The sequence below is a fragment of the Myodes glareolus genome, chromosome 22 (assembly GCF_982192425.1).
Source record: "Myodes glareolus chromosome 22, mMyoGla1.1, whole genome shotgun sequence".
NCBI classification, from domain to species: domain Eukaryota; kingdom Metazoa; phylum Chordata; class Mammalia; order Rodentia; family Cricetidae; genus Myodes; species Myodes glareolus.
The window spans coordinates 56,642,817-56,703,764 of NC_142047.1; the positions used below are offsets into that span (position 1 = coordinate 56,642,817).

General features: G+C 49.7%; 2 long non-coding RNA genes across 3 annotated transcripts; both read right to left on the bottom strand.

The window, feature by feature from the left end:
* Positions 1 to 31,559: 31,559 nt before the first annotated feature.
* On the bottom strand, positions 31,560 to 43,575 carry LOC146890234 (uncharacterized). 2 transcript variants are annotated; one of them, XR_014998952.2, is made up of 4 exons: positions 43,313 to 43,575; positions 41,561 to 41,668; positions 34,881 to 34,991; positions 31,560 to 34,206 (listed from the first exon to the last, which is right to left on the bottom strand). It is a non-coding gene; the product is annotated as an uncharacterized LOC146890234 (long non-coding RNA). The 2 variants fall into 2 exon arrangements; XR_014998951.2 differs by lacking the exons at positions 31,560 to 34,206; positions 34,881 to 34,991 and having other exon boundaries at positions 41,300 to 41,668.
* A 3,090-nt stretch (positions 43,576 to 46,665) lies between these two features.
* Positions 46,666 to 55,852, bottom strand: LOC125410550 (uncharacterized). Its single transcript, XR_007235104.3, has 2 exons — positions 55,502 to 55,852; positions 46,666 to 52,941 (listed from the first exon to the last, which is right to left on the bottom strand). It is a non-coding gene; the product is annotated as an uncharacterized LOC125410550 (long non-coding RNA).
* Between the last annotated feature and the right edge of the window lie 5,096 nt (positions 55,853 to 60,948).

Here is a 60,948-nt window from a genome sequence, read left to right on the forward strand (position 1 = left end):
ATTAAACGCCTCTAATCGAAACTGGTAACTTGCGCTGGCTCCTAGAAGGAAATCAGAATGGAAGGGAAAATTTTCATAGTAAGCATTGTATAGTATTTTGAAACCTTGATACTATGCACTTAAAAACTAAAGTTAAACATGCTTTAAAAAAATAAAATTACAGGACATGGAATAATCCAAGCTCAGACCAAGTAATAGATCCTCTAAAAAACGGTGTTGTGATGACAGGTTTTAGAAGCCCCCTTTCCTACCAACAGCAAGTCTGAGCAACTGGCACCTCTGCTGTGCAGTGCAGGGCACAGACAGAAATGCAGTCATGTTGATTTTGCAGGAAAGGAAGAGCAAGAGGAGAAGGTGGGCAGGTTTAGCCTCTATCCTTGTTGGTGACTCTCCAGAACTCTGTAAAGGAGAGCCAGAGGTGGTACAGAGGGGACTGGTCACCCTTGCATCGACTTCCAACCCCATCTGAGCAGGATCATCCGTAGCTTTAGGTCTTGATAAGGGAAGGAGTTTAAAACAGGGAAGAAAGGGACTGGGGAGGGCTTTAAGGGCCGGTCTAGCGTGTGCAACAGAGGCTGGGAGCACAGGCTCATGCCTCACCTATAGCTTTGCTGGCCCTCATCCCTCTACCCTTCTGCTGTCCGCTGGTTTGTAAAAACCTGTAGGAGAACTGCCGAAACAAAGGTCAGGTGTCACGGGGAGCCTCAGCCCTCCCTCGAGGAGTATCTAGTTCTTTTGTCTGCCTCATCAATGTCCTCTCCGGGGCTATGCATGTCAGGATATATAAGTAAGTAAGGGTATAGAAAAGGAAGTTGTGGATGGAAACCCCAGTACAAAGTCTCCTCTTCCCTCCTTCCAGGAAACTGTCAGGTGGAGAGAGGCTTCACTCACTCAGGAACTGCTTTCCATTTACAGATAAAAAGAGAGGGGAAGAAGAGAGAGAAACAAGCACAGATGCGAATTCTGGGTAACGCCAAGTGGCTCCCCGATGGAGCCTGTTGCCATGGCAACACACTCTTGTGATGGACCACTTTGGGAACTGGGTGTAAAGAGCTGCAGAGAAGCCTCACAAAAGCGGCAATGCGACTTCGGGCCTGGGTTCCTTGTGTTTCTGGAAACATCCTTTGACAGGTGTGCTTTCCACCCCGGCCCCTGGCTGTGCCCTACGTATTGAACAGATGCGAACGGATTCCCAGATGGAAAGACACATCCTTTGTCTTCGCTGCGCTTACACCCTTCCGTCAGGCACAGAGTCGCTATGCCAGCCTTCCCTACATGGAGGGTGGGATATTTCCTGTGAGCGTGGTTGCTTGGCTACGTGCTCCTGGGCTCTGTGGAGCCTTCCGTTTCTCGCCTCGCGAAGTACATCTGCCGCCTCCGCCACATCTGCACTTTGGTCTCAGAGGTCTCCCAGGCCCTCACTTTGTCGTGACCAGGGGGAAGGTGGACATGCTGTGGGAAGGCAGAGTGGCTGGCCCGCCTCGGAGCTTGGTCATCCTAACTGGTGGGTGTCCCATTGCTCCTGGAATGGCCGCAGGGATTATGAGCTCACTGCTTAGAACAAGTCCAGTCTGTGGCTTAATTTTTCTGGAAAATCCAAAACTGCGGGTTGTCTCCTCGTGGTGAGATCCTCCCAGGCTATCAGCCAAGCCAAGAAACCCTTTGACTGCCCCCAAAGAGATGTCAGTTTGAGACAGCTGGGAGAAGGCTGGGGACAGGAAGGCAGCCTTCATCTGTCAGTGTAGGCCCACTTTGGCTTTTAGGAAATGCGGGAGTTGGGCTTAGGGCTGGTGAGCGTGTTCACTCCTTAGCCGTGACAGCAACGCTTTTTTTCCACTTTCTTGCGGATAAATGGAGCGAGCAGTCAGAGAGAAGAGTGGCAGGTGCTGAAGGTCGCCTGAAAAGTCGGGATAAAAGGGACTGACGGTAACTGCTCTGCTATGGCATGGGCGGGCAGAGACAGGAGTCATAACCGTGCCCCAGATTGCCTTCAGCGGCTTTCCGATGTCAGGCTCTGTCCTGACTGCTCTATGGCTCGATTTTGTCCAACTGGCTCAAAGAGCTACATCGTTTGCCAAGGTCACAGTGAAAGAAGTCGCCTTCACAGGCTTCGGCTCTCACCACCAAGTTTTAAACCCACGCACTACCCACCAGCATGGACCAGTCCCCTGGAGCTACTACCCCACCTGATGGCTATTAGGAGGACCTACTGTGTGTCAGCCCCCACTAGGGACACAGCCAATAAAATAGATGAAGATCCCTAGCTCCATGTCTTAGAAGACGAACAGATCAGAGTGAGAGAAGAGAGAGCAAAGATTCTGGGCGTGAGCGAGTTAGGCTGAGGGCAGCATGGGGCCCTGAGAGTTGAGAGGTTACTTAGAGGTAGGGAATAGACAGAGTCTAGCAGGGTAGGAGGGCTCCATATGGAAGGGAAGAAGGCAGACACCTGGGTAGGGATACGCCTGGCTAGGAGCAGAAGCAGGGAGGCCAGTTTGGTTGAGCTGGAGTAAAATTGGGCAGGCGGAAGACAGAAGGCCGGAGAGGTAGTAAATTCTCTGTAAGGATTGCCACCCTTCCCTGGTTGTGCCAGGAGCTTTCACTGTGTCCGGAGCAGACACAGCAACATCTGCTTTGCATTCGCACAGGACCACACCGGCTGGTGTGTCCAGGAAGGAGCAGAGGTTCACAGGACCAGCGTTAGAAAGGCAGACAGAGGTGAATCCCTGGGGCTCGCTGGCTAGCCGCTTGAGCCTCCTTGGCGAGCGCCTCAGAAAACAAGGGGGACGGGGCCTGAAGAACAGTACCCAAGTCTGACCTCTGACCTCCACATCACACACATACTTGCAGCTGTGCGCACAGCACACACACACACACACACACACACACACACACACACACACACACACACACACAAAACAACAAAGACACAAGAGTCTACTGCCACAATCCTGGGGTCAGAGTGTGGAAGCTCAGGGTGTCAGCCATGAATCTGGTAATCAGGAAACAGTTCCTGGGATGACGTAAAGGGACGAACTGAGGTTGGCTGTGAGTTTGGGTGTGGGCTCAAGTAAGGAAGAGAATGAAGGACAAATAAATTTTGAGGCTTGAGTCACTGGAGAGGTGAAGTCGCCCCAGCTGAAGTGGGGGACCGTGGATGCAACAGGTGTCTGAAGAGGCAGCCTGGGCAGGAGGGGCTTGGCTGAGGCCATGTTGAATCTGAGAACAGACAGTTTAAAACAGCTAGACATGAGTATGATTCTCTCTCTCTTTCCCTGCCTCCCTTCCCACCCCCGTGTGTGTGTTCCTCTAGGTGTGCATATGCATGTGAATACACGTGTGAACATACCAGAGGTCAGTCTCGAGTGTCAGTTCTTTCCTTAGGAGTCAGTTGCCTTGTATTCATTGGCCCAGAGTTTTCCACATAGGTTAGAGTGACTGGGCAGCAGGTTCCAGGGTCTCTCCTGCCTCTGCCTCCCTAGCCCTGGGATTACAAACGCATGCCACCATGCCTGGCATTTCACCTGGTTTCTGAGGTGAAAACTCAGGCCCTCATTTTATTGCACAGCGTGTATTTTACCACCCAAGCCGACTTTTGAAGTTCAGGTACAAATATCATTCACTGGGGGAACAAAAATGGATACCAAGCTTGTTTCCTGTAAGGTGCTTCGCGGATTGGATGCCGGTCCAGTCTGAAGGACTCCTAACTGTGATGCGCGGGGAGAAGGGAAGGAATCTCACAGAGGTTGGAGGAGGCTGGTCTAGGTATAATCATTTCTGTTCCAGGTAACCGTGAATACGAGCAGAGAAACCGCATGTCTATGGAGCAAAATGGATATGAGAAGAATACTTTATCCAAATGGTGAATTAAATTCTCACAGATAGAACTGGACATAAAAAGGACAATTAACACCACACGAAGCCACAAAAACTCTTGGCACTTAATAGTTAGCTAGAGCTGAACCGGAAGGTCAAAGGGCAGGCAGCACATCCTTCTTCCTGTGAGTGAAGGAATGGGTGAGACAATCACTCTTATAGCTGCTCACATGGAGTCTGTGTCGCCAAACTCCTGGCTAGTTGTCACAAGTCTCAGAAGAACAGGATGGGAAGATGGGGCTGGCACCTACCGATTGCCACTGCCACGCCAGCGTGGGGTCTCCCAGGCCCTTTTCCACAGTTCGTTTTCTGGTGGGAAAACGAACGTTACGATCCAGACCTGGGGATCCACCAGGCAGTGATGGGAGGCACCTGTGGGAAAACAGCCACAGAGACGCTGGGAACGAGCTGCACCGTTTCAGCTGGAGCCAAGTCTAGAAAGTTCATTTCGAATGTCAAGCACGGTTATCAGCCAAACAGAGCGGAGACCTCACGTGACAAGGGACGGTTTAAGCCTCGGTGGAAGACAAGGGCTCTTTGTCAAGGAGCTGGTACTAAAGGCCTTGACGCTTTGGTCTGCTTCTGTCTCTTGCTCGGACTTTTGATTGTCTTTATAAAACCTTGAGTGCCATTGCCACTAACAGCACTTGTGACTATGGCCAGCAGACAAGCTGGGGATGAAAGGGTTTATTTGGCTTCCATTTCCACATTGCAGTCTGTCACTGAAGGACATCAGGACAGGAACTCACACAGGGCAGGATCCTGGAGGCAGGAGCTGAGACAGAGGCCTGGGAGGGGGGGGAGCTGCTTCCTGCTTGTTCCACAGGACTTGCTCAGTCTGCTTTCTAATAGAAGCCAGGACCACTAACATAGGGATGGCTCCACCCACAGTGGGCTGGGCCCTCACCCATCAATCACTAACTGACCAATGACTAACTGAGAAAATGTTCTATAGTTTGACCCATAACTCCATCTTATGGAGCCATTTTTTTGTTTTGTTTTGTTTTTTGTTTTTGTTTTTCTAGACAGGGTTTCTCTGTAGCTTTGTGGAGCCTGTCCTGGAACCAGCTCTTATAGACCAGGCTGGTCTCAAACTCACAAAGATCCGCCTGCCTCTGCCTCCCAAGTGCTGGGATTAAAGGCGTGCGCCACCACCGCCCGGCTTGGAGCCATTTTCTCAATTGAGGTAGATTTCCTTCTCTCAGATGACTCTAGCTTGTTTCGAGTTGACATAAATCTCACCACCAAACATGGGTTCTGGGGAGTATACTCAGGTCCTCACGCTTACATGGCAGGCTCTACCAACTGAGCTATCTTCCCAGGCCTCCTCCAAAACTCATTCATAACAGGGGGCAAGGGAGACGCACACCCTTTTCCCCAGTCCCGGATTCCTTGCGTGTGTCCAGGGGAAGGTTTTGCTGCCGTACACAGGCCGACTGTACCCGACTGACTCTGCCAAGCGCCATGCTTTGAAAATATCTTGAATTTTGTTTTCATAGCTTGTTAACCTTTTCCTTCCTGAAACAAGGCTTGTGTTTGTTCGAGCTTTTCTGCAGTAGGAGACCGGGTCTGAGTGGATGGCTTAATCTCATTACAAGGGCTTCTCAGTCTTTCATTTTTCCCAGGATCCCCTTGTTGTGAAGCGATTTCCTCTTGGAGCCCTTTCTGCTCTGTGAAGCTGGGGGAGCGAGTGTGTTTGGTCTTGTAGAGAAATGAGGAAAGGAAGACAACAGAGCCAAGCTCCATAGCACAGGGGCTGGGGAGATCGTTCAGCTTCATCCCCAGCACACACTTTAAAAGGCTGGGAATGCTGAGGTTCTGCCCACCCCAGCGCCGGGGAGGTAGAGACTCCCTGGGGCTCACTGATTAGTCTTGCTAGCTTAATAGGCTCAGGCCAAGGAGCGACCCTGTCTCAAAAACAAGAAACTCAAGTGCATGGCATTCCTAAGGTTGTCCTCCTGGCCTCTGCGTGCGTATGCACATTTGTGCATACAGAATATACAATTAAAGAAGTCCTGGTGTAGAGTAGCATAGAAATCTCTACCGTGTGGACCTGGAGTTCTGAATCCCAGACTGAACAAGGTAGGCGTGAGGTGCTCATCTCACTGCTGCCTCCTCTCTACCTGAGGCGAAAGATGTACTAAACGGAGGAGCCCCCGCGTGACAGCTGGTACCACTCACAGGTTTAGAGAGCATCTTATTTCGTCCTTTTGCCCCTCAGATGTTGTCCATCTGCCTGTTTGGCCACCCTGACTAGATTCTCATGAGCATGTGGCATTTCCAGAGTTTTTCTTGCTCTGAACGCCATGGACAAATCCCCACTGAAATTTCATCCGTATGTTCCCGGGTTCATTCTCAGTCCTCGAAGGAACAGAGCCAGCTTCTTGTTAAATTTCCACTCTTTCCCCCACTAAAATGTCTAGTTCCTCTTCTGAGACGTTTCATAGATTGTTTCTGCCAAAACAACGGGACAGAGGGTTCTGGGAATGAGTGATGGAACTGGAGGAAATTAACCAATAAGATCAACAACAGAGCCAAGCCAACCACTGAAGCCTCACCATCCCAGGCAACGGGTACAGGGAAGCGGAAGGAGCGTTTCCTGACTGCCCGTTCCAGTGCCATGTGGCTGCACATGTGTTACACACAAGTGCCGAGCAGATGGAGGTTCGTGCCTCGCTTGGATGGCGACTGGCTGGGGTAGAGCTACAGAGACAGGCATTCTTGGGGAGGTGGGGGCCCACATCAGTGGGGGCCAGAGTTCTGGAGCAGAGCTGTAGCCCCTGGTCTGCTGGTGATTCGCTTCCCCTTTCAGTAGAACAGGACTCACGTTAGTGCCTGCTTCCAAGTCCTGCTTTCTTGTGTATTAACGTAAGGATGAGCAGATGTGTATATATTCATATGTGTGCATACAACACACATGTACGTATTTACATACGGAGATGAAAGAAAAACTATCAGACGAGCCCGACAGCGTCCTGAGCTGACATAGTCTTTCCTACTTCCTCTTCATTACGTTTTCATGCAAAGGCATGCGTGGGTGAGGGAAGGGATCTAAGAGCCTCCTGTCCTGGTGCTTCAATAGGTCCCACCAGCATTCAGCTTGCAGCCTGCAACCTGTGTGGCTCAGAGCAGTGACTCACTCTGATTCAGAGGGCTCTGAAGACTTCCCCCAGAGCCCCTCACAATCCCCCCCCCCCCCCCCGCAGTTCTTCACAGTTCAGAGTCCTCTCAGCAAGGACACTGGGAGATTGGAGGATGGGGACGTTTTGAAGGGATTGGAATGTCATGTCTGAGACGGGGGAATAGTTTAGTTAGAAGGGCTTTGTCTCCCCAGTGTGAAGACCCGAGTTCCATCCCAAGAACCCATGGCTTGTTTCCTTGGTTGTTATTATTGTTTTGTTTGTTTATTTAAAACAAAACAAGAGACATGGTGGTGTGCTTGTCATCCTGGCCCTGGAAGAGGCAGAGACAGGACGGTCCTGAACACTGGCCAGTCAGCCTAGCCCGCTGGGTGAGTTCCAGACCAGAAGAGTCTGTCTCAAAAAACAAGGCGATGGTGACTCAGAAAGGACGGCCCACATACCTTTGGTCTTCACTTACACATGTGCACATTCATGTTCACTACTCATATATGTGCTCCCTCACACTCAAATACACACACACACACACACACACACACACCACACACACATACACACACTGTGTTCGCATGCAAGTGTTTATTTTTCTTTGACTTTCAAGCTGAGAAATCACAAGCAAACTTAGTCCAGGAGAAAAGTATTTGCTAATTATTAGCACTGAGAATCCCTGTGTCTGTGTACTGGGTGGAGAGCAAGGATGGAGTAGTAGCCTCTTTCCACTCCTAACCCAGATGCTGTGACCTAAAAAGTTCCTGGCCCCTTTTAAGCCTCCTTTATTCCTGGCAATGACCAACGATGGCCATCATTAGCCAGTTGCCTGGCCATTGTTTAGCAGAGAAAAATGAATGTATGCATAAAAATTTTATGGAAAATTTATTCTCTCTCTCTCTCTCTCTCTCTCTCTGTGTGTGTGTGTGTGTGTATACACACATGGGGAGACCAGATTGATAACTTCTCTCAGTGTGTGTGTGTGTGTGTGTGTGTGTGTGTGTGTGTGTATACACATGGGGAGACCAGATTGATAACTTCTCTCACTCTGTGTGTGTGTGTGTGTGTATACACATGGGGAGACCAGATTGATAACTTCTCTCACTGTGTGTGTGTGTGTGTGTGTGTGTGTATACACATGGGGAGACTAGATTGATAACTTCTCTCAGTGTGTGTGTGTGTGTGTGTGTGTGTGTGTGTGTGTGTATACACATGGGGAGACCAGATTGATAACTTCTCTCAGTGTGTGTGTGTGTGTGTGTGTGTGTGTGTGTATACACATGGGGAGACCAGATTGGTAACTTCTCTCACTGTGTGTGTGTGTGTGTGTGTGTGTGTGTGTATACACATGGGGAGACCAGATTGATAACTTCTCTCACTGTGTGTGTGTGTGTGTGTGTGTGTGTGTGTGTGTACACATGGGGAGACCAGATTGATAACTTCTCTCACTGTGTGTGTGTGTGTGTGTGTGTGTATACACATGGGGAGACCAGATTGATAACTTCTCTCACTGTGTGTGTGTGTGTGTGTGTGTGTATACACATGGGGAGACTAGATTGATAACTTCTCTCAGTGTGTGTGTGTGTGTGTGTGTGTGTGTGTGTGTATACACATGGGGAGACCAGATTGATAACTTCTCTCACTGTGTGTGTGTGTGTGTGTGTGTGTGTGTGTGTGTGTGTATACACATGGGGAGACCAGATTGATAACTTCTCTCACTGTGTGTGTGTGTGTGTGTGTGTGTGTACACATGGGGAGACCAGATTGATAACTTCTCTCACTGTGTGTGTGTGTGTGTGTGTGTGTATACACATGGGGAGACCAGATTGATAACTTCTCTCACTGTGTGTGTGTGTGTGTGTGTGTGTGTGTGTTGCCTAGAACTTATTCTGTGCTGGCCAGTCAGGGAGCCAGAGATCTGTCTGCCGCTCTCTTCCCTCTGCTGAGATTACATGAGGGTGTCACCATGTCCGGCCTTTTAAAGGTAGCGTCTGAGGACCAAAGCCAGGTCTTCATGCTTGCCAGGCAACCACTTACCTGCTCAGCTCTCTCCCCGTCCCAAAAGTTCCGCTTCTAGAGCCCCGGCACAGCACCTGTGTGTAGTGACGGAGGAAGACCACCCAGTACCTTGACCTGGAGGTGGCTTTGGCGAAAGTGGAGGCGCACAGACTGAAGTGGAAGCCGGAGGTTTAGTGATGGAGACAGACGCACAAGAAACTCCATTCATTCAAGTTGTTTGGCAATCTGGCATGAAAGACGGCTCACATGACACGAGGCCAGCAAACTTCTGGGGATATTCCAAATTAGACAGTAAGGTGTGTGAAGAGCCTGGGGCACGGGAGGCCCGGCCCTGCAGGATTCGGCAGTAGCTCTGATGTGTGGCCTCCGTTTCTTATGACTGGTCACTGACTCACTGTCCCGATGCATGGCTACACAGAGCCCACTTGGAGCAAAGTGATGACGGTGTCACACTCCTTCCGGGCATCCCCTCCTGAGGTCCCTTTTGTTCTCAGCTAGGCTCTGGGTCACCGTCACAACCTGCCTGGACCTGTACATCCAGGACTCACCCAGGCTGAGTGGGCCAAGGCAGGCAGTTAAAAGAGGCTTCAGAGGGTTTGGTGAGGTGATTCAGTGGGCCAGAGTGCTAGCTATGCAAGTATAAAGACCCGAGTTCAAGTCTCCTGCACCCACGTACAAAATGCGGTGAGGCTGTGCAAGGCTGGAACTTAAGCAGTGAGAGGAGGGAAGGAGGGGACTGGGGCTTGCCAGCAGCTAACCTCGCTTCAAGTGCAGGAAAAGACCCTGTCTCAAGAGATTAAGGCAGAGAGTGATAAAATAGGACACTTCGGCCTGCAAGCACACATACACATGTGGATATACAACACACACACACACACACACACACACACACACAAATAAAGAAAATAATCTTCAGCCTGGAGCAAAAGGCACTGAGGTGGAGGCCAGGGTGTAGAAACAAGCCGTGGTCCTTGGAGGTAGAACTTCAAGAACCATAGTTCTGTAGAGATGACTTTGGAATACGCACGCACACACACACACACACACAAAACTGTTTCTTCTATAAAATTTTCTATTTTGTTCTTACCGCATGTGGTTTCCTTTCCGACAGTGGCCCTGAGAGTCATAGGAGGACCAATGTCCATACTGACTGGAAGTTTTAGAATTACAGTCCATGCTGGGTGGTGGTGGCGCACACCTTTAATACCAGCACTTGGGAGGCAGAGGCAGATGGATCTCAATGAGTTCAAGGCCAGCATGGTCTACAGAGCGAGTTCCAGGACAACCAGGATGGTTACACAGAGACACCCTGTCTCGAAAAAACAAAACAAAACAAAAAACAACAACAAAAATAATTACAGTCTAAACCACTGAACCAGACTCTAAGCCCAACTTACTCTAACCCCTCCCCCTTTTTTTGTCCTCAAACAGACTGACAATATGTTGGGGATAACACGAATATGAAGTTTTCTAGACAGGTACATCTGGTCGACCATTCCTCCTCATTTCCTGTTAACAAGTGATTGAAACAAATCAAAGAGATCAAGGTTAGAGACCTGACTAAGCAACTGCCTTTAGTGCTTTGGGAAAACTCTTAACCTTTTTGGGTCTCCTTTTCTTTCTTGGGGAAAAAGATCCAGAATAACAGTAGTCTTAGTATAATAATAATAATAATGATAATAATAATAATAATAATAATAATAATAATAATAATAATGGCTTGTTGAAGTCTCAGTTACACTGAAGATAGAGGGACACAATATATATATATACATATATATATAATAACTTAAAAATAAATGTCATCAAAATATTGGATAGCATTACTGATAATGTTTTCACAGCCTTCCAGTCACTTCAAAGCAAACAGCCAAACTATTTCCATAGTGACTTTCAGGGAACAATAGTCAATAGGCACCCACCCTTATCTGTAGTTAGACCTGTTCTGTGCAAAGTCCATGGTATCCAGGGCTGAGTCAGCCCAGGTCCTGTGCCTCCTGACTCTGGCATTCCCCATGCTGTGACCTAATGCAGTTACTCATCTGCTCCGAGTTTTAGATACTTGCCAGCAATGCTGGTGGGGTCATTGCTACCTTTGATGCTTGCTTGCAGAGCTGGCAGCTAACTCACCACTTAGGCATGAACAAAGTCATGCCAGTGTCTGAACTTGCTCATGGAGTCTCGTGCTTGGTGTTCGAGGCCCTCTGTAGGTGGAGCTTGGTCTGTCTTCCTGCCATGTGCTATTCCTCTCAGCCCCCAGTGTTTTCAGCTTCTCTTGAGAAATCCAGGCTCCTCCCATGGCGTACACGCTCGCCTTCTCGTCTCTTCATGCTTCACCCTTCCATCCCCTTCCTGCTCTTGCCTCAGCCATACTCTCTGACTTCCCAGGTCCCTGACTTGGAAGGTTTTGGCATCAACCCATGTTATAATTTCCCGTGAGTACCTCAACCAGAGGGGTACCTTGGCTCAGCATCCCCAGCTACTCCACCTTGTGCTCCTTTCGGCCCTTGGTTCAAGTATCTGTGGATGTGCCTTATCTCTCCTCTGATGGATGCTGACAGCTACTTCTGCTTTCAGATTTGAAATCCTCAGAAGGTGGAGGATTGCACCATCTTATTTCCACGGACAAGCCCATCACCCCAGACATGTACAAACAAGTGTGACCTGCTGCTTAAGGACCTCCAAGGATGGGTGACAGTCTGTGGTATACCATCCTTTCTTTAGTCTCTCTCTTATAAAATAGAGCAGGTATGGTAGGTAAGATATTCCTGTACTGGGCCACCCTGAGTAATGAAAGCCTCAGAGATACCCCTCAGTTCAGCAGCTAAGGACCATGAAGCCAGTATTGATTGTAGAACAAAAGACCAACCCAGGAGTGCTGCTGGGTTGTGTTCATACCAGTCTCGAGGGGGAAACCGGGCTATCACTGCCTGTCTAGGTCCTAAACAGTGGAGGCCAAGTGGCAGGAGGGAGCTTTGGCCTGACTAAGTTGTTCAGTCCTGATGGTGCCCTGAGGAAGACGGGCCAGTCTTCAGGCTCTCCAGTTTTTCTCTGTCTTGGTACACGTAAATTAGGCGCCAATAAAATTAACAGGAGAATGAGTAGATAATGTAGAAATCTTTTGAAATGTAAACAGGAAGAACAGGGAGGTGGTTAAGTGGAGAAAGCCTTCACCATGTGATGGCACATTCCCGCTCTGGTGGAGTCACGGCTCTGAAACTCCAGAGCTGAGGTGGGACAGAAGGAAAAGCCCTGCCTGGTGAGTTTCACGACCCAGGGAGAGGTCCTATCTCAAAAATAAAACGTGAATGACTTCGAAGTCTACCTGAGGTGACCCCTGGCTGTATTGTCCCCATGTGTTTGAATACACACACACACACACGCACACACACACACACACACACACACACACACACACACACACGAAAGCATTCTTCCACCCCTAAAGGCCAGTGAAGAAAATAAACAAACAAATAAATAAATCAGCTGAAGTTACCTGAAATAATATTTGGTATGCAAATTTCAACTTACACCAAATAGTCATGACCAGTGGGCAACATGCCATCAGAACACGGTTTCATGTATCTCCCGATGTGAACATGGGGCTTAATGGCTGGATCACCATCACGGATGCGGGATACTAGATCCATGGCGCAGGAAGCATAGAAAGAAGAAAACAATAGACATCAACAGACCTGTGCTCTGAACAGACATGGCAAAGGCATCAGTTTCGCTCATCAGAAGAAGGGAGGGATGGGCTTCTCCATCTCGTCCCTTCCACCCTGTCTTTCCATTCTAGCTCACATAAGCACAGCCTCTAGTTTCTTCCTTTCTGGCTTGGTCAGTGGCTCTAGGCTGGTTCAGCGGCTTCTTAGGGTGACTGACAATCTTGCTCTTCTGTGAATTATCTCAGGCTGCCTTGAACATACGTGGTGGTGGTGGTGGTGGTGGTGGTGGTGGTGGTGGTGGTGGTGGTGGTGGTGGTGGTGGTGATGGTGTGTGTGTGAGATTCTCTTTCAAACCAAAGCAGGCTGCTAGAAAACCCAGACATAAGCCACTGTGACAAATATAAAATATAGGAACTGGAGAGATGGCTCAGTGGTTAACAACACTTGTTGCTCTTGCAGAGGACCCTGGTTCAATTTCCAGCACCCATATAAGAGCTCACAACCATCAGTAATTCCAGTTCTAGAAGATCCAGTGCCCTCTTCCAACCTCTTTGTGCATTGCGCTCCTGTTACACACATACATACATGTAGATTGAACATCCATATACATAAAAGGAAATAAATATTCTTTAAAATTCAGAAAGTCAAACAAAGCAAATATAAACTGCTATAGAAATACTGTAGACCATCAGTTCTCAACTTGTGGGTCGTGAACCCTTTGGGGATTGAATGAGTCTGTCAAAGGCTTGCATATCAGATATTTACACGATGATTCATAGCTAGCAAAATTACACCTATGAAGCAGCAATGAAAATAATGTGGGGGATCACCACAACATGAGGAACTGCATTAAAAGGTCCCAGCATTAGGGAGGTTGAGAACCAATGTAGAGCCTTCTTGCCCTTACCAGCCCACAAGCGTCATTTTGCAATATCCCTTACTGAACATGCATGAACTTTACAGAAAAATGGAGATATAGTAGTGATGGTGTGGGCTATCCCCTTCCCATCTTACTCTGTGGATCTTGATGTTCTCGGGTCATCCCACCACAGAAAGGAGAAATCAACATTGTTCTCAACAGTGCCCTGCAGGGTTCTGTAATCATCTTTGTCAAAGCTGACTCATCAAACTGCTTATTTCATTTGGGGAAACACATGCAGACATGCCTATGTGATTGTTAATTAACAATTGTGTTTACTATTTAGTGAAATATCACAAATATTTATAACTAGAGTGAAATATCACAAATATTTATAACTAGAGTGAAATATCACAAATATTTATAACTAGATGTACACACACATGCACACATGTACACACATGTACATGCACACACATGCAGGTGCACACACGCACACACATGCACACATGCACCTATGCACCCATGCGCGCACACACACACACAATCCTATCTCTCCCACAGAACTCCATCCCTCAGTGTATACATGTGGTGACGCCAGCCCTCTTCCCAGTTGTTCTGATGAGCCTGTGATCCCCGTTTGCTTTGCACTGAGTTATCATTTCTCACCCCCAACCCCACTAAATTCTCACATGAAATCCACACACCAAAGATTAGTATAGAGGGTGGAGCCTGTGGGGTGTGCACAGGTCATGAGACTAGTGTTTTCATGAATACAGTTAGTGGTCTCATGAAACAGACCCTTCCCGTCATGCACACGAAGACTGTGGTGTCTGGGAACTAGAAGGCGGCCCTTAGCAGACACTGAACCCTCCAGCGTCTGGCCTGGTCTTCCAGCCTCCAGAACGACTAGCGGAGAGTTTCTATCGCACGTAAGCCACTCTGTTTCGGTAATAGCAGCCGAAGTGAATCAAGAATCTGATCATGACAGTATGCATTAACTTATCTTGGTAGTTTGTGTGTCTCTGTCTGTCTATACAGCACATGTAGCTTCTTCCATGACAACACAGGACACCATGTCCTAGTTTGCTCCCCATTGCTATGAAAGAACTCTGCAGCAGAAAGCAACTTGAGGAGGGAGGGACTCATTGGCTCATGTGTCCAGAGCAGTCTATCACTGAGAGAACCCAAGGCAGGAACCCTGATGCAAGAACTGAAGCAGAGGCCATGGAGAGCAGTGCTTAGTGGCTTGGTCTCCAGGTTCAGGCTCTGCTGCCCTTCTTACACCTCCCAGGACCACCTGCCCAGGGGTGGCATCGCCCACAAGGACTGGACCCTCTAACATCAATTATTGTTTAGGAAAAAAAAGTTCAACAGACTTGCCTACAGGCCCACCCAATGGAGATGTTTCCTCAACTGGAGTGCCTTCAAGTTGTCAAAACACTAACCAGCATGACCACCTCTTATTCCCCAGTTACTAGTAAAAAGGTCGCTGGCTCTACACTGAGTATTTGAACCTCAGCTTTAGCAGGTAACCTGGAAGAATGTACTTCATTTCCCTGTGTCTAATATTCTTATATGCAAAAATATTTTGCTGTACAAAATGTGTTTGCAAGTGCTTTCTATAGGTGATGGTGTGTGTGTGTGTGTGTGTGTGTGCAGTGCTGGAGTCCAGGGCTCTGAAATGCTATACAAATGCTCTACCACTGAGCTACATCCCTAGCCCCAAACATAAGAGATTTGCTTACGTGACATGACATGACATGACATGACATGACATGACATCACAAAACCACCCTAGGAACTTTGCAGTCAAGAACTCTTTGTATACTTCCTGCATCAGACTGAGAATGGGAACACTGGTTTTGGATATCCATCAATCAACAACTGTTTCAGCTTTCACTTTTCTACCAGTTTGTGTTTTAAGTAGTGCATTTGTATCTTAAATTTGTGTGTGTGTACATGCGTGTGTGTGTGTGCGCGCGCATGTGCATGCATTTGCGTGTGTGCACATGTGTGTGTATGTGTGTGGTGTAGTGATCATAGAGGGCAGAAGAGGGCATCATATCTCTTGGAAAAGGTGGTTGTGAGCTGTCCAATGTGGGTGCTGAGAACTGAACCCAGGTCCCCTGTAAGAGCAGCCAGGGCTCTTAACTGCTGAGCCATCTCTCCAGCCCCGTTAATGTATTCTCATAAGCCAAACAACACCAGAGTTAGTAGGATCAGCACAAAATAATCTCCAATTCAATAAGCAAAAAGCTGTAGATCTAAGTGACGGTTCCATGTCCCACGCCAGACCGCTCATTTATCTTCCCTGTGATCCATTTTGAGTAGCTGTTTACCACTTTTCCTAGAAAACAAATTATGAGTTTGCATTCTACGAATAGATGTATTCTACTTTCACCCTTTGAATCAACATGCGTTTTACTCAAGTTTACTAACAGTAGCTTTATTTCTTTCCTATTTTGTGTGTGCGTCTGTGTGTACTGCATGAGTTTATGTGCACCACATGCATGTAGATGCCCTCAGAGCCCACAAGAGGGCATCAGATGTAATCAGAACTGGAGCTATAGGTCATTGTGAGCCACTTGATATGGGTGCTGGGACCACAACTTAGGTCATCTGTAAGAACGGAAAGCATTCCTCGTCAATGAGCCACCTTTCCAGCCCCAATGTGTGCCTCTCATGAGTTCTTGCTATGCAGTGGTATGCTGGTGAATAAGCTCTCAGGAAAACCTTACTCCTATGGTTTAACCTTTGTTGATATCTATAGTGGAAATATTTTTACTGTGATGGTTAGTTTTAAATGTTGGTTTGGTGCAACCTAAAATTACCTGTAAGGAGAGCTGGAACAAGTAGTTGCCTAGAGCAGGAGGCCCTAAGATCATGTTTGTGGGGTTTGTCTGTGTTCGTAGTAGATGTAGCAGGACACTGTTGGGAGCTGTGAACCCCCCAGATCCTGAATTTTTGGTAAACAACTTGTAATGCTTGCAGCTGCTCTGAGCACGAGACCCTCAGGAGTTCCTGATGGCAGGAGAGTGGTTTCTGGTGTGTTTGGCTTGGGCGTGGTTATCAATTAGAAATCCCTATATAAGCGGCTCTGGTACACAAGAAAGGGGGCATTCTTGTGGCATTCCTGTTTCAAGAATGACCCGTGTCTCTGTCTGTGTGTCTTTGTGTGTTTCAGTCTCCAGCCCCTTGCCCAGTTCACAAACTGTATGGTAGCACATAGAGCAGAGAGGCCGTGGTGCACTGCAGGATATAGCCCTCTGTAGGCAGCACCATCCCCTAGGCTGATCCCTTACCTGGCTAAGAGTGAAGAAAGATAACTGAGTAGCAAGCAGGCAGCATGGATGAGTCGCTTCCTTCGCTTCTTTGTTCGCAGCGGCTGTGAGTGTGATTTGACCAGCTGTCTTAAGCTCCTGGGACTGGCACTGCCCTGAAAGTATGGACTATAAACCTGGAATAATAAACTAATGAAAACCTTTCCTCTCCGAAGTTTCTTTTGGTCAGAGTGGTTTTCACAGCAGCAGAAAATAAACTAGAACACCCACCATGAGTGATTTCAGACCCCCAAAGGCACCCTTCCTTTACCGTGTCTACTGTAACACATGAGTAAGGCCGCTCACAGCTCCTCAAGGAAGGCACTAACTGCCATCGTACTGAAGACAAAGTGGGCTGGGTAGACACTCTGTTCAACCTGACATACTACTGCCAGGTCACTGGAATTGAAGCCAAGGTCTACATGATTCTCAAACCTGCATCTTCCTAGAATACCGCATCGCTTACCACTTCGCTGTATGGGAGAATATGCAGTACAGAGAGTCTTGATGTCTAGAAAAATTGTGTGATCAGGATTGTCTCTAAGACCATCCTTGAAATTCATTCAGCCTTGAGAGGTGGGAACTTTATCCCAACCAGGATAGAAGGTACCAAGTCACTGGGGCATATGCCTCTGTGAGTCATCAAGTCGGCCACAGTACACTTCCTAGGTACCCGGTGGTACCTGGGTGAGAGGCGTGTCATGAAGAGGACTTTCTCACAGTAGGACTCATGAGGGACATGGCCGCTCTACCCTTCCAACAGCTACCAGAAAGCAAAATGGGCCAGTTCTCATGATGGTGTTCTATGAGCAAAAGAACATTCCAGAATATGGCACTGGAGTGTCAACTAAGCCCTGTATTTTAGCATTCTTCCCTTCCTTGTGTTTAAACCAAGGGACAATAGTGTTCATCTCTAGAACCCCAGGGATCAGCGGATACAGTCCCTGGTGGCTATGCAAAGACCAGAGGCCTACCAGCACACAGTGTGATCATTTACTTCTATGACTTGATTTTCTCTATATGGCTCTTGGCTCTAAGACTCAGACAGAGCCAGAGCAAACCAGATAACGGCTTTCCGCACTTGCTGCGGCTGGAAGGTTCTGCATTATGGGATAATGAGACGCACTGGCAGTAACAACCCTGTGCCTGGGTCACACCTTTCCTCGGAGGAACTCTAAGCGCTTTGGAGACATGCGACAAGTTGTCAACAGACAGACAACTTAGACGGGGGAAAGAGACCTGTGTCGTAAGAAGCCACTTTGAGGATGACAGCTGTTCTAGCTCACAAACTGGCTACATGGTGCATTTCCAATCTCAACCAGAAATAAAGGGACCTGATGGGTAGGGGATTCGGTGCAGCCAAGGAATCTGAGACCCACTGGTCATCTGCTCAGAGAGAGTAACACAGCCTGAGACAATCCCCATGCCCAAGTGACCTAGGGACAAGAGGTTATTCACGTTTCAGATGTTTGGCCCACAGGTACAACTGCTTTTTCCCCAGGAGCAGATGAAGCCTGGGGTCAGCTCAGCAATGTGGAGCCTAGGACCATAACCTGGCATCATCCCCCCCTTGCACCTTCTGCATTTATTGCCCAGTGTGCACCCCATCCACAGCTGTGCACAGCCAGCTGCAGAAGTCAAAACCGACAGAGTTTCAGGAATGGGGAGGCCAAAGCCCTGGCTGAGAGTCACATTCAGGCGCTGGGGTGTGGTTGAGGTAGAGAGTGAGGTCGGCAGAAGAAAAGGGGAAGAATGCCACATGGACCAAAGCAACATGGACACAGAGCTCAGCAGGCAGGGCCTGTCTTCCCACAAGCACAAAGGGGACTTTGATTCTTATGAGAAGCCTGGACACAGAGGTTTGCTCCACATCTTCAGAAGAAAAGAAGAAAACAGGGCTCAGAGTAGGTGAGGTCATTTGTCAAAGGCCCCATGCTACAGGACCGATTACAATCTCCATCACTCAGATTTCAGATTCAGCCAGATATCAGGAAAAGGACCCGAAAGTAGGCTGGTAGAGAGAGCTTGAGAGGCCATGATCAGGAACCGGGGCTTGGCAGTAAGGAGGCAGGCATGATGCTTCAACGGTAGCTGAGAGCTCACATCTGACACATATGAGACAGGGAGAAGGAGAGAGCTAACTGGAAATGCTGTGGGCTTTTGGAACCTCCAAGTCCACCCCTGGTGACACTCTAATCCTTCCCAAACAGTTCCACCGACTGGGGACCAAGAATTCAAATATAGGAGCCTATGGAGGCCACTCTTGTTTAAACCATCACGGTGCTGTACACTTGGGGCCCCAGGGTATGGGAGGTGGAGACAGGCAGATCCCCAGAGCTTGCTTCAGGTCAGAGATCCTGTCTCCAAAAGCCAGTAGGAGGGGAAAGAATATGATAAAAAGTACTATATAAAACAATTGAATAGCAATAATAATAAAAACAGGTGGGAAGCTGGAGAGACGGCACTTGCTGAAGAAGCTTGAACACCGTTTGACTCTCCCATATCCAAGTAAAAAGATGGCAGCTCCATCTACTGTGTCTGTAACCCCAGAGTTGAGGAACCAAGCAGTGGCGACAGGAGGATCACTGGGGCTTCTTGGTCTGCAACCTAGCTTCAGGTTCAGTGAGAGACCCTGTCCTGGAGGAATAAGGCAGAGTGTGACAAAGTAGGACACCTGACACCTTCCTGTGGCCTCTCATGGCGTGCAAAGACCACACACGTGCACACACACACACATACACGCATGCACGCACGCACATACCATCACTACCACCACTAATATCAACAAACAACCAAAACTGTTTTTTCTAAGAACAGCTCAATCTTCATATTTGTCGTTGCTTTAGCATAGCTGGGGCAGGTGGGAGGGAGGGGGGAGAGGCCACTCATGGCTCTGACAGGAAGTTTACTCAAGGCAGGGCAACTTGTATGGAGGCTTATCCAGGCATGGCTAGGTGAGCCCAAGTTAGCAGAAGCAATAAGAAAACAGGTCAAAGTCAAGGGGAGACGAATCCAACAGTGCTGTACCAGAGGAACACAGGAAACCTCGAGAAGATGGGGGAGAGACAGCAGCAGATTCAGGCTCAGGTTATGTTTAAGGTCACAGTACGGTACTGCTCTGCCTTTCCAGGCCCTGCCCAATCCAGTCAGGATCCACCTGTATTTGGAGCCACTGTTCTGGACCCCAGACTGGTTACCAGCCTCCAGAATCCCGTGGAAAACACGCTCCCTCTCACATGTGGGTCCTGCCAGTTCCTGTCCCTCTCTTGAGCTCGCCTCACCTCTCAGATCTGCAAGCTTCTCTTCAAGCCTCTACTTTCCTCCCATATGGGGACCAGGGAGAAATTCTGGGTGTCATCCTGCAAAGGCAGTGGGACACAGAGGGGGTTAGAGCGAGAAGTAGAACAGCTGGGTGTACAACGGCTGGGGGATGGGGCGTGGAAGACAAGTGGAGAGGTGGGGTTCATGAGAGTGTGTGCATGCTCAGACTTAGGGCTCCCATACTAGAGATCTGTGTGTCCACCCTGGGCATTTACTGCCCATGTGGGAAAATATTTCATCTTTCATGTTGCTTCTGAGTGACAAATATATGCCTGTTGCATTACGCCTGAGTAGTCTTACATCAAAATGTACCCTCTATGGAGAGAAAAAATATATATTAATTATGTTTTGGATTGACTTCATAGACATCTGGGAGCGTAATTTAAGTACAAACTATACTCGAGTCTCGCAGTGTTATTATTCTTATTTGATTTTTTTAACCCTAAGAATTTTCCAGCCTGACAGCCAAACCAATATTTGGGCAGATTTGCAGCTCCCTGGAGCTGAAGCCAACCCGATGTTCTGCCCAAAGGAAAAGGTCCAGAATCCTGGAACTCAAAAGTGACACCTCTCCCTGACTGTGTTCCCGTCATCACCCATCCCTAATAACCTCTGGAAACACTTTTGTTATATGCAGGCTGGTCTTGGAACCCATGCATGATTGAGATACTGCATGCTTCATGGGTACTCAGCTTGCCCTGTGTCCCCCTGACTTGATCCACACAGTTCTGGGCAAATTTTCTTCTCCATGCCGTTCCCACTGTTTCTTTGGCCTCCTGGGGAAGAAGAAAGGCTGTCTGTCAGTGGGTTATCCAATGACAGGAACCCTAGCTGCCACCACTGTCAAGTCCCACTCTCACATCTCTGAAACTCGGCACTTTAAGCATGGAAACCCTGTCCATAGGTGGGTGAAACTAAGAACCCCCAAACTCTGCAATCCCAGTGATGTCCAAGCCATCAAGCTTCCTTCGAGTTCTTCATTGTTGTATATTGATGTCTATATGAATACTACACATATGTTTACACATACAGTATGACACCACACACACACACACACACATCATCATCACCATCATCACCATCATCACCATCACCATCACCACCATCACCATCACCACCATCACCATCATCACCATCATCACCATCACCATCACCACCATCACCATCATCACCATCACCATCACCACCATCACCATCATCACCATCATCACCATCACCATCACCACCATCACCATCATCACCATCATCACCATCACCACCATCACCATCATCACCATCACCATCACCATCATCACCATCATCACCATCATCACCATCACCACCATCACCATCATCACCATCATCACCATCATCACCATCACCATCATCACCATCACCATCATCACCATCATCACCATCATCATCTCCACCACCATCACCATCATCATCACCATCATCACCATTATCCTCCACCACCACAGCCACCACCACCATCATCATAGCTGTATACCCGGCCATCCTAAGAGCACATTACATGCCAGTATCACAGTCAGGCACGGATCCCAGGTCCCTCTACATCCCTAATTGCATTTGCTGGGTGACCAGTAGAATTCCTGGCCGGAAGAATGTTCGTTTTGACCAGGCAACAAGAAAAATCACAATCTTTTCCTTTCAGTTCAACACATCTGAGAACTGACGAACCTCCACAGGGCCGTTGAAGCTGCCACATACTTTTGTAAGTCTACAAAACTCAAGTCCATGAACACTTAGTGTTCTGGGGCCTCAGAGTTCACGGAAAGGACAGCTCAGGGAAGGCCCTAAAGGTAGCCCTAGTTAACCTCAGAGAAAATTCTCCTCTTATATAAGCATTCCCTCCTGGTGGGATGCTCTTTAAGCATGGATAGTTCTAAAGGAAAGATGTTAAGACTAAGGAAGTGAACAACTCACAAGTCCTAAGAAGTCCCCAAAATGTACTGATGCACAAGTCCCACCCACAGGTTATGTAAGTAGTAAAGCCAGCAGAGCAAAGGAGGCGCTCTCTCCTGCTGAGTTTCCCGTGAGCCATACAGAGAGCTCCAGGGTTCCAGCCTTCATGAGTGATGTCACCCATGCTAGGGCGGACTTTTTAGCGATACAGCTGCCTTTGAGCTATCCATGCTCCTCACCCACACTTCTGTAAGTAACCCCAATAAATTCCTTGATTTGCCAAGTTGGACTGTGGTGGAATTATTATTTCGGCCTGTTGTAAGTTCCCTTTCTGGGGTGAGTAGACAGTTGTTCACATCTCCCTGGGAACAGCGTTTCATACACCTCCGTGCACAGAATATTTACAACAGCTGGCAAAGGAAATGCTGAAAACCAGCATTCCACCTTCCAGGAGTCTGAGCAGCAGCGAGAAGCTCACTCAGCAGAAGAGCTGGGAGCTCGAGACGCCCTTGAGAGGAGGCTGGGGTCAGACAAGCGAGGAACGCAACTTCAGATGTCAACTGCAAGCCTGAGGCTTTGAAGACCGGTATGCCAAGAACCTGCACCTTGAAAGACCGTTTCGAATGGATGCAAGGTGGCAGTGAAGATGTCTTCGAGAGGTCTATGGAATGGTGGCATGGTTTGAATCTGAAAGACTCCACAGTGCTGTTTCAAATGCTGTGAATCCTTAGGAGCTGTGACCTGGCCGGTGGAAACAGGTCAAGGGCCAAACCTTTGAAGGTTCCAGCCAGTCTCTGCTTCCTGGTCCACGCTGATGTGAACAGCTCCACCCCACACTCTTGCAGTCCAGACTCGGCTGCTCCATCACATCTGCCCTGTCATAATGGAGAGAACCCTCTGAAACCAGGAGTCCAATAAGTCCACCCTCCCCGCATTGCTTCTGTTGGGTGCTTTGTTGTAGTGACACACGGTCCCTACCAGAAACAAGAACAATAGACATTGGTGGGAACACACACACTGGCCTCAAGGAAATGCCCACTTCCTCTTCCTGCACTGCCCATGCCCACCCTCGGTCCTGATGGAAGCTCTTCCTGTAGCCTGCCACTTTGTCTCGTCTTCACTCAGCCCTGCTCCACTCCCAGGGAAGGTACCAGTTCCCAATAGCACGGCTCCACGCTGACCTCCAGTCCACTGGAGAAGGTTCCTGTAAGTCTTCTTAGAGATGCCAGGCAAGGCTGTAGCAGGAACTAAAGAGCTTCCACAGCAGGCAATCCGGACTAGGAGGGAGGGCCCAACTAGTGGGGAAGTCATCTGGGCAGTAAGTGTAGAGGCTAAGAGGAGGCACCTGCAGGAGAGGGTACCGACAGCTCCAGACAGGAGAAATGGGCATGGCTGATCCGCAGGAGAAGCCCCTGCCTCATGGTCCTCTCTGTATGTCACAGCTCGGACTGTTCAGCTGGAGGAAAGAGAGCATGGTAGATCAGCCAGCAGCATCAAGGTTGGCGTAAAAGCATGCTGTTCCTTTTGTTACTTGGGAGACCTCAGAGTGTCTCCCCTGATTGATCTTCTTATACCCTGGGCCAGTACTTGCTACCCAAGACTTGCACTTTTGAGTCACCCTTTTATAACTGCACCCGGTCTTCATGGCCAACACCAGAAAGATGGGCACTAGCCCTGTGCAGTGACTGGACTCCAGAGAAATCCGAAATATAAATTCCCTACTCTTGGCTATTTTTAATAGCAGCACACATGGACTGTGACCGAATAAAAGGGAAGGTGAGCTGGGCACCAGCGTTCATCTCTCTCAGCTTCCTGATTGTAAAGGCAATATGAGCGGCTGCCTCCCGCTCGCCCTGTGGTGACTTCCCAACACGATGGACTGTCCCCTCGAACCGTGAGCCAAAACAAACCCTTCCTTTGCTAACCAGAGAGATGTCTCAGTTGGTAAAGCACTTGGCTACACAAGCACGAAGACCTGAGTTTGGATCCCCAGCTCCTGTGTGTCTGCAAACAACAGCACTGAAGAGGTGGGGACAGGAGGATCCATGAGGCTCAGCAGTCAGGGGTCTAGCAGAGTCAGGGAGCTCCAGGTTCAGTGAGAGAAAGTGACGAAAACACAGAAGAATTCACCCTGGATTTCAGTTTCTGATCCATCCACACAATACAGGCAAACACATACACAGGGGGCGGGGAGAGGGAGGGAGGAGAATGTCAGGATAAATGGAATGTCTTGGAAGGATGCTAAGGCTGGGGGTGGGAGTGGAAGGTGGCAAGAGAGGCAGAGGCAGACACTCCCAGGACACAGATAGGGTTTCCAAACTGACGCATGGTTAGTTTGGGTTTGAAATGCCTTTGTTCTGCAGGCCAGAACTTTAGTGTAAACCTGGCCTTGGGCAGAAGCTAAAACGGAAGCAAAGAGTCCTAATACAGCCACATTTTGAGCTTCTTGGAAAGAAACCACAGCAGTGAGGGGGCGGTTCTCGGGCAATGTCCCAGAGTCTGGGCGGTTTTCTCCTAGAGCTTTTTACCTTAGTTCTTCGAGGGTAGCTGTGTAATATATCGTTTAAACAGGGAGGGGCATTCAGAGAATGCAAGGGGCAGCTAGCCCCTGAGCACAGTGAAGAGCTGTAGAGAGCACACACTCACTTTCTTTTGAGACAACCGTAGATTGAATTGAGGCCTGACTTTTTTCAAGCTAGTGATGGACCGCAGGGTCTTGCCCTGGGAGTACAGTGTTCTACCACTGGGCTACATCTGCAGCACCTGGTTCTCTGCTACAGAGCCACTGCCTACAGGCCTTAGACAGAGTCCTCAGCAGGGATGCTAACGCCCCTCTATACCAGCTCCCACACCCCAGGACCGGCCTGTGTGCCTGAAAGCAGCTTTGGTAAGATCAGCAGTACCCAGAAGTCCCTGGAAACAGAAGTGAAGGTGAGCAGGTTCTTAGAGGCCATTAAGAACCCAATGTAGAGACAAGAACTTTCTAGATCTCATCCTTTCGGTTCCTGTTCCTTCAGGACTGCACCCCATACTTAGTGCAGTGCCAGGCACATGTGGATGTTCAGTCAGCACCAGCCGACTACCAGAGAAATGTGCTCAGGTGTGCAGTCGCTATGTGTTTGAGTCTGAACACGCACTCACATACATAACATTCCCCAGGGAACCCGGAAACATGAGAGCAAAAGGCAATTTTAGAAATCACCATACCTGGGCCTGGTGGGGGAATGGTTCAGTAGGTGAAGTCCTTGGCCCCAAATCCTGAAGATCTGAGTTCAAATTCTCAACTCTTAAGTAGAAAGCCAAGTTCAATGGTACCTATCTGTAACCTCAGTATTGGGGAGAGGAAAGGGGGACCCAGAAGCTTCGCTCTCCAGTCAGTTTAGCCAACTGGCGAGATCTGGGTTCAGTGACAGTCACAGAGGGAGACATCTGATATCGGCTTCCAACCTCTGAACCTACACATGTATGGGGACACCTGCATATATGCACGGGCACACACACACACACACACACACCACATACACACACTCACACCACACACACACACACACACACACATACACACACACACCACATACACACACACACCACACATACATACACACATGCACACTCACACCACACACACACATACATACACACATGCACACATGCACCACATACACACGCAATACACACATACATACACACATGCACACACACACCACATACACACACACACACTCACACCACATACACACAAACACACACAACACATACATACACACACACCACATACATACACACATGCACACACACCACATACACACACACTACACACACATCACACACACTCACACCACACACACTCACACCACAAACACACTCATACCACACACATATACATGCACACATGCACACACACACAATACATACATACACACATGCACACACACACCACATACACACACACACAACACCCACCCACACCACACACACTCACACCACACACACATACACACATACCACACTATACACACATACACACACATACACATATCACACACACGAGACAGAGGACTCTTAATATTTTCACCCCAAAGAAATGTTTCCTGATTGAGGAAATAGATACACTTATCTGGGTGTGAGCATCACACAATATAGACATGTATTGAGTTGCCGCAGGCATGCATAAATATGTTAAAGTCTCAAGTGCCAAATGTTCAAGTGCCCAGTTTTAGCAAACTTGGTGACAGACGCCTCATCCTGCACTCATGAAGCTGACACATGAGGATTGCTGCGAATTTGAACTCAGCCTTGGTCCGCTGTCCCTTCCCCATGGCACACAGGGTGGCTGGCCCTCTGTGACTCGTCTTTAAAATGCTGGAGAACCTGAAAGGGACTTCTCTGTCTGCGGAAGGAAATGGAAGGTGGTTCTGGCATGGTTCTTTGGGTGACAAAGTTCTGTCCCTCTGAACATATATGCACAGTGGGGCAAGCACAGGCCGTGGTGGGAAGGGAGCACACGGGATGAGGTACAGGGTAAAGACACCTTGTGTCAAGGGTTTGGCTGACGCACTTTTTTCTGAGAGCCCTGTGCTCACCCATGGAATTCATCCAGTGCCAGCGAACCCCGCTGCTCAGTGCTGGGGTTGAGAATGGCCAACCTGCCCTTTCCAGTTAGATACTGGTGCTGCACCGGAGCTGGCTACCTTTAGTTCAGGGAGTCATTTCTTCCTGCTATTTCCAAAGAAAACCTTTTCTCTACATGTGAGTACATATCTGTGTACTTATGCACTTATGGGTGTCCATGTGCTATCATTCTGTGAGCTGTGTAGTGGCTTCCTCTGGCTCCCCAGACATTTCTAGGTGGCGACCCGGTGACTTTGCTGCTTGGGCATGGACTTGAGAGACGGGAGTCGTAGCCCTACCTCTGCTCACGGGTGTGGCATCCGCAGTGTGCAGGACACACAGGTGAGCCACCACGTGTCTCCCAGAGAGCCATGACAGTCATCGTAGAAGCTGTGGCTGGGAGGTAGACAGTCGTAGGCTGTCTTCAGTGGGCTGACCGTCACTGCCAACTTGGTTGGACTAGGAACCATCCAGGATACTGTGCAGCCAGCCTTTAGAGTAAACGGGACGGTTAAGCCCCGCCCTGAATGTGGGCAGTACCATCCCACGGCCTAGGGTCTTGGACTGAGTAAAAAGGGAAGAAGAGAAAGCAGCTGAGCACCAACCTTCCACTTTCTCTGTTTCCTGGTCTGTTGAGATATGAAGTGTGGACCACGCACTCCACAGGCATGACCCCTACCATGCCTTCTGCGTGGTCTCAGACCCTAGATATGAAGTGTCAGCCACACACTCTACAGATGCGACCCCTACTGCGCCTTCTGCGTGGTCTCAGACCCTAGGCCAAAACGAACCCTCCCGATGAGCTGCTCTTGTTAGAAAAGTAGCCAATCCAACAGAGCATCCCGCCCTAAGAAGGAGCAAAGAGAGAGGGCTGTGGGATCCTCTAACCAGGGTCTTGGAAAGAAACTGCCCCATTGGGCTCAGGTCTCCCTAGAATCTGTTCCCATGCATGCTGAGAATACAGAGGCCCCAGAAAGGCAACTAGATTAAAAAAAAATACCAGGTTTAAGTTGCAGTTTGCATGAGCAGATCCTAGTATTACATGGATCCTGTAAATTATGACACTCAACATACATCTCAACTGAAAAAAAATGATTTGTTTTTTATTTGAAGTTCAGAAATAGCTGAGAGTCTTTTTATTTTACTGTGTGTGCGTGCACATATGTGTGTGATGTGTGTGCAGATATGCCCATGCTATAATGTGTATGTGGAGGTCAGGGGACAGCTTCGGGTGTCCGTCCTCTTCTGCCTTGTCTGAGGCTTGTTCATCACTGTGTCCGCCAGGCCAGGTAGCCCACAGGGCTCTGGGTTTCTTCCGACCCCATGCCCCTGTAGAAGGGCCGGGATTGCAGAGGGAGAAGTCACTGTATCCAGCTTTTTGTGGGTTCTGAATATCCAAACCGCAACTGCCTGGTGCCTGCTCCCTTATATCCCAAGCATGGTATATAGTTATAGTATACACCAATATTTTTTCTTTTAGTATAAGCATCATTTTATAGGAGCTTGGTTTTGGAATCTAAAACATCTCCAGACACCAGAAAAGGAAGTTTAGAATTACTGTGCTAGCAACTGGAATGTTTTAGGGATCGCTGTAGGAAAGACAGGGGTGAGCGTGGAACAGCAAGGCTGCAAAGGTGCATCTTTTTTCTTTTCTCTTTTTTTTTTTGGACAGGCCCCAAAGGAAGGCATGTCCTGAGGTCAGCCCAGATGCACTCGGCATCTCTCTGAAGAAATAGGGATGCCCCACGCCTCTCAGGAGGAAAAGGGTCCTTCACCATTTCCCAGGAGGAAGCGGCTTCTTCTCTGGCACTCCTGTTTAGATTATGGGTCCAACCATCTCTGCTTTAGCAGCAACCATCACCCACAATGCCCCTGGCCACGGCCCAGCCTGAGATTTTAACCCTTCTCCATTCACACAGCCTTCTGACTTCTCTTTGTTCTCCACTCCAACTTCCCACTTCACAGCCCAAGATCTGAAGAGTCGCTCAGGGGTGATGGGGGTGGCGCAGGAGCACTAGAGAGGGGGCCGCCTCCCTGACGGCTCTGGGCCCTCTTGGGTTGCAGTTACTGGCTTTTACATAAGGAACCGCTGCCTTTTCAAAGCAAGCAGATCGGCCCGCCCGTGTTTTGACAGTTTGGCTTTAGTGGAAATATCATTAGACTTTTCGGAAAACAAGGGCTTTGAAACTCAATCCCCATGTTGTTTACACGCCCCCCCCCCCCCGCCCTGCTCCCCTCCGAGTTCAGTTTTTTACTTGCTTAGGCACAGCTAATTCTCCCTTCACTTTCAGAGCTCAAAACAAACACCGCAGCCAGCGTTCCTAGCCCTGCATAGCTGACAGTGGAAAACCTAACAAGTGGGACAGAACCGGCTTTTGATGCCTGGGAGGACAGGCCCCGGTGCAAGCCACCCTGGTGAGTCACCTACATTCTGCACATACCCCTCTGAGGAGCAGGAAGTGTGGGTATTTTTGACCTGAGGCAAAAAAGAGTATGTCAGAAGTCTAAAGGCCTCCTGGCTGGCACCCCCAACAAGCACCACCTCCGCGAAGGTGGCCTCAGTACATTGGTGGACCCAAAGTGTCCATCCCCCCCCCCATGTATTCTCTCTGCTCTGGCTTTACGCTTAGCAGGCCAAGTATAAAACATCCAGAGGAATAAAACTTATAAAAACCAGAAGTGTGTACGTGTGTGTGTGTGTGTGTATGCGTGTGTGTGAGCATGCGTGTGAGCACAGACTTGAAAAGAGAAAGAAAATAACGTGGGGCACAGTTGGTAGAGTGCGTGAAGCCCTAGCACCAAGTACACTGGGTGTAGCAATGCACACCTGTAGTCCCAACACGGGAAGGGTCAAAAGTTCAAGGTTGTCCTCTGTTACCCAGGGAACTCCAGGAGACACTGTCTCAAAAATTAAACAAACAAAACAAAAAAGAAAGAAAAAAGTGACAGCCTTCAGAGCTGAGGTTGGTGAGAGCAGGGGGTAGGGTGGGGAGTGAGAGTGGGAGGGGCCGGGACACTCATAAGATGTCCCTGTGGGTTAGTGAGGGGTGAACATCGTGGCCCTTGTTGCCAAGAAGTGAGCAAGGCAGATCCAGCTGCCTGGTTCCTTGCATCTCAGACCTTTGCTGTGGGGAAGGCCCTTACACCTTACACTCTTGCTCTCGGCTGTGAAAGCTGGAGAACACGCTGCAGAAAGGAAGGGGAGAGACGGGGAGGATTGGAAGGAAAGTTTTTTGGTTTTGTTTTGTTTTGTTTTTAGAATTAATACCTTTGAGAACAAGCCAAGGTCTTGACTGTAAAAGAACCTTAGGGCTCTCTTGAGTTTACAGCTTCTGAAGGTAGGGAGCCCAGAAGACAGAGAAACAGCTGGGTCCTGTAGCTGAGCTTTCCAGACAGGACCAGCAGGTGACAGAGAGGGTTGGGGCGTCCTGGAGAGTCCATCTTACACTGGTGTCTTCTCACCAAGATCTGGGCCTCCCTAATTAACTGGCCAGTGAGCCCCAAGGAGCTGCTTGTCTGTCATCCCCAGAACTGAGAAGAGAAACGTGCGACAAGTCCCTTACCTACTGAGCCTTCACCAGGCCCTCTCGCTTCTACTTTCATTGACCCTGAGATTGTACCTTAAAACCTCAGACAGATCTCAAAGTCAACTGATTGGTGGCCTTGGTGTTTCTGCAACTCAATTTCCTTTATGATATACTTTAACATATTCCCAAGGCTCTGAGGATGAGGCCCGGGGCCTCTCTGGGGACAGTTATTATGGGAGGTGCCCTGAGATCGGCACCCCTTATTCACAAGAACAAATGCCCAGGCACCTAGCGCTCTGTGCAGCAGATAAATAACCAGACAGCAATGCAACTGTTGACAATCCTGCGTAACCATGTCCTAGGTGACTGTTCTAGGCTGTTCGTTCAAAGGCATTTAATCCTCACACCAGTTCTGAGGGATGAGTGCCGATACCAGTTGCCCTACGCAGAAGAGAGGGCAACGCAGAGCTGACGGTTGGCAGGAGGTAGAACACCGTTAGAAACCAGAGCACTGCCACAGATGCAATGCTCTTGAGTGCCAGGATTAGGAAGAGGTAGGGAGGCTGCCGCTCTACTGAAGGCCAGTCCCTCTGCGGGGAGAAGATCCTCTCTGTCGCGCACAGGCTACCACACAGCAGGGAAAGGCATGGCATACAACACCGTCTCTTCTACCACCTTGACACCATCCTCGCCCTGACTTCAGGAACCTGAGCCTGAAGCTAAGGATTCGGAGGGGCCAGAAGCACACCAGCCTTGTGTGCTTGCTTAGATGTGCAAATTAGCCAGTAGTGCTGGAGGCATGGACTCTGGTTCATCAGCAGAAGGCAGGTTCTACAGAGGACAGTGCCACCCATGGGTTTGCCCCCCTTGCCCTCAAGGGACCCTGGGGTCAATCAGGAGAAGAGAGAGGGAACTCCCACAGGTAGCTGATTGCTCAGGTATGTCCCCTTTTGACTCCAGCCCTGTTGACAAGACACAGCTGACTTCTGAGGAGGGGACCATTAGTTATCTTGGTATGTCTGATTTTACACCGCACCTACCCCAAGCAGAGGGAAAGCAAGCCCTAAAGTCTGGTACAGGGCACATTTCCCTAGACTGTTCTAGAACTTAGTTCATGGGGCAATAGCCAGGCCCCAGTTGGCAAGATCAAGAGAGAGTCAAGGGGCCGACTCGAAGCTCCCTGGGCCCCCAGAGACGCCGGATGGGAAGAAACCAACCGCCAAGTTCCGTTCATTTCACAAGCTCACGGCAAACCCCAGAGCGTTGCTTTGTTGCTTAAAAACGATTTAATTTTTGCAATCATTCAAAAGAAGCGGGTGCCTGTGTAAGAGCTGGTGTCTGCAAGGGGATGTCGGGGAGGCAGAAAGACCGAAGGCTCCTCTCACAGGAGAGCAGCTAGCAGGCATGGGGCATGCTCTAGAGTCAAAGCTGCATGTGACCTGTCCTTCCCACCGCAGTCATGGGCCTGGTTCCCTCCAGGAACCAGCTCCCCACTGTGAGACCAGAACAGCCATCTTCCTGAGATTCACCGAGGAGTCAGCTGCTTCCTCCTCCACTGGATCTGAACTTGGACCCTTGTGCAAGCTCTTTTTCAACTGAGCCTGGGTCTTCAGCCCGCCTTTTTTCTTTCCTTTTTTCTTGAGACTTCGATGGGATGGGGGATACAAGGCCTACTAGGGTAGCAGGAGAGGGATGGCTTAGCCTCAGGCAGTCTGTTCTGAATCTCAGCTCAGCCCTCGGGTTTATTGTTCAGCTAGGACAGTGAGTTCATGTAGTTGGATCTGGGCTGTCTTTTCTGCAAGGTAAAAGCAGTGGTCTTGGTCCTGCGTGGTTGCTGTGGCACTAACATGGGACAATTTGCTCTATGACGTACCTCACATGACAACGGGGCCCACACTAGACTGTGGGAAGGGTTGTTCTCTTACTGTTTTTTTCTATTACTGCCAGCGTGAATAATGCCCTCAAGGTGGCCTCTCTCAAAGGAGTCATTTACTGGGCCAGAGACTGAGGGACTTCTCATGCCTCATTCTATTCTGACAAGGATACATGGTCAGGGTGTCTGACCCTTTAAACTCTGAAGCTTGCAGCTCTCTGCAGAGCCCTCTGTTTGGGTCCTACAGGGGGTCCAAGCTTCCAGGGCAGCCATCCCTACACAGTGTTCCATCAAGGATGAGTCTGTGGCTATGTCTCTCTTAGTTTCTTATACTGCACCGAACACCAAGTGTAGGGAGAGCCATATTCCCCCTGGGCTGGTCGAGGCCAGAGCTACCCAGAGGAGATACACTCACCCCCATCTTCAGAAGGCTGAGTGTGCGGAGATGACCCAGATTCTGGCTGTGGCCAAGCACAGCCCATGTGCCCATGGCCTTCCCTGCAGCCTCCGTCTGGACGGGGTGACCAGAGTGCATTGACTGTGCTCACGCTATATCTGCCCATGGTCAGTGGAGTCATGTTTGCCCAAGGGCATTCGGATCATCCGTGTGTCCCCAGCCCAGTTGAAACGACAGAACACCCACATAGCTGAGCAGAGGTCACTGCTGTCTACCTCACTGGATACCTCTGCAGGGATTGGCATGGAAACCAGGGAAGTTGGGGCAGCAAGAAGAAGGGAGTCAAATCACTTCCTAAGAGGAGACTGGGAGACCCCTCACCCGGTCAGCAGACACGGGGGCTGAGGAACCCAATAACGAACATATGACTATGGTCACTCCTGAGGGCAGCTGTGACTCCCTTCTGACCATCATGGCCTCTGCCCTGAGCAACCACGGCAGGATCTTCTCCCCAGCAGTAGATGGACATAGCAGATAATAGCACTTAGTTCTGGAAACGGAGCAAGGCGCAGTATATGCAAGTCAGAGGTGAACCACCCTAACCTTGACCTCAAATATCCCAAAATAACTGTGCAAAGCAGTGATGGACAGAGGAGAACTGGGGTAAATGGGGACACTGGTGCTAGGTGCTGTTTTGAAAGCTCACTGCACACAGACTCACCTAGTCCTTATCATAAATTATTGCTATGACTATTTTACGGACAGGGAAACTGAGACTCAATAAAACAATCTTGTAAAGTGAGAAGGAAGTAAAGCGGCCTGAGTTTAGGTGATGTGGGAGTCCCCTCTGTATGTGGTGAATACCATTGGTTAATAAAGAAACTGGCTGGCCTGGTAGGGTAGAACAGAGATAGGCGGGGTGGAGGGGTGGGGGGGGGTACTAAACTGAATGCTGGGAGAAAGGAGGCAGAATCAGAGAGAAGCCATGGAGCCGACCGGAAAGACAGATGCACTGAAACTTTGCTGGTAGGCCATGACCTTGTGGTGATGCACAGATTAATGGAGATTGGTTAAATTAAGATGTAAGAGTTAGCCAATAAAAATCTAGAGCTAATGGGCCAAGCAGTGATTTAAATAATACAGTTTCTGTGTGATTATTTCTGGAGTCCAGGCGGCCGGGAAACAAACAAGCAGCCCACTACATCATTTAGAGGCTTACATTCTGTGTTCCCTGTGCTCAACCTGGACATGAAGATAAGTAGGTGGACTGTATCCTGCAAAGCCAAGGATAGAATCTAAGCTGGACAGAGGGGTACTTGCCTATAATCCCAGGACTTTGGGAAGTGGAGGCTTGAGGATCAGAAGTTCATCACCCTTGAAGTCAAGGCTAGCCTGGGCTATCTATGGGAGACTCTGCCTCAAACATAAAGGAGTTGAGCTGGGAAACTTCCCAGCCCAGGACAGAGACGAACAGTGAGTTACTTCCCCATGGAGAAAAGTCAGCTTCCGGTGTTGTCTCCTTTCTAACGCCTCTTTCCTACAAGAGGGCCAGCCCTCGCTCCTGCTCCACAGGAACCAAGTCTCACAAGGTTCTGGAAAACAGAGTCTGCCCCCGGTGCCCCCTGACTGTGTCCCCAGCCCTATTGTGCAAGCTTCTATTTCAGTGAGTGTGGAGGTCGCTCTCGCGGTCATGGTTTTTTAACTGCAAAGGAAAAGGAAACCCATGTCAGAGAGAGGGCATCTTGCCAACCCCACATTCACGTGGTGGTGGGGGGCACCTCGAATGTGAACTGGGTACTTGGAAGAAGTTGGGTGCTCGGGGAGGGCGGGGTGGTTTCTGTGAAGGCTGCAATGTGGCAGGGTGGGGACAGCCCCAAGACAACCTGGGGAAAGTGGGGAGTGAGAGACTGTGGAGGTGTGGAGTGAAGGTTGGCGGGGGGGGGGGGCAGAGGAAACGAGAGCAACAGAGAAAGACGCTGGCTGCAGAGAAGAGCCAGGAGACCACATGGTGTCCAGGTGCCAGCCTCTGAGGCCAGAGAGGTCCTGAGGACATGCTGGGCCTGTCCCTTTGCTCTCACTATCTGCCAGGTCCAATTGAGTGGCCAGTGGGTGTGTGGGCAGAACATACTGAGCACACCCGCAGGAGTCCACCCTCCAGGATGCTTTTTCTTTTGCTGAGCTTCTTGACTTGAAAAGACCTTGAAGCAGGACAGAAACCTAGAACCTAGTGACCGCCAGCGACTCACCCAGCTGACATGGGGGGAAGCCTCGGGGGAAGCAGACAGAAAGAGTCTTTTTGGTGTCCTCCTGTGGCACCCTTGCTGACACCATGAGTACATACGCATACTTTCTCACGGAGAAAAGTAACACGCTCACCCATGCAGCGCTGTGGGTCCAGCCCGAGGACCAACCGTTTGGACGAATATCACATTATCAGGAAGGAGGAAGGACTCTCGGCAGAACAGAGAGATCTCGGGGTTGGAGAAGCTGGGCGAGGGAACAGATCAGAGGTTATCAGCCCAAGCAGCAGGAAGTGTAGGCGCTGAAGCCTCCCACACCACAGCAAGCCATGGAGCTCTTCCCAATGAGGTCACCACCAGGTCATTCCCTACAATCAGCCCCTGTGATCACAGCCCCGCAGGGCAATCCCTGGGCCAGCCTGGGAACCATGAGCTGGTGGGAAGTAAGGAGTCTTGCCCTAGCCACACTCAGCCCAATTCAGCACCCGCCCTTCAATCCACAACCACTGGCCACAGCCAGAACGCTGCCACCAGAAGCTGTGTGGTTGAGAGCAGCAGTGTTTCCAGGTTGTGCACGGCTACACGGTCTAAGGACGATGGCCACAGGAGCCAGCCCTTCCTCCAGTATGAGCGGGGCTCAAGGAGGCTTGAACTCAGCCGTGGCTAGGAAGCTGATGCCTGGCGTTGCTCAGCCAGGGTCCTGTCTCTCTCCCCAATCCCTGCCCCACTGCTTCCTCCCCATTATGGTGGCCAAACTGCTACCAAGTGGCCTTGCGCCTCACAGTCACCAGAAGCCTCTTTTTTCCATGGTGACATCACACCTGGATGTACTTCCCTTCCTCCAAAGGGATACCTTGGCTGCCGTGGGGCACCTGGCAAACGGGGGCTCCCGTTCTTGGTGTCTTGAGGCTGAGCTCAGGACGGAATCCTGACTCTGCCACTTCGGTCTCCTGCCCTCTTAGGACAGACAGCACACTGTGAAGTAGATGAGTTCAGATCTGAACGGGAACACCCAAGCCCTTCATCCCCATGACGGGATGGGGGCCCTTGCTCTATTAGTGCCTGGATTCTTCAGTTATCAAATAGGCTCAGTGAAGCGGATGGGGCTCGAGGGTGTTCTGGGTGTGAAGATGCTTTGAAACCCCCAGCTCTGCCAGTCTCTCCCAGTGCCACTTGTGCCGCACAGAGGCAGAGGGAGGACCGAGGAGGCTTACCTGTTTACAGTCGCACATTCCTGAACTTTTGTCTTACTTGATACTTTGTAGTGCTCCTGGGACACAATGTCCACTAGTGACCTTTTGGTCTCTGCACGCGTTCCCATGCAGACCCAAATCCATGGCTGTCCTGAACCCAAGGGCATACCAGAGATCCAGTGGGGAGGCCAGAGCGGCCTGTGGGAAGCAGCCTGCATCCAGACAGCCCCATTAGACACTCCTAGCCTGTAATTTGGAGCCTGAAAAACATTAGCTGGAACTTAAAATAAGTTGGACCTTGTCCCCTGGACATTTCAAAGTCAACTGAAATGGTAACCCAGGGTTTAGCCCAGATTGTGTGGGTGTGTTTAGAAACCGGTGGCCTGAAGTCCTCTGGGAGTGCTTGGGGGTCCTGTGATGCCAGGCTCTGTTGGGGTAATCCAGCTGTTTGGTCTGTCTTGTAAGTTTTTGTTGTTTGTTCTTTTCAAGTGTGTGCACAAGTGTGCGTGCATGAGTGAGTGTGTGTGTGTGTGTGTGTGTGTGTGTGTGTGTGTGTGAGAGAGAGAGAGAGAGAGAGAGAGAGAGAGAGAGAGAGACTAGAGAATGGACCCAGGGCCTTTAGGCAATACTGTGCCTCTAAGTCACTGAGCCATACATTCCCAGTTCTTTTCTTACTGTGTGTGTGTGTTTGTGTGTGTGTGTGTGTGTGTGTGTGTGTGTGTGTGTGTGTGTGAGAGAGAGAGAGAGAGAGAGAGAGAGAGAGAGAGAGAGAGAGAGAGAGAGAGAGAGAGACTAGAGAATGGACCCAGGGCCTTTAGGCAATACTGTGCCTCTAAGTCACTGAGCCATACATTCCCAGTTCTTTTCTTACTCTGTGTGTGTGTGTGTGTGTGTGTGTGTGTGTGTGTGTGTGAGTGTCTAGAGGGTGGACCCAGGGGCAGCTTTGGGCAATGCTGTACCACTGAGTCACATCCACAGTCCTTTTCTTACTTCTTACTTAAAGCCTCGAGTCTCTCTTTATTTCCAAACAGGCCTCAAGCTCACTCTGTAGCCTAGGCAGACTTTGAACTTGCAATCTCCAGCCTCAGTCTCCCAAGTCATTTGATCCTGACCTGTGCCACCAGGCCTGGCTGGTGAGAACTTTAAGAAAACAAAGCCCTTTTGTCTCTCGAGACGTCGGTTGCTGCCCGAGTCCCCAAGTGACCCCTCACTAAAGTCACTGTCTTGGTTCAGGCTCATGCCATGCTGTATCACAGCGTGTGGGAGCTCCTGTTTGTCCGGTTGCGAAGTGGGAATAGTGTTCCCCCACCCCCCGCAGGGGCTTGTGGGGATTACTCGAGATGACACCCAGTGGAGAGGGCTTAGCGCGAAGCAAGCCCAGAAGCAGCGTGTGCCACCGCTGCCTCCCAGATGCCTTGGGACCCCGAGGAGGAATCCAGATGGGCTCTCAGATCTGGAAAGTTAAAGAAGTTGGGCAGTACGGGGCTCGCCTCTGTGTTTGTTGCCCAGCGGCGAGTGAGCTTCTTCCCAGAGGCACCGCATCTGCCCTGCACATGACAGGCCTGCGTCGCCAGCAGCTGCCAACTTGAACGGAACCCACTTCGGATGGGGCTCCAGCATTGCCAGCACAGGCCAGAAAGTCGCATGGGAGTACTAACTAGGTCAGTGGATTTCATAGAGGCTAGAGACTAGGGGCACAAGATTTGTGTGTGCGCGCGTGTGCGCGTGTATGTATGTGTGTGTCTGTGTCGTGTGTGCAATTCTTGTGTGCCTGTGTCTGTATGTGTGTCTCTGTATGTCTGCATGTCTGTCTATATATGAATCTGTATCTGTGTGTGCTGTGTGTTTATGTGTCTTCGTGTGTGTGTGTGTGTGTGTGTATGTCTCTCTGTGCGTATGTGTATCTGTGTTTGTGTGTGAGTATATATGTCTCTGTGTGTAGGAAGCTATGTATACATCTTTGTCTGTCTTGAGTGCCTGAAGTGTAGAGCTGCAGAAGGCGATCCCGAAAACATCCCTCCCGCACTGAATTCTCTGCACTTCTAGAGACCCCATGGAGTTAACAAGGCTGCCAGAAGACTCTACACTGCTAATGGCCAGGCCTGGGAATGCAGCTCAGAGGGTGGAGTATTTACTTAGCACGCAGAAAGCCCTAGGTTTAAGTCCCGGCACCATCTGCACCATGTGGTGACATACACTTATGATCCCAGAACTCGGGAAGGCAAAAGGATTAGGAACTCCAGGTCATTCTTGACTACACAGCACATGAGACTACACCTCAAAAAAAAAAAAAAAAAAAGCTAAAGGCCAATACAACAAACCCATTCATTCCTTCAAGCATCTATTCAGGAAGGCGCCCAAGAGTTCGAGATAGCCCTGGTTCTTCCATTCAATGACTTGTCTCAAAAACAGAGTGTGTTTCCCCAGATGAGTCAGAGGGGTTCTTCATAGTTGACAGGTGTGGTGTGAGGCCGGACTGCAGAGGCATGTGTGCTGGGCTCTGTGCTGGAGTCAGCCTCCTTGACAGTGTGGGTCCCTGGCCTCTGTCTCCCTGGCCCTTGGAGGGAGGCAGCTCACCTCAGTGTCCATCCACAGCAGCCCCGGGGTCTGAATCTGGGCGTGGCTTCCTTGCTGCCAGCATCTTACAGCTGCCCATAGGCCAGGAGGAAGGACAAGGAGGCGTTTCAATGAGATGACTCCTCAAATGCAGAGGAGTCCAGGCTACAGAGGAAGGACACTTTTGCTCAGGCAAGAAACATTTGGGGTTTGGTGAATTCTGAAGCATGGTCCCAAACATGAGCGGCTTCTACCCTCTTCTACACAGTAGATCCAGGGGATCAGGGAACAAGGACAGTTCCCTGGAGAGCACAGACACTTGCCTGGAGTCCACCCTATGAGGACTCAGCTCATCACCCGACCTGTTAACTACTGTTAAGCAACACCCTATAGGCTCTCAGCTCAGTACCCTCTGCCAACACTCAGTTCAGCACCTAGCCTATCAGTGCTCGGTTAGAAAACATGTTGTCATCACTCAGTTCATGCTAGAGGCACAAAATCTTTGCATGTGCTCACTCATGAATATGAGTATATGTGCTTGTGTGTGTTTGTGTATGTGTGCAATGTGTATATGTATGTGCATGAGTGTGTATGTGTGTAGCATGTATATGTGTGTGGTATGTATGTGTATGCATATATGTATGTGTGATATTATATGTATATATGTGTGTATGTGCGCATATATGTGTGTCTCAGTGTGTTGCTTACTTGTATATGTACACGTATGTGTATGTATGTGTCTGAATGAGTATGTACATATATGTATGTCTATGTGTGTATGCGTGCATGTATTTGTGTGTATGTGTACATGCATATGTGTGTATATGTGTGTGTGGTGTGTATGTATTGGTATGGGTATGTAGGCAGCATGTGTATGTGTGCATATGATGTATGTACTTGTATGGTGTATGTATGTGTATGCTTGTACCACGGTAGGTCTCATGCACACAGCTCAGCACTCACCCTAGCAAAATTCAGTTCAGTCCTCATCACTTTGCATTTCCTCTTGCCATACACACACACACCACCTAAACATGGACACACATACACATATAATTCACTCATCCATACACATGCACACCACTTACACACACACACACACACACACACACACACAGAGCATGTTTCCCAGCAATCAGCACAATAGACCCCTTACAAGGCACAGAAGGCTCCTCACCTAGGGCTTCTGGAAACTTCTATCACTAGCAGACCACTGGAGGCCATGGTGGTGTAAGCAGCTAATGCTAGGACCCCTCCTCGCCCTCTCTGCAGTGAAAACCCTGAGTAGAGCACTCCTGACTGCTTTCCACGCAAACATTTCTCAGCTTGTGGTACTCAGAGAAGTCTAAGCCAAAATGCCTTTGCCTGTATCCTTCTGCTCCAGCCCCTTGCCCTTCTTGTAACCCAGCCATAACCACATGATAGACAGGCTTCCCTGAGACCCGTTTGCACCTGCTGTGGGTTACAGCTGGATGAGGGACCCCACCTCATTCTGAAGGGTTTCACCAGGCAGGTGGGATGAGAGGATCTGATGCAAGCTTGTCAGGCTAAGGAGACATGGCCAAGGTCTCCTCAGAAGGGCCTGCAGCTTGCTCCAAGGGCACTCTGGAGGTCTGGCTAAGACACGGAGAAGTAATCCTAGGGCTTCCAGTGTAGGCTCACACTGTGTGGTCTCTAAGCCTTTGGATCAGGAGGGAAACCCTGGGCCAAGGTTCCAGCCGCAGTCAGGGGGCCCAAGTGGGGAATCTCTCCCTGAGACGAGAAAACTTACATTAACAGCAGTGGCTACTTGCGGTTATCTTTGCATATTCACAAGGTTTCTGGGTACCGACTGGAGGTTTTACAAAACTTCACACCTAGCTCTGCGCTTGGCACCTAGTAGGACCTCAGTAAGTGTGGCCTGGGAATTCCCACTGCGTGTAGTGTTAGGCCCAGCCATGCCTTCTGAATCAGAATCCTGGGACTCCGTGTGTTCTACAGGGGAAGCTTGGCTGTCCCTTCACCTGTAACCCGGTCATCTCTTACTCATTGCTGATGACATCAAAGTGTGAGCCAATCCAAGCCTCAACAGCTTCCCTGTGACTGAGCACTGGAGGTCATTGATAATGAATCTGCCTCTGGTCCCTCAGCCCACACAGGCTGCACCCTCCCCAGGCTGTTCTGAGCATCACACACTATGCTCCATCTAATTGTCTAGAACGTCCTGTCTCCCCCACCCTCAGTGGAGGATGCCACTCTATGGAGTTGCAGGAAAAAGCATGGAGACTTGAGGTGAGCTGATTTAAGTCCACCGCCTGACAATGGGGCTGGGAGGTGGCTCAGTCATCAAAGTGCCTGCCAAGTAAGCATGGGGTCCGCATTTGGATCCCCAACACCCACATAAAAGCTGGACATGGGGTGAGCATCTGCAAACTTGAGGCTGGGGAAAAAGAGACAGGGGGATCAGTAAGTTCCAGGCCAGTGAGAGACCCCATCTCAAAAAAACTGATAGAACAATCTCTGACTTCTCTCTCTCTCTCTCTCTCTCTCTCTCTCTCTCTCTCTTTCTTTCTCTCTCTCTCTCTCTCTCTCTCTGTGTGTGTGTGTGTGCATGCTAATCACTAATTAGGAAAATGCCCTAGTCTACATACTTGCCTGCAGTCAGGTCTTATGAGGGCATTTTCTCAACTGAGGCTCCCTGTTCCCCAGTTACTCTAGATCATGTCAAGCTGACATAAAACTGGCCATCACACGGATTGATGCAGGTGCTAGGCAAACACTAAATTCAGCTGGATGGTTTGGGTTTTCAAGAAGCCAAAGAAAAATGTGAGATGTGGTCAGGCTTAGTATTTGCAATGACAGAAGGATTGGGCCCCCTTGGGAAACCTCAAGGATACTCCTCAGAAGAGAACAAAGGACGAGACACACTGGCAAGGATGCGGGGAAGGGGAACACGTATTCACTCCTGATGAGAGTGTGAGCAGGGGCAGCCACTACGGCTATCAGTGTGAAGACAGCCGGAAAAGCTACAGCTGCCATATGACCGAGCGTTACCACTCCTGGGCACATGCACACAGAAGTTACCCACCAGCAGAGAACCGGTTTGTGTGCATTCACAGATGAGTGGAGAAGGAAAAGGCGGCACATCCACAGAATCATGTTTTATCCGTCGCTGAGAAAAACGAAGTCATGAGATCTGCAGGGAAACAGACGGGACGGGAAGCACTGGGTTTGGTGAAATGGCCAGACTCAGAAAGATAAATACCACGTTTCCTCTCATAGGAGGATCCTTGATACTGATTTTTGTCACACAGACACACAGATACAGACACACATAGACACACAGACACAGACTGACACACAGACACACATAGCCACAGACACACAGAGATACAGACAGACACACAAAGACACAGACACACACATAGACACACAGACACACACACACAGACATACACATTCATAGACACAGACAGAACACACACATAGACACAACATAGAGATACAGGCAGACACACAGACACACATAGACACAGACAGACACACACATACATAGACACAGACACACAGAGATACAGACAGACACACATACATAGACAGACACACAGAGATACAGACAGACACAGACACATAGACACAGACACACACAGACACACACACACACAGACACACACACACACACACACACACAGAGGGTACAGGCAATGATTCTAGAGAGGTGACAGTGAGATAGGAAAAGAGACCCTGAGTGGGGAGGGAAAAAGGGGGTGCCCTGGAGAAGGTGTGACATAGCTGGGGGGACTATTGAAAGGAGCAGGCTGTGTGGGGGGGCACAGAAGGATATGAGGAGTGGAATGTGAGAGAGACGAACAAGGGCAAAGTCCATAGGAAAATGCCATACAGAACCGTGACTCTATGCTCATTTTAGAATGTTCCTTGGGACCCGTGGTGTGGGGGAGCTAGCTCCCTTGGGGACCAGAGTCTGCAGAGGTGGAAGCCTTAGCTCACTTCACATGTCTCCCACTCTGTTTCCTAGTTTGTTTCTCACCTCTGATTCCAGACCAGGGGAAGATAAATTCGGAAGAGAAGGCTCAGGTACCCTCTGAACAATCATCAGGAAGTAGGTGGCTCCAAAAATTCAATTTTATTAAGAAATTGGATATTTGGGGGTTGGCCCACTTAAAGTAGACGCTGGAAAAATGGTAATACCTAACGAAAAGGGACTAAGTCAAGCACGGGGACAATGGTAGACAAGAAGTTCAGGTGTTTGGGTAAGGCTTCATCAGTGACCCTTCTTCCAACATGGTGGCCCCACCTGCTGCTGCAACTGCCAAGCCTCTGGACTGTGGACTCATCCTACATCCTGACTCCAGGGCCTCTCCCTGGCGGGAAAGACTAACTGACTTGCCTTAGACTCTCCTGCTACCAAGGAAACCAGGCAATGTGGACAAGGTGTGTGTGTGTGCGCGCACACACACACACGTACAAATGCCGTGGTTGTTGTCGGGTGTCATCCTTCTTGTTCTTGAGACCAGGTCTCCTACTGGCCTGTACCTCACACCAATCCAGCTAGGCTGCCTGGCCATCGAGCTCCAGGGATCTGCCTGTCTCCTCCTCCCCATCATTGGAACTAGACTCATGTACCAGCATGGGAATCTGAACTAGGGTCTTCACGCTGGTGCTACAAGTACTTAGGGACCGAGGTTTCTCCCCAGAACCAAGACATTCTTAAATACATTTTTTAAAAAGCAACCCTTCAAACCTGCAAGTGCAAAGAAAACCTGAGGATCTGGGATTTCAGAGGCCGGTGACAGAAGGGGGGAGTCTCGGCCTCCTTTACCTTGGCCCTCACTGAGTCCTGAGAAGCCGAGCAGATTCCAGAAGTCTGATATATCCGGAATGACAGTAAAGGAAAGCAGGATTCGGCAAGGACGAAGAGCATGGCCGCCTCCAGTTTCCTGTTAGAGCGACCACAGAGGAATGACCCAGAAGGAGTCCAGTAGAACATCAGAGCCACGTTCATGCCAAACCCAAGCTTCTTGGTGCAGGGCTGAGGCTGTGCACGCCAGGCGAGCACTCTCCCTAGCTATCCCCTGGTCCTAAGAAGCGTCTATGAAGAGTTGTGTCCTTGAGTGGGTGAAGGTGATGTAAAATTAAGCAATCTATTTAGACAACCCATGAGTCAAAGTAGAAGTCACAATGGAAATTAGGAAATGCCTTAATGAAAAGATAATAAAACCAAAACAGCCAATCTTCAAGGATTCAGCCAAAGCTTGCTTAAGAGAAATTTATGGCCGCACATGCGTCAGAGGAGGAGAGAAAGGAGGAGGAAATAATGAGCTAAGCCTTCGAGGGAGAGCTTAATGAAAAGCAGGAAAGGAAGCCTAAGAAGGGGATTAGCGGCAGCAGCAGGAGTAGCTGGGGTGGAGAGCCAGAGAGAAACGGAGAAAACGACAAAGCCGGTTATTATTTCTCAAAGATTCATAATGCCGAGACGCTGTCCTGACTGATTTTGCTTTAAAGGACAGAACATGGTGATCAATATCAGGAACAAGAAAGATACGGCTGTTAAACATGAGTCAATATTCTGGGCCATAAGGACAATGAATTTTACATTTTAGTTGAGAAAGAAATTCTTTCACAAACTCGGCTTATTAAACTCGCCCCATCTGTGGAGACATATATCTGTTAAGAAACAAAAGTCATAATGAAGAACATTTCCACAATGAATACTCCAGGCCCAGTGGCTGATTCTTCCAGACATAAATCTTACACGGTCTTTCAGGGAGTAGAAATCACTTAACTCATCTTTGAGCTGGAGTAACATCAAAATGTGGCAAAGAAAGAAATGGCTAGTGACTTTCACCTCGTGCGGACACCAGCACGAGGTGAAATACTACACACAGAACCCGACGTCTGTAGAGAGAACAAACACATCACAACCAGCGTGCAAGCCCATCCTAGGATGGCGCTCTGAAATCAACCAGCGTGATGAACCATGGTGATGGAGTGAAGATTAAGACAGCTGGTCAGCTCTGGAGATTCGGAACAAGCTCCTGCTGAGACTCAAACACTAACAACAATAAAACTGGAGAGGAAGCTCTTGTAGGAAGCTATGGATAGAACGAAACAGATTAGATGCATTTAGTAGCTTAGGCCTCCAGCAAATGTCAGACTGACTGTTCAATACTGATATGCTCCCATAGCATTTGGGATTAAGGTAGGACGCTACTATCTCCACCTCTGTCTGCTAGTATACTAATGATCTTAGCCTTTCCAATGAAGCAGGAAAAAATTAAGATATGAAAAGAAAGATAAAATTGTGTTTTTTTAAAAATATACTACATCATTGGCTACGTAAGAAAAACACAAAAAGTACATTTCACAAAAGTATCAGAACTAATAAATAAATTAAATGAGAGTCGCTGGGCAAAGAATATTAATATGAAAACGTCAATTGGTGCAACAGAAGCGAAAAACAGAATCCAAAGAGAAAATATTGATAAAATATACTATAATAACACTTGGACCTGCCTTTCATCAAAAGAGACTGTGATGGGTGAAAGGAAAAGCCATGAGCAAGATAAGAACAACATAGAACCAACGAATGAATCAGATGCAGAAAAGTAATCAGCTTCTATAAGGCACCAAGAAGGACAGACACTATGTAGAAAAATGGCAAAGTGAGCTGGAGGCTCACCCAACAGGCTCAAAACCCTGGGCTTGATTCCAAGCAACACACGTGTGCGCATGCACACATCTACACCCACAGGCACATGCGTGTATGCTTGTTTGTGCACATGAATACATACACACACACGTTTTCATGAAGCTCAGGGGCAAGTTTTCTGTGTAGGCATTTGAAAGACACTTCTGGTGGTTAGCTTTAATTGTTAACTTGACACAGCCTAGAAAGTCTGGGATTTTTCTACACTAAATTGGCTTCTGGGCATGTCTGTGGAACATCATCGTGATTAAGTTAATTGAGGTGGGAAGACTCAGCCCACGGCGAGCGGTTCCATTCCCTAGGGAAGGTGTCCTGAAGTGTTTGAGAGTGGAAGAGCTAAGCTGAGCAGATGCAAGCAATCGAGTTTGCTACTGGGGGCCTTCAGAAATAACTCCCATGGCCTTCTTACTTACCTGTGATATTAAACCTTTGCCCTCTCTCTTAGTTTTTGGTCAATTTTTTTTTCTGACCACTCATTCCACTGTGTTCAGTCACAGCATGGAGCAGCTGTGTGTCCAGAGTAGGAAAGGTATGCCCCAGGGCTCCAGGAGGACAATGGGCTCTGAGCATACTGTGTTAGAAGAACATCCCACACTACAACTGCTGAAAAGACCTAGGAAAACACACGCACTGGAAAAAATGTTTCATCTGTGGCTGTTTGGAGTCATGGTTTGGAAGAGGAAATTTAAGGAGGCACAAACGGCTCTTCATGTGTCTGTCCCCTCTACCCAGAAGAAGCAGGTATAAGCCTCACCAGTCACAGAGGGCAGGGTACCATCCAATAACTAGCCCTGCACTGAGGGATGGCAGCAAAGATGTAGCCACCCAGAACTGAAACCTGTGAGGCCGCAAGAGCAAGGCGAAGGACACTGCCAGGAGAAGGGAGGTTTTGCCACATCATTGCGTTGTTCTGCTCTTCTGCAACATGAAGAAAGGCGATTTGCAGAGTTAAATGCAAGTGGTTGCGGACGGCTGTTCTAATTTCCTTTCATTGCCGCGCTAAAACCCCAAACAAGAGCAACTCGGGGAGGAAAGAGTTTATTTCAGCTTATACTTCATCTCTGAGGAAAGTCAGGGCGAGGACTCAACAGGAACTGAAGCAAAAGCCTTGGAGAAACCCGGCGTGCTGGTTCCATTCCAGGCCCAGGCTTAGCTAGCTGTCTCAGTCCAACCCAGGACTACCTGCCTGGAGAGCGTGCTGCCCACAATGGGCTGGGCCTCCCAGATCAATTAGACATGGCCCCAGGCCAATCTGATCCAGGCAGTTTCTCAATGGTTTGTCCTCTCGGATGACTCTAGGTTGTGACAAGTTGACCAGGCTAACAGGATGGTGGGGAACCGGAATGAGGACAGAGGAGGGGAGAAGACACGGAGAGGCAGACTGGGTGCGCACAGGGACACTGACTGTGCTACCTTGGGCGAGTCTATTTGTCAATAAAATAAGGATGACTCTTGACAAGTAAAGATAAATGAAGTAAAGCGGTGATAGTCGTTTATAAAATGCCTTGTCAATAAAAAGAAGGAGAGTTATTATCCTTTAATAAATGGATATGACTAACGCTATCCAGAAGCTATTGTGAAGATGTTCACATAGAACTGCACCCCACTGTCATGCTCCACTCTGGCACAGGTCCTGCTGGGTCCCCCAAAATAAGATGTGGCCAGAGAGCCCTCCAATCTACACACTCTCTAGGCCAATGCGGAGGTGATAAATCTTTTGTATCGACACAGAGGAAGGCTTCGGCAACAAAGACCAATTCACTATCCGAATAAATCACAAATTGTCCCTGTGGCAAATTCCTCCGGCTACACAAGGCATCACAGTTCTTCAGATGGGAAGGGAAGAGCCTGGCTGGACCTGAGCCCGACTGTGTCCATCCGGCCTGGGAAAGGCGGAACACACCCCAGCTGACCACATGAAACAATCTCTATGAGACACAGATGTCTGGTGGGCGTGGTGCTGTTTAAAAGCCTCTGTGTCTGCCCCACAGACTCCTTCGTTCCCGGTCTATCTGGCTCAGGGGGCTGGAGGGAGGTGTTGTTGGGAGTCTGCATTGCGCAGTGCGCGAGGGCTGGATTTCTCCTAGTGGTCATTGTCTTCCGTGCCTGCTGAGGGCTGCCTGCTTAGCTAATGCTTCTGGTTTAAATTAAACTGAGTTAACATGAGTTTTGGTTGGGGAACTCCAAAGCTCCCTCGTGAGAAAAAGTGGAAGCACTCGAGAGTGATCTGAAATTGAGGGGGGCCATCACTGCACTGGAGCCCTGGGCTGGCGAGCTCAAGGTCAGGGGGTCAGTCCGCTCATGAAAGGAACCATTCATTTCACTCTGCCTTGTGGCCTCAGAAACCACCCTTAACCTTGGCCATCTGTCTCCGAGAAGACCCTCCAGTCACCAGCCGGACAAAGTGAGAGGGAAGGAACTGACCCTCGCAAACCCATCAACCCCATGAGAAAGATGACCGAGAATGTGACCCGTGATAGTGCACCAGCATCTTCAATTCTGCAGGTGAGAATTATCCCATTTACATTAGCACACGTACATCGAAATACAGATGGGACCAGTGGATCAGATGTCCTGGAATTACAGATCATGGAGGCCTGGGGTTTAGTTCCTGAGTTCAGCTAATCGATAGAGAGCGAGCTAAACAAGTGTGATTCACACCTGATGGCCTCACAGTCAGTTTTTATCTCACTATAAGAGGGGCACACCTGGTGTGGATAGCTACAGCCAGCAGACAATACAGAGGGCTGGGGAGATGACTCGGCAGTTAAAACACTTGCTGCTCTTGCAGAGGACCAAAGTTTGGTTCCCAGTACCCATAACCGGACACTCACAACAGCCTGTAACTCTAGTTCCAGGGTATCTGATGCCCTCTCCTGGTCTCACTGGGTACCTGCAGACACACACACACACACACACACACACACACACACATACACGCACACACACAGTCCTCCTCCTCATCCCCACATGGTGGAGAGTCAGAGCTCTGAACAGTCAGCATTCAAAGAAGCTATGGGTTCTTCATTTTCCGAGCTTCATATTTATCTCCCAGACAGCTTTCCTGCCTCTGCATCCGTGAAGGCATCATCTCTTTGGAGAGGGAAGTCTTTGCATCCTTGTAATAAATTGATGCTCAAGCATGAGTGGAGAAGACCATGTCATCTGGCTTTTTTGAGGGGCTCACTCCCAGAGCATGCTCCAGAGGGTGGGGACTTCCATTCTCTTGCCTCTCCAGCTTTGAGGACATCTATGCTTGGCCCATGACAACCTGCAAGGGCACATATGAGGAATGGGTCTCAAGTTACCCACTCTCTGCAAAGCAAGCTCTTGGATGCCTGAGTCACCTGGGAATCCATCTACTGCTTCCAGTACGCCTTTGCTGTGTGTTGAGCAATGTTGAACCATCTGCTTGACCAAAGGCTAGCAAGCCACATAGTCTGTCTTCATGTCCCTACAGTCTCGTGAGTTGGTCAAAGCCGCGAGACTAAACCAGACACAACTCACATACCACAGCGCTATCAAAACCTCAAAGCAATATGGTTCAGCAGGGCGTGGCAGTTCACACCTTCAGTTCAGCGCTCAGGAGGGGGAGGCAAGAAGATCACACCGTGTGTGAAAAGCCAGCCTCGTGTACGTTCAAGCTTCAGGCCGGCTAGGACTATAGAACAAGATTTTGTCCTTTTGTCTCCACACCCTTCCCAACAATACAGTTCAGATAAGATGGGATTTTATTGTTCCTTCATACAAAGTGGAGAGTGAGCAGCAGAGATGGGGGCATCTTCCCTGTTCTGGCTCTGACGGCCTGAGCGTATGATCTCCATTCAGTTAGCCCATGCTCGTTCACTACATTTCCACAGCCAGCATGAACAGGAGAAAGGTAGACAGGATAAATGTCTGTTTGACTGGATTCAGAAACACTTGGGTATGCTTAACTTGCATTCTGGAGACACATGTGTCTCAGGACTGATACAAATGCGGCCCAGCTCATTAGTAGATGAAGACAGCATGTCACCAAGGCAAAGGGTTGGGCACCGCTGGACCCTAGGGCAATACTGAGGCCCATCTTTGGATGTATCTGTGAGTGTGCTTCCGGAGCAGATTAAATGAGGGGGAAGACCCACCCCGAGTGTGAGCAGCACTGTCCCATGAGCTGAGGGCTCAGACGGGATAAAGAAGGCCCGTGACCCTTGAACCATGAGCCAAACAAACCTTCTCTCCTTTGAATTGCATACTGCTGGGTATTTCAACCACGACATAAAAAAAGAAAGCTAATACAGAGGGAAAGACAGGTGTGGTTTGTATAGCAGTTTCTGACTTGAAGCTGTCACTCACGAGATCCAGGAAGACCTCCCTAAGATCACAAAAGCAACGAACCACTGCCGGGGGAGTGGATTCTGATCATCAAGGCTGCCTGAAGAAGAGTCTCCAATCTCGGAGCCGCCTGCAAGTCTCTCAGAGAGTCCCAAGGTTTAAGCATTTGTGAGTCACGAATCATGAGTCAAATCACCCGTGCTGGGGTGGGCTTTCGTTGGGACAGCTGCTTTCAAGTCACACATGCTTCCGAAAGTCACCTGCCACACACACCCCTGCTAGTGAGCCCAGTAAATTCACCGGTCCAACAAGTGGAATGTGGTATAATTGTTACTTTGTTCTCTCACCAATTCCGTGTGTGTGTGTGTGTGTGTGTGTGTGTGTGTGTGTGTGTGGTCTCCGCAGGGAAGGTCTCGCTCAACACATAGCTCCACCTCCATACAACCCATAACCTCACCTCTTGGAAGCCATGCCGAAAAGTAGAAAAAGGATTTTCCTGAGGGAGCCTTGCTGTCCTTTAAAGCATCGTGCATGAAGGTGGTATGAGGGAGAGGATGGGGGAGCAGGCATCGCCAGTGAAGTGAGGGTATCACCAAAGCTCTGGCTCTCTGAATCTAAACGAGAAGGGGAAGAGCCACAAATGCATAGGGGCAGGAGGTGAGGAAGGAGAAACAGCATCAAAGCAGACTGCAGTGCTGACTATGGGGCCAGTGCAAGTGTGTCTCCCTTGGAAGAGAGGAAGGGACAGGACTCCAAGACAGACTAAACTCGATGAGCTCTTTAGGGCTTGTGTTCCAGGACGGTCCATACTCAAAGTTCTATCAAGATCTCTGGTGTTGCCTCTCTGTGGTGCCAACTCATCGCCTTGCTTACCCTTCTCACAGCTGTGTTGGTGCTGATGCTGATGGAGGAGCAGATGCTTCCCGCTGGAGCAGCCCTGGAATCCCTTAGCATCCTCCACTAAAGGAGCTCTCGAGGAAAGCACTTACATGGAGCATTTACAAGGAACATTCAAAGGAAACACTCACAGAGGACCATTCATGGAGAATACATACGGGGAGGACTCATGGAGAGCACCCATGGAGCCCTCGAGGGGAAAACTTACAGAGAGGACTTATGAAGGAGCTCAGATGAGGAGGATTCACAGGGCAAACTGGCCTGGACCACCTGCAGGGAGCACTCCTGGAGGGACACCCAGAAGCATCCCTCACTGGCAGCAGTACCTGAGTGCTCAAAGGTACCAACATGGTTTAGAGAAATCACTATGTTACTACATGGATGCTTTGGACAAGGCCTCTCCTTAAAATTCTCATCCAGAAGTCCTAGATCCCGTGGAACTAAGTCAGATCTCAGCCCCGGAGTTCCGCCAGGGGCATGCAACCCAGACATTACTCTGAAATGCCTCGTCCTCCTTTCTCTTGTCCCTTCCCTCTCATCTCCTCTCTCTGGCTCTCCTAACTTCCCTCTCTCCCTCTCTTCATGCCTGCATGCCCCTCCTTCCTCCTGTCTCCTCTGCATGCTCCCGAGCCTCCTCCTAAGCTCCTCTGATTTAAGAGCTCAGTCTTCCTGTTTCTTTCCTGTGCACAAGCCCACCCTCCACTCTGAGGCTGGCCAGCACCGCCTTCCTCTGGGTACCCTCTTCCCTTGAGACTCTCAGGAGTGCACTGGGCCATCTGCTTGGCATGTCAGGTAGAATGTGTGTGAAGGAGGCCTCTGACTTCCCTCCCATGTCCAGTCCCCTAGTCAGCACATCCCTGGGACCAGCAGCTCTGCTTTCCCACTGGCCGCAGACATGGCTCTCCAATGTCCAACCTTGATCTGTTGGCCAATATTATTGACCGTATCTGCAAAAGAGATCCAAGCTTGACCCTGCTTCCACCCCGACGAGAGCCAACTTCTGCTTTTCCTGGATTGTTTCTCCAGCTCTGGGATCCACGTCCCTGCTGCCACCGCATCCACTCCCCTCAGCAATGCAGCCAGAGGACGCTGCTAACGCTGGGATAATGTCACATCTCCACATAAGAGATGGCTGCCACCTCCACCTGAGGAAGACCAAGGGTTCAGGATGGCTCCTGTCTTAATCCCTGTCCTGTTGCTAGGGAGAGACATCATGACCAAGGCAACACTTAGAAAGAAAAGCATTTGATTGGGAGCCTTTTTACAGTTTTGGGGGCTTAGTTCATTGTCATCAAGCCAGGGAACCTGGCAGCAGGCAGACATGGTGCTGGAGAAGCGGTGAAGAGCATCATGCTGATCTGTAGGCAGAGAGAGAGAGAGAGAGAGAGAGAGAGAGAGAGAGAGAGAGTGAGTCTGGGTCTGGCATGGGCTTCTGAAACCTCAAAGCACACTCACCGCAATGACACACTTTTTCCAACAAGCTCACACCTCCTAATCCTTCTCAAATAGTGCCGCTCCCTGATGAGCAAACATTCCAACGCATGAGCCATTCTTACGCAAACCACCACAACCTCCATGGCTTGGTGACGTCCCATGCCTTCCTCCTCTGCCTGCTTCTCCTCCTCTTGGTTCTCTCCATCACCAGCCGCTGGCCTGGCCCAGTCCTTTCCCCAGAAGTCTGCTGGACTGGCTCTCTTTTTTGCCTTCGGGCTTTGGCTAAGCATCTTGTTTGCAGGTATTGCCTGTCTCACCCAGAGAGGAGGCTCTAGGATAGCAGCCGTGTGTGCCAAGCACTGGTGTTCCCTCTCTGTTTACTGTCTGCTGTTGGAAGTAGCTGTCCTCTGCCACCTGCGTCCTCCATCGTGATGTCAACTGCTCAGTCGCACCTCGCTGTGACGGACCTGTCTTCCGATGGTCTTTCCCCCACGGTCTCCACATGTGCCGGTTCACGCTGCTTCCTGTCCTTTGGGTCCCATCTTACTTCCCTGAGTCTCTTCTCTCACCAGCTCAGCATGCCTAGGAAACACACATGGGGTCCTCCTTGTATGCCTCAGAGCAATGTCGCCGATTGCAACGTCCCCTCCTCAAGGTTGATTAGTTGTCTGATTCTGATGCCTGAGCTCACCGTTCTGGATGAGGATGGACCTTCTACCCAAGGCATAATAACAAAGACTGAGATGGGGGGGTGACAGAGGGTCAAGGAATGTCAAGGAGCATTGGGTGGAGGCAGGAAGATGCTCCCCCAGCACTTTTGGAAGAGGCGTGGTCCTGTGACAGACCGGATTCCCAGGCTCCAGAAAAGTAGGGAATAATATATGTATTGTGATGTCAATTTCCTGCACTAGGTCTGGGGAAGCACATGCAGCTTGAGGGAGACAGGCTTGCCCTCTGTGGTCTTCACAGCTCCTGAAAGACCCCGGGCCACGCCTTGCGCTGTTGCCGCCATTCAGCTACAGAAAAGCCGCCTTCCCTTCCACTCAGGCTCCGAGTTCCGCTCTAAGACTGGTTTGTCCTTGCTTCTTGGAAAGCACCTTCAGGATTCAAAAACAAACAAAGAAACAAGCAGTGAGCCCTGCGCCAGTGCCTATTTAAAGCAAATCGCCAGCTCCAGTTCCAACAACCAACCGGAAGCTGCTTGGGTCTGAGCGACTGAGTAGAGCCTCCGTGCACACACAAGCTGCCGGCCGACTGTGGCGATCCCCCAACACGTGGTCAGAGTGTTTTACTTGCTCACTGGGTGGCTGCCTCCCCAACACATTGTCCAAGATGGGAACAGAACAGCACAGAGTCAGACTGTGGTGCCCAAGCCCCTTTGATGTAAGGATTAGTGTCTTGGCAAGTAGGCAGAATCCGTTTGAACCTGAGGTGACTTCTACCCAGAAATCCCCAACCACTGGTTCTACCTGGGCTGAGGTGTCTGCGGAGCCTTCCAGTACCCCTTCAGAGAAGCGGGCATACAGGGCACTGGGCATACAGAGTCCATGGAGAGCTGAGGTCTGGGAATACAGCAGAAGGCTGTGCCTGGCTGGGGCTCAGCCGGAGCCAGGTGATTCTTTTAGTTCATCGTTGGAACGGTGTCTTCAGTGGGCTCAGAAGAGAAATGGATTGGTAGCCCTTTGCTCACTGCTCCCCTCTCCTGTCCTGTCCCCTTCCCTCCCCTTCTCCATTATGCTCTTTCTTCTCTCTGTGTTGGGAGCTGTGAACCCCCCAGATCCTGAATTTCTGGTAAACAACTTGTAATGCTTGCAGCTGCTCTGAGCACAAGACCCTCAGGAGTTCCTGATGGCAGGAGAGTGGTTTCTGGTGCATTTGGCTGGGACGTGGCTATCAGTTAAGGATCCCTATTTAAGCTGCTCCTGGACACAATAAAGGGGGCATTTCTGTTTCAAGGATGACCCGTGTCTCTGTGTGTCTTTGTGTGTTTCAGTCTCCAGCCTGTTGCCCGGCTCACAAACTGCATGGCAGTGCATAGAGTGTAGACAGGCATGGTGTGCTACATCTCCCCTCCGTCCCCTTCCTTCCTTTCTTTTCTCTTCCTTCCCCCCCTCCCCTTTCTTCCAGAAAAGATCTTGCTATACAGCCCAGGATAGCTTTGAACTTACTTGTATCCTCAGCTGGCCTCAAAGTTGAAATTCCCCTGCCTCAGCGCAAGTCCTGGGATTACAGGTGTGCACTGCCATGTCTATCCTGGGATTACAGGTGTGCACTGCCATGTCTGTCTCACTCATCAAGCACTGTTGAGCCCATTCTTCACGAATAGTCATCAAAATGGGGAAGAAGGGAAGGATGGGTAAAAACCAACACCAGGCAGATGAGTCGATAAAATAAGTGTTGTCAGGAAACAGAGTAGGGGGGAGGGACTGGGGAGGTAGGCGGGGCCAGACCAGGCGAAGCTTTGCTCCACGTTTGGATTTTAAGTACATACCACGGGAAATTACAAAGGGGGTTCAGTGGGGCGTGGGGGCGTATAGATGAGACACCTCTTCCCCATCCTTTCTCCTTTCCTCCTCTTCTCCCTCTCATCTTCTATCTTCCTTCCCCCTCCCCTTCATCTCTTTTTCTCCTCCTCCTCCTTTTGTGAGTGGCTGCACACGTGGGGGGCTGTACCTGTGCACGCATGTGCACACACGTGCACATATGTGTAGAGTCCAGAAGTAGGCTTTAGATGTCTTCTCAATCTCTGTCCACCCTATTTTCTGACACTGGACCTGAAGTCCACGCTGGTTAGACAAACTGACCAACACAATCCCAGGCTCTGTCTCTCCTCCCAACTTAGCTCTGTGGTTATTGGCGCACACTATAATGCCTGTCTTCTACATGGATACGGGAAATTAGCCTTCATCCTTACAAGCCAGTCACTTTACCCACTGATCCATCTCCCCAGCCCCTCCTTCCCTCCCTCCTTTCCTTACTTCCTTCTCTTCTCCCTTCCCCTCTTCTCTCTTCTTTTCCTACAAACCCCTACCTACACAGCTTGGTGGAGAGCCGACTACAGGTTGGGGGTAAGGTCTCCTTTTAACATGGTAGGGCCACCTCTTCATCTTGTGATGGCCAGGGAACAGTCCCTAATGGCTGGGATCGCCACAGGATGGACAGCAGGTCGTAGGCCAGCTCTCAGGGCAGTGAGTTACATGGTGGTGGTGGTGGTGAGGAACCAAGCCCTGACTGCAGCACCTGACACTTCTGTGCCATAAACTCTCCCACCATGGCCACTTTCTAAGCTGGAAACTGTGAACAGGCTTTGAAACTGTGGTTGGTTAATAAGTCAGCTGTGAGACAAGGTTTCAAGAGGCTGAACCCTCTCTCTAAGTTCAGCTCCTCAGCCTGCATAGCCGCCAGCTCAAAGCAGAGACTTCCTTCTGGAAACACAGCGAAGGATCGGGACAATCCTCTCTGATTCATCACCTGCTCAAGTGTCTGGGTATGGTAACCTCAAAGCTGAGTCTCTGCACAAGCACCTTCTCCACTGACCAGGGAGGCCAGCTGTCAAGACATCCCTATGAGGAGTTGGAGGGAGTAGGTGGGAAGCCAGGGATCTGGAAGTGTCTTTGGCTCAGCTGCTAATTGGTTCAGTGATCTCAGGAAGTCTACCTGATGTCCCTGGGTCTCTCACTCCTCAGGAATCAGTTGGTTAGCAGGCTGCGGACCAGGCGCACCCCCATGATTCCTGGAGAACAGGCTTCTGGGCATTGGTGCAGGGAAGCTGGTCGCTGTGACAGAAATATATCTCCGCTAAGCCAGAGCCAGCCGTCACTTGGCTCTTCTCCCTGCACCATGACTCAGCTGGAATTCATGGACACAGAGGAGAGATGGACGGAGAGAGTTCCAGAAAAGCTGTGACAGCCAGTGGTGGGCGGGCCCAGACCCCAGACCCACAAGGAATCGAGATGTCTGCCAGAGCCGTGTCAATACCTCAGTTTACCACGGCACGGAAGAAAGGCTCCTTTTGGGTTCCTCTGGTTATTAAAACTGTGTTCAACGACTGTGGAGTCTATGCCTCGCGGAGGTGATGAAGAACTTCCTAGAGTGTCCCCTCAGGCCTCTCCTATGGGAACTTCCAACACGGTTCCGTGACGTTGTCTGCAGAAGAGGGTCAGACCATGTAGCATGAGAAGTCAAGGACAGAGTCTTTACCCAAGGTGCTAGATCCTACGCTTGCAGGCAAACGAACTTGCCTTTCTTTGTTCTCCCTGCTCCCCAAGACGCCTTCCCTGACCTATAGGCAGCACCCTCACATTCTATTTTATGGCATGTCGTCCTTCTGTTAGGAGACAGAGACCGGGCAGGGTACTGGAGACACTGAAATGCCAGCTGGGGGTAAAATGCTTGCTGTAAAGTACGAGATCCCCAGCATCCACGTAAAAGCTCGGCATGGCAGTCCACATCTGTAATCCCAGCCGTGTGGGCAAAGGCAGATGGATCCCGGGGCGTCATGGTGGGTGTGCCCAGTGTAGGCTTGGTGAGAGACGTTGCCTCAAAAATAAGGTGGAGAAAAGAAAGACATGTGACATGCGTGGACACCTGGCCTCCACATTCACATGCATGGGCAAGCACACCTGTGTACACATGTGCACACACATACCATATACCACACACTACTAATAATATTAATTAATAAACAATAATAATAATATTTAAATGTCAGGCAACAGAAATTTCCTTCCTTCCTCCATCTGTCTTCCTTCCTTCTTTCCTGCTCCTGCTGTTCTTTGGCACATACAAGACACATGAAGTGTGGACACATGAACTACCCAGGTTCCTTTGTTCATACCCTTGGCACCATATTTGAGTGAATATGCCTTTTCCTTCTTTTTTTATAAAATTTATTTAGAATATGCCTTTTCAACGTCAAGACCTTCTGAATTATTTTTAAATAAAAAAAAAAAATAAGAAAATGTCCCCAAACAGAAAGGCATACTGAGGGTAATCTATAAACACAGCTTAAGCTGAGAAGAGAGCCCAGACCTGAGGCGTTCCATAGAGAAACTTGGTTTCTGTGAGACATTATTAAGACACGGGGCCCTGGGAGGTGGCTGGCAAGGGGCCCAGCTGGCATGGCAGGGCGCGGGAGGGGGCATGCTCAGTGCAAACATCCTCTGGCATCCAGCATTCGTCCCCACAGGCCAGGATTCCAATTTGTTTCCTGTTTCCAGCCCTCCCAGGAACACGTCTAGAAGACACTTTGTTTCCCTCTCCCACCTCAGAAAGCACAGATTTACAAGAGAGTCTTCCTGGAGAAATGGACCCAGGCAGACCCAGGACCCACAGGAAGGGGCAAACGTCCCCACGGGGAATTTTCCATCACAGGCTCCCAGGATAAATGGGATTTTTACTTAAAAGAATGGGGGCTCCATTCCCCCCACCCCCACCCCCGAATACTTTTAGGTGCTGCCAAGGAAGCAAGAAAATTGATTGTGCATCTGGCCAGCTGATCCAACCTCAGAAGTCACCTGACCTCATCGTGAAAGGGCCCTCATCTTTCTCTCCCTTAACCAGCCTGCCGTCTCCTTTTCCTGATAGCCTTCCGCACAGGTGGGGCGGGCATGGCAGCAGGCAAATAGCCGGAGATGCCTGATGCACGCGGCACTGTTTCTCTGACTGCCTTCCGGGAGGGGACCCGGAGGGGTTCCTACTCTTGGGCAGGACTCCAGGGAAGGAAAGACATTTATTTAGGAGCTATGTCCAAGGAACTAAAGAAACAAAACAAAGCAGTACTCTATAACACAGATTTTCATATTTTTGCTTGTGTGTGTACATCAAAAGACTGACTTCTCAGAGGCATCTGGACGGGGCCTGCGAAGTTCATCCAAGTGAAAGCATTCTCACGTGCTTCACAGACGCCTCTATTTCTTCCTTCATGAAAGAGAGAGAGAGAGAGAGAGAGAGAGAGAGAGAGAGAGAGAGAACAAGAACAAGTAAGTATGTGGAAGTAGACCATATCAGCAGCTCCCTTCCTGAGGGTGAATCACAACCCTTGGGCTAAACCAGGCAGGTGCTGTGAAATCTGGCTGACAGGTCAAACCCAAGGTGATGAGCCTGCTGAGTCTCCTCTCACGCGGCTGGTGCTGCTGAGGTAAGTAATTATGACTAAGTGTGTGAACAGGGGGGTCTGCACATTGTAATTACTCCCAAGCAAGCTCTTGCAGAGCCCAGGAGTTCCCCCAGAGGCCTGTTTGGGCCATCTCTGGAGGGGGCAAGTCAAGGTGGGTCTTCTTGATGAGATCAACCCAGAAGAATCTGAATCAGAACTTGTGCAACCGCGTGGACATTTTGGCGGGAAGACTCAAGTGAAAGTTCTCAGGATCTTAAACTATTATAAAAAATCATTTGAAATGTTCAGCACATCTGTAAACGCCTCAAAATACACAAAGCACCTTTACCTTAGAGCAATCCCTGTGTGTGTGTGTGTGTGTGTGTGTGTGTGTGTGTGTATGTGTTTCCATCCATATGCAGGTGTATGTAAATGGGTGTGGGGGTCACGGGGTCAAGCTCAGATACCCCCAAGCCTGGGACTAACCCCATAGGGAGGGCTGGCTGGCCAGCAAGCACTGGGGAATTCTCCTGCCTCCACTCTTCCAGCTCTGTAGTTACAGAAGCACACAGCTCTGCTGGGTTTTTCCATGTGGATTCTGAGGATTGAATTTGGAGCCTCATGCTCACGTGGCAAACATCTTATGACTGAGCTATCTCCCTGGCTCTCAGTACTTTCCCACAGAAATACAGCGTAAGCCACATGAGTCTGCTAAGATTTTCTAGAGGTTGCACTGGAAAAAGAGACACGTGAGGTTAGATGTCATGATATAGGTAACACAGCTGACCTCAAATATAGGACTTCATCAGTCGATCAATATAAAGGTTACTAGTTCTTTAAGTTTATTTCATTTATATTAGAGATATTTTGCGTGTGTGTGTGTGTGTGTGTGTGTGTGTGTGTGTGTGTGTGTGCGTGCTTTCAGGATCTTCTAGATATGGGTGGGTATCACGTACAAACTGGTTGTGATTCCAAGGCTAAGAGCCACAGGCCAAGTGTGTGAGGCACAGTGTAGCCCCGGAGGCCCAAGTTTCCCTTCATATGTGTCGAAGCGTGTCTGGACCAAGGTTGGGTTCTCAGAAGCATGTCTGATGGACTGAACTTGTGCTATGGGAAGTTTGTTTGGATTTAAAGTTCTTGGCTGGATGTGACGGCGTACACCTGTAATACTAGCTTGGGAGGTGAAGGCAGGAAGATGAAGAATAGGCTACAAAAAAGAAAACCTAATGTTTATCATAACAGAAAATTTCCAAAAATGTTTTCAATTTTATATGACATTTATTTATACGCAGGGTGTGCATGTCACACCATGCAAGTGAAAGTCAGAAGACAACTTGTAGGAGTTGATTCTTTCCTTCACCATGGACTTCCTGGGGACTAAAGTAAAAGTACCAAACCTGGCAGCATGTGCCTTTACTCCCTAGCCATCTTGTTGCCCACCCCCAAAACTGCTTTCATGTGGTCTCAGGCAGCTGTAAAGCCTAGACAAGGTGGGTACTAAGGGGCTCTCTGCAGCACCCAAAATATCCTGACTAAGGTTAATAATTTATTGCCTCCCACAGTGGAAAAACAAATAAGATGAGGTTCTGGTCCTGTTTGGGTCTGCTCCGCCCTTTGGGTCATTCACCTCGGCGTGGGCGAGCATACTTGTGGTCCTGTGCACTCCACTCTGGGCACAAACACTGCCCTCAAGAACAGAATAGCCTGGTGACAGCCAAGGGGACAAAAGCCTCTGAGGCAGCGTGGACAAGGATGCTCCCTGCATGGGAGGCGCTAGCCCTGGGTCCTGAAGAGTGGCCGGGAGCCCCTGAGAGAGCAGGGTGGGAGCCTGGCACAGTGGGTAGAGACGCCTGCAGCTGCCAGCGAGCAGGGAGACCTGGGGGATTAGAACCAGCCTTCAGCAGGCCACAGGCTGGGCAGGAACCCTGCCACTGTGGAGACAGATGTCACGCTGTCCAGTTGAAATACTACACTAATCACATAGATGGCCCTTTCCAGTAGCCATGTTTATAAAGGTCAAAACACACAGGTGCGATGTATTTTTAGATCATATCTTATTGAATACGTTTCCTCCAGAATATTATTGTTTCAACAGGTGAGAGTGCTCACTTTTTTTTTTCTTGTAGGAACTCTTCGAAATCCATCCCACGGCTGGCACAGTTGTCGGGCTCCATTTGACACAGCAGTGATTCAACGGCTCTGAGTCACGTGGGTTTGAGGCGGCCACGTCTGGCTGCACAGGCCCATATGTGGGTGTGTGTCATGAATAGTAACCTCTGCTCCAGCTCTGGGTCCAGAAGAGAGGTTGGGCCAGCGGAACGAGAAGGGGCTGAAGATCCGCAAAGGAGGCAAAGCTGCCCACCTCCTCCGAGGGACTGGAGATTGGGCAACCAGGCCCTCTAACCAGGGCAGGGTGGGAGGCAGAGACGGCAGTGCCCCTTCCCCCATGGTCCCAAGGGTGTCAGTGTGAATAGTGTAACCAAGAGACAGAGCCCTGGGGAACAGTTGCTAAATTCTGCCAAGTGCCTGGACACCAGATCACAAGGCTGACCCAGAAAAAGAGCAATTGTACCTGCAGGGGAGGCAGGGCAGGCAAGGCCACCCCAGGTCAGCAGGCGCCTCCCCTGCCCCCCCCCCCCTCCACTGCCAGGGAGGCGCGCAGGTGGCCTAATGTGGAAATGTTTGAATGTGGGGCAGCGAGGCGCTTGGGCTGGCGGGAGTCAGCCAGGGTGACAGGAACCAGTTACACTGGGGCGGGACGGTGGAGGACGCTTGCCAAGACCCCGACAACGTCTTTCCTAATAAGTCTGGCAGGCTCCAGGCCCCAGTCCCCCTCTGAACGACCTCTCCCCTCCACTCCAGTCTTCTCCAAGGAGGAAGGAAGGCCAGCCAAACAGAGCAGGAATTTGGACCCAGGCCTGTTTTCCCCCTAGCCTGGGCTTTGCGGCAACTCTGCCAATTGCACGAGGGGGTCTTTTTCCACAATGCTGCTCTGGACACTCGGCTG